This window comes from Muscardinus avellanarius (assembly GCF_963383645.1).
Source record: "Muscardinus avellanarius genome assembly, chromosome: 15".
In the NCBI taxonomy this organism is placed as follows: Eukaryota; Metazoa; Chordata; class Mammalia; order Rodentia; family Gliridae; genus Muscardinus; species Muscardinus avellanarius.
The window spans coordinates 15415003-15485197 of record NC_137801.1 but is presented as its reverse complement, the minus strand read 5'-3'; the positions used below and the strand labels follow the sequence as shown (position 1 = coordinate 15485197).

At 52.2% G+C, this 70195-nt stretch overlaps 1 protein-coding gene across 1 annotated transcript; it reads left to right on the top strand.

The window, feature by feature from the left end:
- Positions 1-11107: 11107 nt before the first annotated feature.
- HS1BP3 (HCLS1 binding protein 3) lies at positions 11108-39043 on the top strand (the record flags this gene model as incomplete). The annotated part of the gene is made up of 7 exons (XM_080711917.1): positions 11108-11139; positions 16701-16866; positions 19952-20159; positions 21908-22136; positions 34221-34378; positions 35598-35733; positions 38785-39043. The coding sequence occupies 7 exons, from the start codon at positions 11108-11110 to the stop codon at positions 39041-39043; spliced, it is 1188 nt and encodes a 395-aa protein (XP_080568043.1).
- Positions 39044-70195: the final 31152 nt, after the last annotated feature.

Below are 70195 nucleotides of genomic sequence, written 5' to 3'. Positions count from 1 at the left end.
GGGCCATGAAGAAGCATCCATCTACAGGGACTCTTCTTCACTGAAGAGACAGGTGAGACCAGGAGCTCCCAGGCGGCCATTTCTGACCCTGCCCCCCCCCCCCCGGCCCTTGTTGGGCTCACAGTTCCACCTGGCTGGCTTCCTCTTGTAGCCTCAGGTTGCCGGCCAGGCAGGAGAGAGCCCCCTCCCAGCCCATTCTCAGAGGCTAAGCATACTAGGACTGAAAACTCCTCATCTTCCGTGTTGCCCCAGCAGAGGCTGGATGGTTGTTGGTGTGACAGTAGAGACAGTAGCAGGAGCAGTTCAAAGAGGGTGGGGAGCAAATGGGGTAGGGGTCTGCAAGTTCAAACTTCTGCTCTAACCCCAGGCCCCCAGACCCCAGCGGTCTCCTCTCCAGAGAGCAGAGATAAGGCTGGCAGGAGAAGGGAAAGCAAGCAGATTGGGGGGGGGGGGTTGTTTCTTAACTGGGGTGACAAGGGGTGGGTCCCACATCCTTCTCTTGGGGAGCACTTAGTGCTCATCCCTCCCCTGCTAAAGCCATTAGCTTTCTTCACACACCAAGTCCCTGAGTCAGTCAGAATCCCAGGATCAGAAATAACCCTTTGGGTTATGCAGGCTAACTTTCCATGCAGTGCCTGAGTCTCATTACAAATGGCTACCCAGGCTGAGTTTACAGACTGCAGAGACGGGAGGTCCCAATGCCACGCAGCCTTCCAAGGGGACTGCGAAGCCGTTCTGTGGACTGTGGTTATGAGCACCACATCTCTCAAAGGCACCTCCACTGTGGGGTGTTACGTGTGATCGGGCTGACGCTGCTCAAAGAGTTAGCCTTGGATCCGCCAACGAGAGCCCCATCTGCGGTGACCTTTGGGTACCAGTATTGAAGCAACCTCAGCTGCAGCTGCCCTGCCTTGAACAGGGTCTCCTGCCACACTCAAACACCTTCCTTGCGTGGTGGCAAGAGGAGTAGACAGTCCCTCAGGTGACCAACTCCGCAGCCCACACTGTCCACATGAGGAAGCCAAGTCCCCAGTGAGGGAAAGTGACCAGCAGCCTGTCATCCAGCATCACAGCCATGGGGGATCAGCCATGGCTTTCCATCTCAGCCCAGAGGGTCTCATCTGGGCCCTGCTCAGGATCAGCCCTGCCCTGTCCACTGTGGGGGGTGCTGGGGCCTGCAGCCAAGCACTAACTTGAAATGTAACACTGATGCTCCCCAAAATCCAGGGATATGAATTCAAATGGTGCCTAGGACATCCCCTGCCCTTAGTGGCTTTGGACCCCCAGATATACAGTGAGACTGACAACCCGATGTCCCCCAAGAACTCACCAGTGAAATGTGGAGAGGATGTGTGGGGCAAGGGAGGATCCTGTCTGGACCCACCATGGCCTCTGGCCTTTCTGGCTCAGACTGGAGAGAGCATCAGAGGAAACAGGGCAGGAGGCCAGGTCTCCCTGGAAGGACGGAGAGGGTAGATAGTAGCAACAGCACCATCTGCCTTAGGGAAGATAGTGATTCTGGCCTCTACTTAGCCCTAAGAAGAAAATGACCCAACCCTAAGGTGAGCTAAGCATCGGCTCCAGGAAGCCCTGCACAGCAGAGGTGGTATTCCAGCCCCATAGGATGCCCAAGCTGGAGGAATTTCCCATGCTCAGCTCATAGCTACTGCTGCTCAGGTTACCCCAGCAACAGCTCTGGCATCCACCCTGGGGTCTGCGCAGCCCTGGCCCTAGGCCGCTGGGCGTGGCCCGCCCTGTGACCCAAGCCACAGGGTGGAGGAGGAGAGGAGAGGCAAGTGGGAAGAGAGAAAGGTGGCTTTTATCCCAGAGGCCTTCCACAGGAGAAATCTGAGACCTTGGTTTAGACAAATGGCAGCGGGCTGGCGGACACTGCCATCTGCTGGTCATAGGGTGTAACAGCACCACTGTGTGGCCGAACTCTTTGCATGTGGGATATAACCAAAACCCGGGTTCTAGATTGGTTACCAATGCCCAGTGAGTCTACAGCAAACAAGTGTACCTGGGGCTGTGAGGCGTCCTGAGAGAGGAGATGACCAAACGCCTCCATTGAGGTCAGGAAAAAGACTAGTTTGGGGTCATAGTGAAGACCTGGCTTCTAGACCACCTTGCTGTGCACTAACTCTGCGACCTACATCTGTCATCCTCTGTCTGTTGCTCTGTAAATGGAGACAAGCTTGGTTGTGCCGAAGATCAAATAAAATAAAGCAGCAGCCGTCTCTACCACACAGCCCGGCTCCTTGAGTGGTGACTTTTCTTGTTATCCGGGTTAAGTACTGGTTTTGTTTGGTTGGTTGGTTGGTTTTGGTTTTGGTAGTGAAGATAGAACTCAGAGTTATTCTACCTCCTACCTCCCAGCCCTGTTTGTTTGGTTTTTTGTTTGTTTGTTTATTCTGGCTGGGTAGCTGGAAGTTTTGCTACATTACTAAGGTTGGCATCAAACCTGTAATTCTGCTGTCTCAGCTTCTCAAGTACTGAGATTACAGGCATACACCATCATGCCTAGCTTATCTATCTATCTATTTATTTATTTATTTATCTGTTTGTTTATTATATTTTATTTTATTTATTTATTTTGGTGGTACCGGGGGTGGAACCCAGGGGCTTTCTACCTCCGGGCTATACTCTCAGACCTATATATACTTTGTTTGGAAACAGGGTCTCACTAAGTTACTGAGAGCCTCACTCAGTAGCTGAGGCTGGCTTCGAACCCGTGTGATCCTCCTGTCTCAGCCTCCCAAGCGTGGGGATTACAAGTGTGCGCCACCACGCCCGGCATCTTTTTATTTTTGAAACAGAGTCTCACAGCTACAAAAAAAAAAAATTGTTTAGGGCAGTGACTCAGCTGGATTCCATCCTCCCAGAATTCACTGCTGGTGTGGATAAAGAATTATAAGGACTTTAATTTGCATGTTTCTCCTGATGGCCAGATCTGGAAATTAGCAAAAACACTGGTAACAGTCATCAGTAAATTGCACACTAAGAGAACAATGAGATAGCACTTTTTATTGCTCGGATTAGCAAAACTGAAAAAAGATAAGATGCATTATTGGTGAGCAGATGGAAAAAATGGGTCCTCCTCTACACTCTTGGGAAGAATGTGTTTTCTGGGAGCACTTTGACAGCCTCACCATTTTAAAGAAGGAGATCTTTGACCTTTTTTTTTTCACTTGTAGAGATTTAATTTATAGATATGATGGCATAGGTGAAAATAAATATATAAGGATTTTTTTTAGATAAATGAGCGACATGTTGGAAATGACCAATATGGCATTTGATACAGTAAGGACAAAACAAACTATGATATCTCTTCATGATGTATTACTGTCTCCTGTTTAAGATGGAGTTAAATCTGAGTACACAGCATGGAAAGACACCACAAAGTATGATGCCTAAATAGAGGTGGGCAGAGTAGAAGGCAGGAAAGGGATGGACTCCCAGTCACCTGCATCAAGAGTAAACCACTTGATGGATGTGTGTGTGTGTGTGTGTGTGTGTGTGTGTGTGTGTGTGTCTGTCTGTCTGTCTGTCCATCATCACTGAGTCATGTGTCTGTCTGGTCACCCTCAAGACTCCCCAGCTCATCCTTCTGTTCCAACTCATATCTTAGTTGATAAAACAATAGATCCTTCTCCTAGGACTTTATTACCAGATGTCAAAATAAACTCATTCTAAGCCAGGCTTGGTGGTGTATTTTGTAATCCCAGTATTTGGGAGGCTGAGACAGGAGGATCACAGGTTCACAACCAGCCTCAGCAACTTAACGAGGCCTTCTGCAGCGGAATGAGATCCTGTTTTAAAATAAAAAATGCAGCTGGGCGTGGTGGCACACATTTGTAATCCCAGCATTCGGGAGGCTGAGACAGGAGGATCATGGTTCGTGGCCAAGTCTCAGCTACTTAGTGAGGCTCTCTGCAACTTAGTGAGACCCTGTTTTAAAATAATAAAAAAGTAGGGCTAGAGCATAGCTCAGAGGTAGAATGCCCCTGGGTTCTATCCCCAGTACAGCAAAAAGAAAAAGAAAATACAATAGGGTATAGCTAGGAAGTAGAATGTCTCTGGGTTTAATCCCCAGTACTGCAAAAATAAATAAACAAACAAACTCATTCTTCCCACATAGCATGGGAAATAGAAATTACAGATACCAAGAACAAATAGTTCAGAAGCAATAGCAACGTTTGAGAATATTTAGAATATAGTAATGATGACAACTCCAGTGAAGGAAAAGAATAAATTATTCATAAAAGTTGCCAATGAATGGTACTGGATAATTGATTAAATATGTGTGAAAAAAATTGCCCTTATCTCATGACCAAAGTTAGTTTCTAGTGAACCAAAGCATTATAAAAAAAAATGAAACCACAATGAGAATATTTGTAAATATTATAGACCCTGGGTAAGGAATACTTTTCCATGTACAATTTCATTGTCAAACTACCAAGAGTAATGTCCACACTTGGGACTTCATAAAAATCTTAAAACATGTAAAAAAAATTCTAAGCATAAAATTGACCTTAAATAAGTGATCAGACTTAGCATCACCACTCACAGAAGACACTGGGGCCATGCACCCGCCGTGTGATTCCCAGCGTAACACTCCTGCCAGCGACTGACCTGCATCTAACTGGTAAAAACAATTAGACAAACCCAAACCAAAGAGTATTCCACATCACGGACTAGAACTCCTCAAAGATGTCAATGTCATGAAAGATGAACACGCCTGGGGAACCGTGTTAGAATAACGGGGGAGATGATAATTAAATACAAGTTCCACAATTAGATTTGGGATGAGGGATGAGCAGGGAGAGGAAGTTGTTGTAAATAAAAATATTATTGGGACAGTTGGAGAAGCTGGAGTATGGGTGATAGGTTGGATAATAACATTGTATCCATGTCAGATTTCCTGAGTATGGTTGTTGCTTTGTGTTTATGTAGAATGATTTCTTTTCTTTTCTTTTCTCTTCTTTTCTTCCTTTCTTCCTTTCTTACTTCCTCTTTCTTTCTTTCTTTCTTTCTTTCTTTCTGTACTGGGGATTGAACCCAGGGGCATTCTACCTCTGAGCTATACCTCCAGCCCTATATTTTATTCTTTATTTTGAAACAGGGTCTCACTCGGTTGTGGAAGACCTCACTAAGTAGCTGAGACTGGCTGCAAATCTATGATCTTCCTGTCTCAGACTCCTACGTACTGAGGAGGTCCAGGCTGAAGTATTTAGAATAAAGTGTCATGCTGTCTACAACTAATTCTTCAGTGTTTCAGGGGGAAAAAAAAAACTACAGAAACAGAGGGAGAAGGTAAAACAAACAGGGCAGGACTGTGCAGGGTATGTGGGGTGTATGGCCCATCTCCCCTCTTGCCCCAGGAAGATGATGCCCAGCTTCTGGGAACCCAACAGCCTGCAGCTCCAATTAGTCGTCCCTGAGCAGAGGTCAGGGGAGAGCGTGGCCTCACCCGCAGCAGGCCCCTCCTAGGGTAGCCCATGTCCAGCAACTGGTCCTTGTGTGGGAGTACAAAGCTGGCCTTTGCCCCAATCCAGACCCCCAGGGAGGGGCCATCCCAGCTCTGGAGTCTCCTCCCTGCAGAGAGTGGGCCCTGTACTATGACTATAGATGGCATCCTAGCCCGCTTCCCCTGCCCAGCCCTGCTTCCTCCCCCACCCCAGGTGATGCCAAGTGCCTTACTCTGCTAGTCACCTCTTGGCAAGGTCCTGTGACATCAGGTGAAGCCCCCACGAACCCTTCAGCTTCTTGGTGAATTTGGAACCTTCTCAAAATAAAATCTTGGTGAGGGGGGAACACAAATGGAATCATACTTATCCCAAATGCCTAGTATCATTAATACATGACACATTCTTACAAATCCACAAGAAAAATAAAAGGGACCATTTATTTAAAATGTGCAGAAGAAATCAGGAGCATCACAAAGAAATTGTATAAGGAAAACAAACAGGTGAAAATATTTCAATCCGACTTGTAATTATAGAAATGTACTTTTTTTTTGGTGGGTCTGGGGATGGAACCCAGGGGCATTTGACCTCTGAGCCATATCCCCTGCCCTATTTTAATTCTTTATTTTGAAACAGGGTCTCACTAAGTTGCGGAGGGCCTCACTAAGTAGCTGAGGCTGTCCATGAACCACGATTCTCCGGTTTCAGCCTCCCAAATGCTGGGATTTCAAGCATGTGCCACCACGCCCAGCTTAAAAATGTACTTCTAAAACTAGAGATTATTTTTCACTTATCACATTACAGAGGATATAAGAAAATGAATCTGGGTTGCCAGGGATTGAGAAAAGTGTATTCCAAACCTCATTTTTCTTCTCCCAGTCTCCCCAGACCCTGTGCTACTCAGTGTTAACAGTGCATACTCAAAAGTTCAGAAAGACGGATTCCCAAACAGCACTTTGCTCCCAAGCCTTCCTCTGGTGCATCTGACTGCAGCATCAGCCATTCCAAAGTTCATATGCCTTCTCCCCATCCATACTCCCTGACACCCGTGTGCACACGCCCAGGCACAAACACCTTCTTCTCACTTTTATGGAGTATAAAGATTGGTTCAGTCCAGTGTGGTGCATCCACGTTTAAAATTATAGCTTGGGAGGTTATTTAACATGGAAGGATGTTTACAGGGTAATAAATCAAAGAAGCTGTTTACAAGGTAATAAATGAAAGTTATAAAACAGTGTATCTAAACCAGGTGTGGTGGCGCACGCTTGTAATCCCAGCATTCGGGAGGCTGAGACTGGAGGATCGCGGTTCGCGGACAGCCTCAGCTACTTAGTGAGGCCCTCTGCAACTCAGTGAGACCCGGTTTCAAAATAAGGAATAAAAAATAGGGCAGGGGGTGTAGCTCAGAGGTCGAGTGCCCCTGGGTTCCATCCCTAGACCCGCAATAAAATAAAATAAAATAGTGTATCTATTAAGATTCAGCATTGTTTAAAAGAAGAGATGTATCTGATATGCAGACACAGGCAGAATGCTGACAATCGTTGTGCCTGGTATCGAACGAGAGGTGATCTTTCTTTCTTCCTCTATTTTCTATTTTTTTTTTTTTGGTGGTACTGGGGTTCCTGGAAGCCCTTCTACCTCCGGGCTACACTCCCAGACCTCTTTTTACATTTTTTTTTTTTAATATTTGGAAACAGGGTCTCCTAAGCCAGCGCACGTGGCTGGCTTCGAACCTGCGCGATCCTCCTGTCTCTGCCTCCCAAGCGCGGGGATTACAAGCGTGCGCCACCACGCCCGGCCATCTTCCTCTATTTTCTAGTTTGCGTACCACGAGCATGAATTCTTCCTATATAATGTGTATCTTTTAAATCCTCTGCTTGCCCATTGGGACTCCCCCTCCTTGAGGCCAGGGAAGAGTTTTCTCTCTGACAATGGTCCTTAGCTTACTTAACCATTAGACGGGTTCTAGGACCTTCTCCTAAGCCAATCTGGGCACTTTCTTGTCAAACCCGGTTTAAGCAAGAACCCTTAGCAGTTAAAGTGGTCTCAAGGCTAAGCAAGAACCCTGCTGAAAGTTTAGGAAGAACACCCACCCCCACATCTGACCATCCTCCTTTTATCTGACTAGCCAGTATCCCCCAAGGTGATGTCTGATCTCCTTACTTGCCTTCAACTGAAGTCCTGTTAGGTGGGGCTCCTGTCCCTGAAGTTCCTTCTTATTTTCCACTCACTGGCTCCCACCCTGTCCCTTGGCTACAAATCTCCACTTGATCGCGCTTTATTCAGAGTCGAGCTGAATTCTATGCAATCTGTACCACTCCCCCATCTGGCTCTGATTTTTCTTGACACAGGCTTATCTTCCTTGATGCTCAGCGATGCTCAGACTGCTGACCACACCCTGGTCCCCTTCCTGAAACATGCCTTTCCCATCCCTCCTTCTTTGTGATTCAATGAAGACTCTGTTACATGGCAACAGCCCTCCATGTGTAGATTTCTGATGGTCTCTGACACTTCCTCTCCCATGACCCCTACATAAGCCCTCTTCCTGGCCCCCAACCATGCCCTGGTTCTCTGAAGACATCCTAGCTTCACAGCACTGCTTAGAACACACTTAACTTCTCTTCCTCCTCCTCCTCCTCCTCCCCCCTCCTCCTCCCCCTCCTCCTCCTTCTCCTCTTCCTCCTCCTCCTCCTTCTCCTCTTCTTCCTCCTCCTCCTCCTCCTCCTCCTCCTCTTCCTCCTCCTTCTCCTCCTCCATCATCCCTAGCTCACAGGGAGAAGTTCTTGTGTCAGGGATTATGTAAGTACAACTATACCAACAAGGACTCCATTGCAACAAAGCCCACTTAGAGTGCCTTGAGCGCTCATGCAAGATGTCCACAGAACGAATCCAGGGTTGGTATGATAGTTTATATGACATGGGTCCCAGGCTCTTCCGTCCTGTGTAAGCCTCAAACTCATGTGTGCCTCTCTCTGTCCAGAGGGCTGCAATTTCTCTAGCACTGATGCTCTTTCCAGGTAGATCAGAAAGGAACGAAGAGTTTTCTCCTGGCCAGGTATACTATACACAGAGGCTTCTGTAGATTAGCAACCTGTAGTGCCTGCCATTCATTTCCTCTCATTTCAGTAGCATCTGGTCTCATCTTAATCCCAGTGATGCTACGAATTAAAAGTTTCTATTACATCTATTTCTCCAAGGAGGAACCCAAGGCTTAAAGACACAACACCCCGTTTTTCCTGGCTGGAGTCTAGCACTGCCTCCTCCTGGAAGAATTCCCTGTCCACTCGAAACCTGGGCTGCATCCTGGTTGAAATGTCCAGCTGTCCTTGAGTTCTCTGAGAACCCCGCTGGACAAGCCTGTGCCTCCTGTTGCAAACCCCAGGCCTGGCAAAGCGAGAGGCCTTGAGCTGTTCTCATGAGTGTGGGGTGGGCGATGAGCAAGGTGGTGGCCTTGGACCCCCAGGGCCTCTGGACAAATCCTCAGGTCCCCGGAAGACTCACCCCATTAAAACGAAGGGGGAAATGCAGGTGCAGAGCACAGCCCGAGCTCAGATCACCTGCTCTGGGCACCACGGCGAGGCCTGCGGCTCCCCCAGGTGAAGCCAGCCTGGAGCGTTGCTCCCAGGGCGGTGGCAAAGAGAGGAAGAGAAAATCTTTTGCAATGTGGTTTGTGTTACCACAGCCTCGGCCATGAAAAGGGCTCCCTGAGTCAGGCAGGCAGCAGAAAATGTCAGATTTAGAGTTCACATTCCATGCATTGTAAACAATTACAGGCCAGAGCCGCACGGGCACAGGCAGGGCCCACAGAGGCAGAAAACGGGACTGCTGTTGGGGATGGGGCTGCTTTCACGGGCAGCCTGTTGTATTCTTGGCTGGCACTGGGTACAGAGGCTCCCATAAGGTGTTGGTGACAGGCGTGCTACCAGCTCCCGTGTTAATGGTGAGTTCCCTCCCCATACCCGTCTCTGTTTTCCTAGACACTCCCTCCGACTATCCCTGGGGTCTCACCAGAGAGGCTCACCCTGACCTCAGCTTCAAGCCTCCTCTCCACTGAGGCCCGGAGCCATAAACCCAACACGGGAGGCCACCGCAGTGGCATCTTAACTCCTCCTGATCACAGCTGTTTAATTCCCCAGTCTCACCTGATTCCATCTCCCACATCTGTCTAGCATCTGTCCTGTGTCTCCGCCTGGGCCGCCATCACCCTTGCTCACGCCTATGTCTGCAACGCGCCACGGCCTCACATGGGCCTCCAGATCTGTGCAAACCCCAGGCTCGCTGCACCGGGCTGGGCTCCCTGACTCCTGCCAGCCTCTCCCATTATTCCCCTGTAATTCTCATCCATTGGTCCATTTCCCCCTCCATCAGCTCTCATCCTGCTTCTAAACAAGTCGCCAAGGCATAGGAACATAGCATTTATTCAAAGACACATTGGGAAGTCAGGTTTTCTCAATGTTTGGCTGTGGGATTTCTTCACTAAAGTACTGGTAATAATGATGTGGTGGCCATGTGTTTGGTGAGCTGGGAAATGTGGCCCGTGTCACAGGATCCTGGATGCGGCCATGGCTAACTCCCTAGCGACACAGCCGGGGTCGCAAGGGTTCTCCCTGAGATAGAATGATTTACGCTGGCCTCCTGCCCTCCTTCCTGAGCCGCTTGAGTCTGTTACGAGCCTGTTTTCTTCTTCTGCAAGCCTCTACGTCTAAGCCGCCTTCTGAGAGTCCCATTGCCCAGCTGGAGACCCAAGGGCCGCCATCAGCATCAGACCAGCGACTCCCAGCCTGCACTGGAGCTCTGTCACCTGTCAAGAGGTGGCTCTCTGGGGCGCCTCAGCTAGACAGAGTGCCTGCCAGGGACCCAGAGCGAGCTGGCAGTGGAAGGAGAAATGAGATGCTGACCAGGCAGGAAAGGGGAGAGAGGCAGCTGGCCTATGGCACTTCATGAGGCTCACTGTGCGGCCCCCAAATCTCCATGGCTGGGACAGAGTCCCAGCTTAGTATACCTGTTGATTGACTAACTGATTGACTTAATGACTAATTAGGACCGCGAGAGAAAGTTTTTCATTTGGACAAGTAAATGAAACAGCAGAGTCCTGTGCCTTCCGTGGCTAAGCATTAGAACCACAAAAACACATAGACAAACTGCCACCCCTTAGGAGTCCCGGGGTTGGGCATTTTTTGTTGTTGTTGTGATACGAGGGATGGAACCCAGGGGCATTCTACCGCTGAGCTACACCTCCAGCTTTATTATTATTTTTTTTTCCAATACTGGGGAGGGAACCCAGGGGCATTCTACTTCCAAGCTACACTCCTACCCCTATTTTTTTATTCTTTATTTTTAAACAGGGGCTCACAGAGTTGCAAAGGGCCTCGCTAAGTAGCTGAGGCTGGCCGCGAACCGTGATCCTTCTGTCTCAGCCTCCCAGATGCTGGGATTACAAGCGTGCGCCCCTCGCCCACTTTAGGGCATTTGCAGGCGGTCGCTGGACTCCGGAGCCCCGGGCCCCCAGCTCGCGCGCTCGGCGGCCGCCAGGGGTCGCGCGCGGCGCGGGGAGGCGGCGCCCAGCGAGTGCGGGGCGGGGACGCGGGACGCAGCGCCACCGGCCCCGTGACCGCCGCCCGATCGCCGCCGCCGCCGCCGACATGCAGCCCCCGGCGGTGCTCGTCACCTCCAGGTGAGCCAGGCCCCCGCCCGCGCCCCGGCAGAGCGCATCCCCGGGCGCCGGCCACCCCGGGCCGCCGCCGCCGCGCCCTGCCCGCACAGTCCCGCGCTGCGGGAAAGGGGGCGCGCCGGCGAGTGCCCCGTTTAACGGATGGGGAAACTGAGGCCCCCAGAGGGCAGAGGGGTCGCCCAAGACCCAGCGGGAGGCCTGGGCCTGGCGGGGCGGTGCAGGCCGACCGAGAGAGGAGCCGGGAAGCCCGGCCCACTTGGGGTCATTTCTACAGGTCCCGGAAATGGAGCTCGCGGGTGCTCACCCGGGCCAGGCCAGGGCTGGGGTGGGTGGCCGGACCAGGAGGGGCGGTAGGTTCTGGTTGCCATGGGGACGCAGTGCGAGGAGCAGGGGCGCTGACCTGGCAGAGATCAGCGGGCAGCTGCTCAGGGAGGGAGCCCCAAAGTGAAGTTCCAGCCAAGGCCCCTGAGGGGCCCCTGGGGGTGGGATGAGGGTGGATCAGTTGGGGGGGGGGACCAGCCAGCTGGGTCCTGGCGAGGTTGGGGGGCGTGGCTTTGCCCTTTCCTCCTTTTAAACAGCCACAGGGGCGCACTTGGAGTGTTTCCAGATGCCCTATCCCTGTGCCACTTGCAGAAGATCTTGGGCTGCGATGCCAATTATCATGGAAATGGTTGTGTTGCCCAGGCCCACATGTTGATTTTCCAGCCCTAATACCAACCACCTGTGACTTCACGTCTCCAAAAATAGCTACACGAGGAGACGGGTGCTGAGCATTGAATCGGGGCCTTGAGCATGCTGGGCAAGAACTCTTACCACTGACCTACACCCCCAGCCCAGAAAATAGGATTATATACTTAAGGCCTGATGTCAGGACTTGCTGGGTCTCCTCCATGTGGTGGAGTCAGGCTGCAGGTCATATTTGCATGGGCCCCACTGCCGCCTAAGTCTCCTCTTGTTGAGCCTCAGTTTCCTTTTCTGCACATTGGAGGTTCGGTATTGCCTGATACGCACCCATCAGCTGCAGATCCCCGTAGCCCCACCATGCAGGCCTGTGGCTGTGATGACTTTGTGTAAGTTGTGATTTAGCTCAAGGTGCTTGGGAAAGGGGGGGGGGGGCTTCCCTCACAATGCACCTAACGGCAGTGTGTTAACAGGCACCCATGCTGCTGGTGGTGAGGGCCAGGTGAACCCTGCTCATTCGCGGGTGCTAGCATGCATCGCAGACCCAAGGAGTTTGTCCAAACGCCTTCACCCTGCCATGAAGGTGGACTTTCATGTCGGGGGTACCTCCAGGCGCATTCCTGTGGACTTTCAGGTTGGGGATACCTCCAGGCGCATTCCTGTGGACTTTCAGCCAGCTGGTGTTTCTCCCAGGCCCGTTCTGTGCCAGGTAGTGGTCCAGGTGGTCGGATACAGAGGCGACCCAAACAGGGTCCTACCTGCGGCACTTTAATGGGGCAGATGGACCTAGGCAAATACAGAATGTGTGAGGAATGGTAAACGCTTGGGAGGGGAAATAAAATGATGGAGAAACAGAGTGATAGGCGTGACTGCTGTTTTATTTGCTGTGGTCAAGGAGCGTCTTTCTGATACACTGGCAGCTGGGCAGATCCCTGGGAAGTTCTCTCAGGGAGAGAGCCATGGAAAGGATATCTGGAGAGCGTGTGTGCCAGACAGAGGACAGCAGGAGCCCACGTTCTGAGGCCAGCGTGGCTGGAGTGGATGGATGGGGAAATGTTAGGTGATATGATGAAAAGGGCCGGCCGGGAGCAGGGGATGGTCTCGTGGGCGTGGTAAGGCCACGGATTTCATTCTGCAGTGGGATGGTGCCCTGGGCGGAGCAGCAGTGAGGGCTGGCTGGGTTCAGAGAGACCCAGGGGCTGCTGCTAAGCAGCAGGAATCCACGTCCCGCATGATGGGCTGGAGGGAATTAGAAATGTGTTGTCTCTGGATGTGTTCTGGAGGTGGAGCTTTCTGGGGTCACGGATGCATCCATGTGGGACGTGAGAACATGGAAAAGAGGCATGATGGCCACAAAGCCGTGACCTGGGACACAGAGAATCACGTTGCTGTTGACTGGGGCGGGGAGTCCTGAGAAGCAGGTTTGGGGAAAGGGGCGACCAGCCTTTGTCCACCCAGGTTAATTTTGTTGACAGGATAGTGGTGGTGTCAGGGAGGTGGTTGGAAAGAGGAACGGGCTTGAAGGGAGAGTTGGACGACAGGTGGAAATCGGGGTGTCATTGGCCTGGGATGGCATTTAAAGCCTTGGACCTGAGAGATCGCCTGGGGAGGGGGCCACCAGGGGAAGGAGGTCTGCGGAGGGCGCTGTGGATGAGATAAGGAATCATAGATATCACTGATTCCCAGGGTCCATATTAGTCTCGGGTGCAATTGGGGAGGTTGAGTAAAAATAAGAGGCATGAGACAGGCATGGTGTTGCACACTTGTAATCCCAGCATTTGGGAGGCTGAGACAGGAGGATTGCGGTTCACAGACAGCCTCAGCGATTTAGTGAGGTCCTTCGCAACTCAGTGAGACCCTGTTTCAAAATAAAGAATAAAAGCCGGGCATGGTGGCTCTCGCTTGTAATCCCAGCATTTGAGAGCCTGAGACAGGAGGATTGCACAGGTTCAAAGCCGGCCTCCGCTACTTAGTGACGCCCTCTGCAACTCAGTGAGACCCTGTTTCAATATAAAGAATAAAAATTAGGGTTGAGAGTGTCGCTCGGAGGTAGAATGCCCCTGAGTTCCATCTCCAGAACCACACACAAAAAATTAAATTAACAAAATAAAGAATAAAAAATAGGGCTGGGGGTGTAGCTCGGAGGTAGAATGCCCCTGAGTTACATCCCCAGTACCACTAAATATATATATTTTTTAGGGTGTGGAGAAATTTTTCTGAAAAGGGAGCTGTCAACTGGTAAGTCCGGGAGCCTGTGATCCAGATGAAGTGAGAATTCACCTTTGGAGGTGACGCATCCAAAGTGTCTGTAGCGCAGAGGTCGCAGGTGACGTGGACGGGGCAGCTCGGTTGCATCATGAAGATGACTGTCCGGTTGGAATAGGTTCAAGGTCAAACAGGAGAGAGGGACCAAAGACCGTGAATAGAGGCCACTTTTTAAAGTTCTGCTGGAAGGGGGAGTGAGGGATGGATCCAGGGGAAATTGGGGTTAGAGGGTGCCATTTGTAAAGGGAAAAAAAGTGGTGGGTGTATGGTCACTAGCCTTTGTGAATGGTCCAGGAAGGAGGTTGCTGTTGCAGGAAAGACGGGGGTAGCACAGAAGCCATGGCCCTGCAGAGGTAGGGGTCAGCATCTGTTGCCCCTTGGAGGGGCTGGGCTTAGGTGGAGCCAGCCTGTTTGGACACAGCCCCAGCACACACTGATGGATGTTCCGATTGCTTTATTTCCTCGGTGGAATAGGGAGCGGGGCTGTGGGGGGAGAGCGGTGGTGGGGTTTCCTGAGATGGAGATCCAGCTTTATGTCCCCTTGCTCGATGGCTGGTCCCTGGAGCCTCACAGAGTAGCATTAGCCCCAGCAGGAGTTGACCGTGGAGCCTCCCAGCCAGAATCTGTGTTCACAACATCCCCAGGGCACTTGTAGGCAGGTTATAGTTTGAGCAGCTTCGTCTAGGACACAGGTGGGCACGTGTCAGGCAGGGGCCAAGGAGGCAGAGAACAAGAAGCCAGCTCGGCCTAGGCTGGGAGGCCAGGGGAGTGGAGGCCTGGGGCGGAGGAAGTCCAGCAGTGGGGTGGGCATGTCAACTGGTAAGGCAACATTATGGGGGGGACAGCCTGTACGCCGGGATCTGGCTCCCAGGACAATCACGTGGGACACTGCTAGAGAACCCAGCCCCTTGGGGTGTGAGTGTACGGGAGGTTCCGGTGGGTGGGCAGAAGGTGGGGGTCACAAGGTCCTCTCCAGTCTCCTTTGCAGTGCTAGGGGCTCTCTCCTTTGTCACACCCATCCACGTTTGTAGAATGACTCTAAAGAGAAGCTGCCTCTTGGTCTTTGTTTTTTGTTTTTAGTACTGGAGATTGAACCCAGGGACATTCTATTCTACCTCTGAGCTACGCCCTGAGCACCTTTTATTTCTTATTTTGAAACGAGGTCTTGTTAAGTTGCTGAGGGTCCCGCTATGTTGCTGAGGCTGCCCTCGAACCTACGACCCCGCCGTCCTTAGCCTTCCTTCCGAGTGCTGGGATTACAGTTGTGCGTGCACCACTGTACCCGGCTGCCTCATTAATTTGTCATACCCGAGGAGGCCACCTGGACTCCAGCGCGGCTACCTGGGATTGGACCCGCCCCTGCGCACACCTACTGAGAGCTTGGGCAAGCTACTCCCATGGGGCCTGCTTCCATGTCTTTGCAGTGTGTCTGAGCAGCCCAGCTTGAGGGTCTCTAGGGCTGCAGGAGACACGGGGCTTCACTCAGGCCACCTACCGGGGGCAGCCTGTCCGCTCCCTCAGCCTCCAGCAACACTGACACCGTGAGCATGCGGGGGTCTGTCCTTCGCTGCCCTCTGGCTACTGGTAAAGGAATAGGGCAGACCGGGTGGCTGTGCCCTCGCTGCACTCTGGCACCTCCCGGGCCCTGGTGAGTTTCGTGGTCCTCCTGTGTACCGGCTGTAGTGTGGCTGGGTTCACCCACACCCTCTCCGTACTGTATCTCACTTGGCCCCCCGGTTGCTGATGGGAACATCCCACTGGGGACAGGGCCAGCCTGTGGAGGTGGGATGCATTGGATCCCCTGGGGGTGGACACTGGATGGATGGGGATGTGGTTCCCTAAGGGAAGCAAGCTGCTCTTAGAGTCTGTGTGTACTGCCGGGGGAGTTGTGTGGTGTGCATCTGTCTGTCCAGGTGTGCGACACACCCTAATCCAGGGTGAAGAACGCGCCCCACCTCTGTTCTCCCTCCGGAGAGAACCCTTTGTGACCTCTTTACTCTCCGTACAGTTCCCGATATCTGAATAGCATTGAATGTCCAAGAGCTCGTGTTCAGCTGGCACATCCTCAGAGCCTCAAGTGGGGAATACTGGCCTGCTGCCTGGCCGGTGCCTCACCGGCCGCCTCCATGTCCTCTCCGTCCCCAGCCAGGCCGGCCCTGGAGCCTCTCCCCTCCCTCCAGCTGGCTGAAGAGGCACGTGTCCCCTCCAGCTCCCCAGAGACTCTGCACAAACCTGGGCACCTCCCTTGGCATGCACAGAGCCCCCGGGATGCCATCCCCATAAATCCAGCGAAGCCCACACTGGGTGTGTAAGACTGGGTGTGTAAGACATTTACCTGGTCATGATTCGCAGTGAACCCCATCCTTCTCTGATTCAGGCTAGGAACAGACCTTTGTACCTGCCTGAGCAGCCTTGAGGCAGGACCCAGGCCTGGGCCTGGGTAGCTCTGCTTTGTGGAGGGCCCATGTGTGGCGGGCTCGGTGGCCTGGAAAGGTGACCCCTGAGGATGGCTACCAGAGCGGTGTGGTGCACTGGCCCACCAGGCCACATGGGTCCTGCCTGGCACAGACGCCCACTGACTGAACCTGAACTTTGCTTGCCCTCTTTTTCTTTGGCAGACAAGTTCAGAATGTGCACACGGGCCTGGACCTGATGGTGCCCCAGCACCAGGAGGTGCGGGGCAAGATGATGTCCGGCCATGTAGAATACCAGATCCTGGTGGTGACCAGGCTGGCTGCGTTCAAGTCGGCCAAGCACAAGCCGGAGGATGTGGTCCAGTTCTTGGTGAGTGGGGGGCCCTAGCCAGGTTGCTCCAAGGGTACCCAGGGTCCTGGCAGACAGATGCCTGCACCTCCATGGTGCAGATAGCATCGGGGTACAGACACTTCTCTATCCAATGCTCACCCAGGGCCTGGCACGCCTGACTGTCAGATGACCGGGACAGGAGCATGAGTCAGATGCGCACAGTCTCTAGGGAGACAGACTTGTAAAGAAACAGATACCGGCGGTGACAGGAGCTCATGGAAGACTGTGGGAATATAGAAAAGGGGCACCTGGCCCACCTTGGGGAAAAGGTTCTGGAAACGTCTGAGTAGGTGATTTTGCCTGGAAAACAGGCAGAGAGAAGGGCTGAGGGAGAAATTCTGGAGACACCAACAGGTCAGGGACAGTCAAGGCAGAAAGAAAAAACCTGGGCCTCTGTGGAGTCAGAGAAGGGAGGATAGAGTTCTAAGACGGAGCAGGATCACACATTCATTTATTATATACCCTTTGGTCACTGTAAAAAGGGTCTGGACCTGACAACCAGGAAAGACAGACTACAGGGTTTTAGAGAAAGGCCAAGTGCGCTACAGTCCTGCTCTGCAGAGGGGCACAATCTGCTGCTGCTGCTGCAGGCTTGCACACAGGTTGGTTCTGAGCCTCCCAGCAGCCTTGGCAAAAAGGAAAACATTGATTGCGGAGCTCTGATGACCTAGTAGGTCAAACTCTAAGAGAAATGTACGTCACAGTCTTTCTTTAAAAAAATCATTCAGCGGGAACATGCGAAGAGCCAAAAACATCAGTGCTGTTTTTATTTGATTGGTCCTTAGACCGACTCTCGGCGAGAACCCAGGGGAAACGTGAGCTGGTGGTTCTGCGTCCGCATTATTCCTAGAGATGCTCTGCTCTGCAGGGCCATTTGCAGCTCTCAGAACTCTGGCTGAACCCAGGAAGGAGCTGGGGGCACCTGTGTCTTCAGAGACAGGAGCAGGCAAGGAGAATATTTGAGATTGATGTTCCTGTGCGTGGAGGCGAGACGGCGCCATGGGGAGCCTGAGAGGCGTCACATGCAGGACATTTGTGATGATGTCTGCCGCCCCTTCACATGCCACCAGCGATGCCCGTACTCTGGGGAGCACACGTGTCCCCTTGCAGAACACTTGCAAGACCAAAGGAGAGCTCACTTGCTCCCTGTGGGATCTGGGCCTGTAGCCCGAAGTTGCATATACCAAGCCCCAAACCTCTCTGGAGTTTCATGACTTAGCTCAAAAAAATGAGTGTTCGGTGTCTACTCCTTTAAAAGGCACATTTAAAAATATATATATATAAGCTTGTATTTTTTCCCTGCTGACCATGGAGTAAAGCCAGCCTCCAGGATGGTGTACTGTGCTGGAGTCTTGGCAGAGCCCTCTGTAGCAGCAGTTCAGGCCCTTGCGCACCTTCAAGGGCTGGGTCACTGTATAGTAGGGTGTGCTGGATAAATGTGAGTTCTTGCTGCAGCTCCCTCTGCACTCAGTGCCTCTTCCTTGGCTTCTCCCTGTTGCCGGTGCAAGCTGTGGATGGACTGGGCCCTGCAAGGGAGGGAGCTCAGGCTTAGAGCTACCTGCTTCTCAAGCTTCCTAGCCTGATGGTCTATGGGCCAGGCCTGCGTGGAGCAGTCAGGCCGGCAGGGGGCGCTCGGGCACCACCCTGGCCTGCCCCTTAGTCACTGGGTCCCTCCACCCTGGATCAGGTGCTAGGTTGTCCATCTCCCTGGGAAAGGATCCTCTTGCTTTTTTTTGAGGGCTGTTCTCAGAAAGCTCTAGAATAATAAGCTGAGTGTGGTGGCGCACACTTGTAATCCCAGCACTTAGGAGACTAAGACAGGAGGATCGCACAGGTTCGAAGCCAGCCTCAGCTACTTAGTGAGGCTCTCTGCAATTTAGTGAGACACTGTTTCCAAATAAAATATAAAATAGGTCTGGGATTATAGCCCAGAGGTCGAAGGCCCTTGGGTCCCATCCCCAGTACCCCAAAAAAAGAAAAGAAAGAAAGAAAAGGAAAGGAAGCTTTAGAATAAGGATTCTGTGCTTATAGCTGCAAACAAGCAGTTTTCTGTTCCAGTTGACACTCCCTCTGGGGGGCTCCTGAAACCCTTGAACTACCCCCTGATATCTACAACTTCGAACTCGGTTGCTGGGTGAGCCACACACCCTGTTCAGCGGACCACCAGGCATTCCTGTGGCTGAGTGTGTGAGAACATTTGTATGCAGCGGGCGATGCCTGTTCCAGAGTGAGCTGAGGGTGCCGGCGGAGCCTGCCGGTGCGAGCCTGAGCCCTCCACACCCTCTCCCCATGCTGTCACAGACTCACGAGGAGTCGGCCCAGCCTCTGGGGAGGCACTGAGGAGTCTGGGACCAGCGGAGGTGCAGGCTCTTGGTGGAGGCGGCGACATAGGGCAGGTGACTTTTCTCTGAGACCACACATGATAGTAGGGATCACAGCAATGACACTAAATCGCCATCCTATGACCACCCACCCCACAGGAGACCAAGAGCCAGCTGGGTGCCCCATGCAGAGCCAGTGCACAACAAAAGTGATAAGTCAGTGAGCAAAAGCTTAGCTGCAAGAGCTGCAGGGAGAGGCGGAGGAGGAAATAGAGGGCTCAGCCTGCAGCCCCGGGCCCCAGAGGGCGTCAGAGCCACTCTGGCCTCCGCAAGAGCCTGCTTCACCCAGGTCCTGGCCCGCTGAGGGCGGGAGAACCAGCTTTGACAGTATCCAGCTCCGCCATGGGTCAGAACTGGCCCAACAGCTCTCAGAGGAGAGGGATCAAGGGGTCTGGGCAGAGAAGGTGACTTCCAGATGAGCCAATAGCTGCTAGCGCCGAGATCGCCGCTAATGCATGAAAGCCCAGAACGTAGGCAGCAGCCCAGGCAGAGTGCCTGAATCACCTGTCTCCCTGGACCCGCGGCGGTGCCTGGCATTGCACCTCCATCCCATGTCTCCCGGGGCCTCTAGGATTTCCCTAAGGGAGCAGGTGGCACACTCCCACTGGGACCTTAGATTGGGGTAAGTAGATCTCTCCCCTCCCGCTCTTCTCTCAGGAAACCCCACGTGCCTCTCATTCCAGGTCTCCAAAAAGTACAGTGAGATCGAAGAGTTCTACCAGAAACTGAGCAGTCGCTACGCAGCAGCCAGTCTGCCTCCGCTGCCCAGGAAGGTGCTGTTTGTGGGGGAGTCTGACATCCGGGAAAGGAGAGCCGCGTTCGACGACATTCTGCGCTGCGTCTCCAAGGATGCCCAGTTGGCGGGCAGCCCAGAGCTGCTAGAATTCCTAGGTACCTGAGGCCTTGCCCCATGTCCCCGACCCCCCCCCCAACACACACACACCTAGAACCTGGCCTCACTGCCTGAATTTCACAGGAGCAAGTACACAGCTGTCCCCAGCAGCCTGGAGGCTTCAGCCCGGCTGTTGAGGCTGAGAGGTCTCGCCCACATGGTAAACAAGAGACCAGCCCCAAGCAGCCAACCGCTGGGTGTCAGATGGCACAGAGCATCCTCCACATTGTGACCCCTTCCTGGACAGCCCCCTCCCCTAACTCACACACATGCACGCACACACAGGTGCCTGTGCCATCCAGGGAAAGCTGTGCTTCTGTAGCTAGGCTGGGGATCTGGTCCCTGCAGACCCCTCCATCTCAGCCTGTGCCCCCCCAGGGAGAGTCAGGTGTGATCCAGTGATGGAAACCTTGAGCACCTCCAGGCTGGGTCCCAGCCCCTCTCCTCTCTTCAGTTCCCTCCACTGTAAGATGGGAAGTAACTGGCTGACAGGTGGTCACAGGGTTGAGGAAAGCGAGACCAGCCGCTGCCAGCAGGGCTGGGGCAGCACACCGAGCCCAGGTCTCCCGAGCGCATCTCTGTGCCTGCACACAGGTCAGGATGGCTCCCACCCCATTTGCTGAGGGCCGCCACCTTCTTCACCCATGTCCACGGCTGCGCACTGTGATAAGAGGCTATGCACCTGGGTGAAAGGCTCAGGGCTTCCTGACCTGTGTGTCATAGAGAGGCAGGACAGGCGATCCAACTCCCCTAGTCACCGTGTGCCTTGGTTTCCCCAGCTGTAAAAATGGAGGCCCGACTCTAATCTCTCTCGGGGGGGTTTCATGATATATAGATGTTAGATGCTCATTACCCGGAGCTGAAGAAGGGTCATGAGATTTTGACGTATTTTCACCTTTGTCTGAAAGAACAGGGCATAAAATACACCACAACCATTACCACTCAGCACATCCTGTGTGGGTGGGAAAGAACGCTCTTGGTTTATTTTACCTACAGGGTGATATTTTTAAAAAGTGAATGCTTTGGAAGATAAACTTCCCAGCCGCTATTGAGATAGACATGAACAAGTAGTCCAAACCCACGCTTCTCAAACCATCCGTGGGGGAGGACCAGCTTTCTTATTCCCAGCCTATCACAGACGGACATTTTCCCAGATGCCACATGCTTGGATGTTGTAGCCATGCCAGGCTGCTATGGAAGCTTCAGAGGCTTGCCCTTCCTTTCTGAACTTACCTCATGGTGGATGCCCGTCTGCGAGCCACGCTTTGCGATCTGAGTCAGAATCTGAGCAATGGGGGCGACCACAGCTTGGTCTGGAATCTTCCGTGTGCTTACCCTACACGCGTCGAGGTTGAACAGTCTGACTGCTCAGGCTCTCCATTGCGGTTGGATTGGCAGAGTGCCGTGCCATGCCCCCCACTGTAACACCATTCCTGTGCTAAGTGCAGCACCCTGGGCTGTCAGGGTCCAGGAACTGCTGCTCCGTCCTGCCCTAAAGTCCCCCTGGTGACTGTGCCATGCCAGGCTTCCTGGGGCGGAGTTGGGGGGGTGCAGCGGGCACTTGGCTGGTCCCCAGTAGATGTCACCTCTCGTGCACAAACTCAAGATCTTGGCTCAGGCAGAATTTGGTCCCAGGAAGCTTTAGGAAGCCCTCAGCCTCAGACCCCAGCACGGGAGGGTCAGTGAGATGCCTTGCCCACCTCTTGGGGTGCATTTCAAGGCCCTGCTTTTCTGTCTTCTCCTACAGGCACCAGATCCCCAGGGGCTGCAGGTCTCACCAGCAGAGATTCCTCTGTCCTGAGTGACACAGCCAGCCAGCCAGGGGAGGAGGAGGAGCCTTTTGACTTTTTTGAGCAGCAGGACCGAGTGGCAGGTGAGGGTCCACCCACCCTGGGCCTGAAGGGCAAAGATGCAGAGAAGGCCTTGGAAGAAGAGGAGGAGGAGGAAGAGGCACTGGACCCCCTGGGCATCATGCGGTAGGTCCTTTTTTGTCTGGGGCCCCCTGCTGGCTTTTCCAGGCTTTCTGGAGAAGCCCCGCCTTCCCTTCCTCTTGGGAGTCTGAGAAGACGCCCTGTGCTTCCTTCTTGCAGAGCTCTGGGCCATGGGCCTTGGCCTGGTATGTTCAAGGGGACTGGCCCTCTGCTTTCTCTTGGTATCTCACACATCTTTGGGGCTGGGCCCAGGCATCCTTCCCCTCCCTGGTCACAGAGGCCTGGCAGAACTGCCCCATGACAGCTAGGTAGCCCAGGCTGCTGGGCCCAGCCACCTGGCACCGGGGCCTGGGTTCTCCTTCCAGAAGAGCACCTGGCCTAGTGTACACAACTCGCTGGGTCCTCTGCACCGTCTGTAAGGCAGGATTTCCTTTAGCTCTGCCCCAAGGCAGGTGGAGGCTCTGTGAGTCATGTGGATGGAGGAGACGTGTGACCCACAGGTGGTGTGTGATATAACATGGGCACCTCGACGACTTGGCCCCATCCCGTGCACACACACAGGCACACAGGCGCACACACACTGACTGAGGACGAGGCATGCCAGCCATGCTTCCTTGTTCTTTCCTGGCTCCCACTGCCTTCAGCCAATCCGTGAGCTGCTCCTGAGCCCACGCTGTGTGGACCACTCTGTGCTTGGAGTGGCGGCAGGGGGTACGGTCTAGATAAGGGATTGGAGAGCTGGACATCAGCTCCCCGGGCTGAGAAATTTGGGCAGGACATCCCAACCGGAAGATACTGGCTCCCACGAGGGGAACCAGGCCACTCAGCTACTCTCGGGGGAGGTCTTTGCTTTTTCTTCTTGATCTAGGCAAAGTGGAACTAATGTTTCCTGAGCACCTACTATGTACCGGGCAGTGTACTTTGAACTGAACTTCACAAACTGTGTCCCATCGATTCCCCGCCTTGCAGGCAGCCTTTACCATCCCATTGTAGATATTCAAAAGCTTGAAGCCCGCCCAGGCCCAGCATTCTGCCTGAGTCAGACAGCTGGCAAATACTGGTACTGAGGTTGGAACCCAGTTTGGGATCCTGGGCTCTGAAGCCAGTCCTGGGCTTAAAATCCTGGCTCTGCCATTCACCAGCCTCCCTGGTCATTTACCTCTTCTCTTCAGTCTTCCTTAGTGAAAACAGGTTCATGATAGTCCCTACCTCTTCAGACTCCTGCCAAGATTAAACGAGTTACATAAACATCAGCCTTAGCCATCAGCATGCCATCCTCTTTCTACAGAACCAGACATCAGACCAGGCTGCCCTTCTTCCTGCCAGACTGAGAGTATATCTTAGGGATTTATAAAAGACTTCAGTCTGCAGAGGATAGAGGCCTATCTCGTAGGCCTTGCTCCACAAAGAACAGGAAGCCAATGAGAAATCAGTTAAAAGTAACTTCAGCTTGAATAACAGTTGGGATGAGGTCCAGCCGGCATGGCCCCCTTTCTGGGCGAGCGCTGGGCTGAGGGTCTGATGAGACCCATGTAGAGGGGATGAGGAGTCACAATCAAAAGGGCCCTGGTGCCCAGGCAGCCGCAGCAGATGCAGGGGTGGTCTCCTCCTGGTCAGCCTGTCCTCAAGGGGGTCAGGGTAGTGAGGATGGGGCGGTGCCAAGAGAAGCCGGTAATAGCTGCTCCTTATCAGCCTCGCCTAACACTGAGACCCATCTTGGGCTTTATTTTGGTAAGGATCAGGCGTTGTTTGAACTCAGTCTCTCTGTTGTTCCAAGTAACCACACGTGCCAAACTGAGATGGACTTCAGTAGCTCGCGCCAGCCTTTGGCTGAGGGATGCTCTTAGCAGAGCGGCTCCTTTTTTGGGTAGGAAAATGCTCTTTGGGGCTGGCAAGTGCCGCCTTGAATGTCCTACTTATTCCACCAGCAGATTGCCTAGGGCATGTGTCAGCAGGCTCGAGACCACCAGCCCAGCCCCTGCCCCAGCTCAGCACTCCAGGGGCCTGGCTCCTGAGCCCTAGGAAAGCTTAGCACCCAAGAGGAATCTCCTCTCCCGCCAGTTTTTCTTTGAAGGACCCATGTGACACCAGTTAGCGTTATCGCCTCTGTCAGGAATCATAAGTAACCGATTTTTGAGCTCATTAAAATGCCAGGAACCAAGCTAATTAGCATTTGCTTGCATTAGCTCATTTTGCCTGAGACAGCTTTTCTGAACCGTTTTTTGCCCGTGGCCCACGGGAAAAAAAAAATAATAGTGTACGTCGTGACCCAGAACACACCCGTGTGTAATCAAAAGTTTCAAGAACTCGTGTGAAACCTTTCTAAGTGTATTATTGTACTTTGCTAGTTCCTATTCCGTTTCACCTTTTTGAAAAGGTCACGAGGCATGGAGCTGCTTTCAGGATCCACTGTGGGCTCAGCGTGGGAAACGGATCTCTACAAGGCTGGCTCTGGCATCGGCTTCATTTTGCCTATTAGAGAACTGACACTGGGTATCAGTTTTCTGGTCCACATTCACACGGACCCAAAAAGGCAGAGCCGGGACTTGAGGCCTCCCTCAGCACAGCGGGTTGGTGGGCAGGGTCCCAGGATCATCCTGCTTTTGCAGATGCGGAAGTCGAGGACAGAGCTGGGCAGACTTGGCCAGAGCCTGATGCGTGGCCGAGCTGATCGTCGCCTTGGGATCGAGTTTCCTGGTGCCTGGCCTTGGGATCGGGAGACCTGGGGGCCTGTGGACAGCCTTGCAGAGGCACGGGCGGCTCTCCTCCCCTTTTGGTGGGGAGCATTCCGTTCTTCGCAGGCAGCTCATTTTCAAATGCGTCTCTCCCCATTCTGTGCTCTCAGTTCCTCTGCACATTCGGCAGCCCTGGCTCCCCAGCTGTGCCTGCACCCTACCCCCAGGCTCCCATCTGGGCCTGGCTTTGGGCCTTCCTAGAGCAGCCCTGTTTCCGCACACCAGGCCTCTGTCTTCCCTGCTGTGGCCACGGAGGGGCGCTGTGGCTCCACCACAAGGCTCCTGCGAGGGGGGGAGTCTGGCACAAAGCTGGCTCCCACTGGCCTGGCTCTTCTTTGTCTTCATCCTGCTTCTGATGAGGGAAAAGGCCGTTATTGTACCGTTAGAGCGCACAGAAAGACAGAAAAAGCCCTCAGCCAGGCCCATCCCAACCCTCTGTTCCCCTTATCTGCTGGGATGTTTCTCTGACCCTGTCCCTCTGCCATCCGCATGACCACAGACAGTGTACCGGCCATTCTATACCCTGCTTTTAATATATCTAACACTCTTAGTGCTTTCATGGTTCTGAGAAAATTGAAGTTTTACCATTTTAGCTCTGTCTTCTGCTGGAAATACTCTGCTAGAACCATTTTCTCCTTGGGACCCCAACAATATAGAACTAGTAGAGAAAAATCGAAAACACAGGAAAAAGTCTTTCCCCCCCATGTGTACACTCTTTCAATATTCACATCTTACTGCACAGTGTGGCTGTGTTAGATGTGCTGTCCCATACTTTGTTGCTGTTGCTCTTGTCTTCAGGGTACGGACTCCGTCTTCCCAGATCAGTAAAGGCACTCTTCCGGTCGCCCTCTGTGTCCTTTGGGTCGTTGTGCCGTGGGTAGCATCGCTAGGCCCCCGCTCGCGGACATAGTGATGCCGTCTTTTATGGGCTTTTGTGATCACAGGCAAGAAGGACTGGAAGAACTTGTGTGTGCACAGAATTTTCATTCCCTAAGTTTCTCCTCCAGATACAGGCCCCGAGCAATGTCCCCCAAAGCTTCTGCGGCCAGGGGACAGCAAAGGGCTCCTTGAGGACTCAGTCCCCCTCAGGGAGGCCCCTCTGCTTTTCCAAACCTGCTTATTCGAGGCTGTTCCTCACACCTCTTCCCGGGCCTGCTGCCCAGTCCCAGGGAGCTGCCACCCAGGCCGAGAGCCCGAAGGACACAGCTTCTCCTGGGTCGGGCTGGTTCCTGCACACACCCACCTGGCAGACTGGCCTCCTAGATGGCGGGTGGGAGGGAGGGAGGGAGGGAAGGAGGGAGGGGGCTGAGATGGAACCCTGGGCCTCCCTGGGTTCCAGGGAGGCTGGGCAAGCACTCCACCACTGAGCTACCTCCCCAGAAGCAGAGAGTCTCAGGGGGAGCCATGCTGTGTGAAGACCCAAAGTTGATGAAGCTGGATGTTATTTTATTCGGATGCTATTTCATCCTGATTTTTGATATAGATTTTGCTTCATTTCCCATTAAATAACTACAGGCGCTCTGGTATAAAAATATTTTGCTTCCTATATATGGATGGAATTGCTTCTTTGGGATGGTTCTGCGGTTTTGAATATCCTTGGCATACTACAGGTATCCCCAGATTTGCTAACCCAGCATTTATTTTATATTTATTTTATTCGTTCACGTATTTATTTGGTACTAGGGAATTGAATGCTGGAGCACTCTACCTCTAGGCAATATCCCAAGCCCTATTTTATTCTTTATTTTGAAGCAAGATCTCTTTACATTGCTAAGGGCTTTACTAAGTTTTTGAGGCCGGCCTCAAGCCTGCAGTCCTCTTGTCTCAGCCTCCCAAGTACTGGGATGACAGTGTGTACCACCATGCCCAGTTTGCTATCCCAGCATTTAGTTCAGAGGCAGTTCTGCAAGGTTTGGCATGGTGGGAGCTCCAGGCTCCACCCTACCCACTGGGGTGCGCTGGGCCTGCCTCCCTTTGGGTGCCTCTTGCTAAGTAGCATGCCATCTCTCTTGAACTGGGGCCTTGAGCTTGGAGACTCAGGAAGGCCTGGGTATGGCAGAGAGCAGCTGGGGACTGGGCACCAGCATGGAGCTGGGTAGAGATGCCAATTCTCAGGCTCCCTCAGACCTGCGCGGAGCCCTGGACTGTGTTTCAAGCAAGCCCTTGAGGAATCTTGTGCATGCTGAGAAACCCAGAATCCAAAATCTGTGGAAGTCTTGGAGATGCCTGCTGTCCCTCCTGTGCCTGGGAGACATCAGGTACAGGGTGGCCCCTCCTTGAGTCTGGCCCCCACTTCCTCCTTCTTTTCTTGGGTTCTCCCTTCTGCCTGTCCCCTGCTGGAGGAGTTCCCATCTTATCTTTTGGGTCAGTGGAGGCCTGAGCCAGGGCTGCTCCAACCCCACTCCAGGGAGGACTGCTGGAGGCGGCTTTCACGCACCCCGCCAGTGGACCTCCCATCCAGTACTGTTCCCGGTCTGGCATGAATGAAAGGACTCTCGGGGACCACAAATGAAACGCTGGTTTCTGGTTTTTTACTCCGGTAGCAAAATCCTTGGCTGGAGATAAATCTGTGGAACTCTAATGTATAAAACAGATTGGAGCAGAGCGGCCTCTGTTGAGAGTGGAGCACGGTGCATTGTGGGGTCTGGATCCTTGTTCCCCCAGCCTCAGCCTCACCTCCTGGTGGTGGGGGGGCTGGACAGCTGTGCAGAGGTCAGGGCCCCTGGGAGCATGGTTTGAAAGCCACTGGGAAAGCTGGGACCCGGAATGTGTGGCCACCCCAGAGCAGGATTAGAGGCGGGGTTGTAGGTTCAAATCTCAGCTGGTGCAGGCTCGAGGCAGTGACTAAACTTCTCAGAACTGTGTTTCTTCCTTTGTCAAGTAGGGCTAAAAGCCAGGCCCAGAGGTCAAAAAGCATAAAAGCAAAGTTCTTTGTAAAACGTTAACAGTATTTCGGATTTTCTCTGATGAAGGCTGTGTGTGTGTGTGTGTGTGTGTGTGTGTGTGTGTGTGTGTGTATGTGTGTGTGTGTGTTAACCATTAAAATACAGAGGGAAGCTTTCTGTTTCCTTTGCTATGCAAATACCACTGCTGTGTGATGTCCTCTGGGGATCCACCTCCCGCCAGGTGCAGGAGGACACCTAGAGGTGACAGGCCTCCCACCGCCTCTGCCCTGGGAGAGGGGAGATGCTTGCAGGGCTGAGCCTTCTGTGGTGTTGGTTAATAGTTGTTGGACTCCTTGGGGGATGGAGTCTTGGGAGGTCCTGTCTGCCATCCTTCTGCCAGAGGCTGCCCCCAGGTCGAAATTTGATCAGGACAGGTGAGGTCAAACCCAATCTTTAGACAGTTAGAACTGAAAACCTTCCCAAGATCACTCAAGAGCAGGATCTGGGAGTCGCCTGTCTGGTGGCCCCTACCTGTGCCAGGTGCCGATGAGGTCTCAACCTCTTCCACCTCTCCAATTCGATCGTGTAGGTGATGAACATTCCCCACCACGGATACAGCCAGCTTCCCCCAGGCAGGGAGTGTACGTTCAATGGGGTGGCAATGGGATATAAATAAGGACCACCCCAGTGAGAACCGGGGCTGTTTGCTCAGAGCTTGCCGTAGACAGGGAGGGGTCAGCCACCATCCCCTGCATCTGCCAGAGACACTCTGAGGCAGACAGAGGAGCGGGAGCTTCATGGTGGATCAAAGGGAAGGCTCGGGTGTGCCCTGGTTGTTGGCATGGAGCAGTGGAGAGAGACAGGGCATCCTGTATCCTGTGTGATGGGCTGGGAGACTGTTTGGCTTTCTCTGGCTGCTCCCACTAAGTTGGAAATGGAGGTAAACAGGAAAGCTGGCTGTTACTGATCGAGACTGTGGCTTGGCATCCTGGGCTGGTGGCTGCAGGCTGTGGGTCAGGGTTTTATTTTACGTGTGGCCTGGCCCTGGTCCCTTGATACATTTGGTCTCTCAGGGTGATTTGGGCGTGAGCAGCGCAGGGGTTTGCAGAGTCCCTGCAGCAGAGACGGCTTGGGTCCCTGGAGGTGCGTGGTGGGTAAGGGACAGTGTCTAGCCACTGCACAGAGAAACTGAAACAGTGCCACCCACAATCCAAGAAGGGGAGTCACTGCTGGGGGGCCTGGAAGGAACTGCGGCTACTTAGAGGATGACCCCGGGGGCCACAGCATGATGCATGTCGGGGGACGCTGTCCATGCTAGGCCCACACTGGAGCCTGCTCCCTAGGCGCAGACTAAGGGAGCCTGGCCAGCAGCAGCGCCCATGGTGTCCGGCCCCTGGCTTTGCCTCGTGTTCACCACACACAGGTTCCAAAGCACTGCTGGTCTGTGCCTCCTTATTCCCGTGTACCAGATGAGAAAGACGGCTTGCAGAAGTTCCGTGCCTGGCCCAGGTCATACTCAGGTTCTCCTGCATCCCCCTCGGCTACTCCTCCTCCAGCAAAGGCCAGACTCCCCCAGGCCCTGCGGGAAGAGCCGCTTCCCCTCTGACCTGCCTCTTGCCTCCACTGGCCTCCAGCTGTGCCAGGCTCTGCCCTCCCTCTGGCATTTGCACGGAGCAGCCTCTGCCTACAGCCTGGCTTTCATGCTCCTGCTCCTCCTGTCCCGACCTTCTGAGAAGACACCCCCCCCCCAGTGAGCTGCCCCACCCAGGGCTGTGGGGGAGCCTCTCCTGGTAACTGCTCTCCAGGGAAGTCCCTGGCTGGCCCCTCAGTGATAACAGTGTCTTAGAATGAATTTCAGAAGTACATTTATTGCGCAATGAAAATTATAATTGGAAAAAAAAACCCAGCTGAACTTAAAATGAATATCTAAAAAGTAAGTGCTTTATTTTAAAAATATTTTAAGCCGGGCGTGGTGCCGCACGCTTGTAATCCCAGCATTCGGGAGGCTGAGACCAAAGGATCGTGGTTTACAGACAGCCTCAGCTATTTAGTGAGGCCATTTGCAACTCAGAGAGACCCTGTTTCAAAATAAAGAATAAAAAATCAGGCAGGGGGTGTAGCTTGGAGGTCGAATGCCCCTGGGTTTCATCCCGAGACCCGCAAAAACAAAACAAAAAATAATATATTTTAGAAGTCGTATCATTGGAAAAAGGCTGATTTTTCTGTTTGGCTCAGCGTCACCCTGGCTTTGAAGATAACTGTCCTGTGGAAGGATTTACCGCCTTCTGTTCAGACCTGGTCGAGCTGGCCCTGTCTGGGAGATGCCGCTGCTACTCCCAGGCACTTGGGTCCCGGGCAGCTGGTGCCCATGGCTGCTCTGCCGTCGTAAGCGGGTGAATCTGGAACCAGGCCACTGGTCCCTGGGTGGTCAGGATGGAGGATGCGCCCGTGCGTCAATGACCGTCACTGAGAGTGCTCGAGCCACAGGGAGCCAGGCACGTCTTGGCCAGTCAGAGGGAGCTGTCAGCTGTGGCAGCTGCCACCTCTCCCATGTGTACGACTCAGCCGCCTGCAGAATGAGGCCCACTCTGCACATCTGTCCCCTGTCAGCGCGCAGTGGGAGTGCTGGCATCTGTGAACGTGGCCTGAGCGGGCTCGCGCCTGCCGGCGCCCACCCTGGAGCCCTGCCCCTTTGTCCCCCTGTGCTGGCCCAGACCCTCAGAAAGAGTCCTTTGCACCCTGGGTTCACTGCCCACATCCGCATCACCTCCTCCAGGAAGCCCCCGGCAGCGCTGGCTCCTCTCTCTGCCTCACTGTGACCAACTGGATGGTCCTGTGAGGTAGGACTGGTGTACGTGCCTGACCGCTCAGCCCTTGCCTCTGCAATTGGTGGCAGCTTTGGCTTGTCTGTCTGCTTCACCTGGCATGGGTCTACATGCAGAAGGCACCCCAGGGGATGGGTGAGTCGCTCACAGGAGGGCTGCAAGGACAGCAGGGGGCTCCTTGGCTGACAGAGACATTGGGTGGAGAAGCCGAATAGAGGGCCTTCCAAACACTGGCGCTGGGGCAAGCCCTCTGCAGCCCCTTTTCCCTCCTCCCTGGGAAAATAAATAGAAATAAGGCTGAAGTAGAGAGATGTGGTCATTCTGTCTGTCTGCTTGTTCTTATTTTTCTCCTTCCTTCTACCCATCAACTACTCAGCCACCTAGGTGATAGATGCCTTTCATCTTCCCTCTTCCCTCCCATTCGTCTGTCCATCCATCCATCCATCCATCCATCCATCCAGTATACACTGAATCTGTCTGGACCACAACTACTTCTATGTCTCCAGACCCTGAAGTTTTGGGGCCAATCAGACAGGACCAAGGGGCTTTTAAGCCCTGAAGCGCCATCTTTCCTGACGTCCTCTGTCTTCGGTGGCACACATCTGGAGATTCAAAGGACAGGATGGCCCAGGTAGGGTGGGAGCAGAGCGCAGACGGTGTCTGACTGAGCTGCACCACGGACCGTACATTTACTTTTTTTCAGTTCAACAAAAGATCACAAGTGTCTCCAGGGAGAAAGACATAGATATGCAGACATTTTGGGAGGGCAGCTCAACCTCGCAGGAAAGCCTACTCACTTGGGCCGTCAGGGCCAGCAGGATGCATGAGAAGGGAGAAGGTTGGAATCCCGCAGGCTTCTCCAGAGGGCGGCCAGCACACTGGCTCCTCACTCATTCCCTTTCTGCCTGCCCTGTTCTTCACATGGCCCAAATCTCCACCGCATGCTGCCTTCAGTTGCTGATTGATGGGAGCCACTTGCTCCCCTGCCCCATGAGGCTCATTAGATGGGTGGGGAGTGGGCTTGATCCCCAGGATCCCTGCACCAGCCAGGCAGCCCCAGGATGGCAAGCTTGAGGCTGCTCTGCAGCCCACTGTCCTGCTCAGAAGCACACAGCCCTCCCCCGAGCTCCTGGGTATCACCCCTCACTGCTGCAGATCCAGGGGCAGGGGCCAAGCAGAGGGGCTGCAGTGGGGGGATGGAGCCACAGAGAGGTGGTGAGGCAGATCCCATAATGCCCCTGGCTGGTCCCAGGGCTGACCTCCTCATTCCACAGAAGACCCAAAAAACCCAAAATCAGCTCCTGAGTCCCACCTGGGATTTCTGTCCCAGAAGATTTTGGCTGGGGCCATCTACCTGCACCTAGGCCCAGCCACCTAGGTAAGAGATGTCTTTCAGCATGCATGCATTTATCCATCCATCCATCCATCCATCCATCCATCCATCCATCCATCCTCCTTACATCTAGTATTCACTGAGCATCTCTCTGGACCATAACCCCCTGCTCGGTCCCAAGAGCTCTGGTTCTGTGGCCTCCACTGGTTCTCACTTCTCAGGGGTCATGAGGTTCAGGTGACAGCAAAGGAGAGGAGTCCTCATGCCAGCAGCTGAGCGCTCGTGTTGCATGGTGTGGAGGAGCGGAAGCTGAAGATTTTGGAAAGCACTTGCTGCTGGGATAGAGAATCCCGGCTCCCCCCTCCCCTGAGCACAGGCAGCACAGGGCCTGAGGGCCGTGACCCTGGAGGTGTGGCTGGCGGCCTGAGCTGGATGGAGAAAGTGCAGGGACCACACTGGGATGGGACTTCCCAGCACAGACCCCGTGGCTGAGTCTCTACACGCCTCACCCTCTTCAAATGGTGCCACTCTCTCCCCAACGGATAGCAGGGTCCAGCCTGTGGTACCCACCCTGTCCTGTATCACCCATTCATGGGACATTTGGAAGAAGCAGGAGTGTTGGACCATAAGAGGTGGCTGTCCCCATTCCAGTGCCCCTCCCACTGCACCTGCTGTGTGGCATTCAGCAGATGCTTGGCTTCTCTGAACCACTGTTTCCTCACGCAGCAGCAAAGGAGCCCCGCCCCCACTGAGACCTGTATCCAGGACTCCAGCCCGAGTGTCCGCGGCTGCTATGTCCTGAACCCTTCCTGGAGGGCGCCCCCCCAGCTCTGCTGCTTCTTCCCATCCCAGAAGGCTGGGCTAGGTTTCTCCTGGGCATTAAAGACCATGGGAACGGTCTCCTCGGAGCCTGTCCCCGCAGCAGCCGGGTGCTGCTATTTTTATCTGCCTCTGGGTAGCAGTATCACTGCTCAGAGAAATGCCAACGTCTCTGTACAGTTTTGCCACATCGTGTTGCCAGCATGAGCTCAGACCAGTGGAACTGCCCGGCGGGCGGGCAGGCAGCCTCCTGCAACTCCAGTTTCCAGTAAAAAGCCTGTCCTCGTTTGCGGGAAGCGTCGGATGGCTGATGTGACCAGCACCGGGATTGGGTCACGGTGCTGAAAGGAAACCAAGTTTGTTTATTTGGTGGCAGTATCATTTACAGTGATTGCGAACATTTACCGCATGAATGCCTGTCCTCCCCAGTCAAGAAATAGAACACCACCCTGCCCCAGCCTCCCTTGGGCCCCTCCTACCCTAGCCTGGCCCCAACGAGCAGAACCTCTTCAGTCAGTGAGTGATGGAGCATAACAGGCCCCAAAGGGGGCAGAACCCCGAGTCCCAGAGTTGGCCACCCAGAGGTCACTGCCATGGTCACTAGAAGGGAGGCGGTTGTACCACTGAGACAGGAAGATGAGTGTGGGGAAACAAATACCCTCCCAGGCTGCCTCCTGCTCTCCCCGGCCCCTGCCTTGAGGTCTAGGCCTCACGCCTCCTCCTCCCCTTCTCCTTGCAAGGGGCTGTGGAATATGGCTCTTTGGCCCCCACCACAGGTTGAAATTTATCTCACTTCATGAAAAAAAAAATCCCTGTCTTGTTCATAAATTAATGATGCCAAGAAATTGACATATGCTTCACTCTTTAAAAAAAAAGGCAAGCGTGGTGGTGCATGCTTATAATCCCAGCATTTGGGAGGCTGAGACAGGAGGATCTGCGTTCGCAGCCAGCCTCAGCTAGTTAGGCCCTCCACAACTTAGTGAGACCCTGTTTCAAAATTTTTAAAAAAAGTTAAAAAATAGGCTCTTTGGCCCAGGTGCTGAGCCTGGTGAGCACCTCCACCTTGACAAGGAGCATGCTCTCTGGCCCGAGGCCTGCATGGGCGACCAGGGCTGGGAGCTGTGTAGGCCGCAGCATCTAGTCTGGACAGCCACTTGCCTCGCCCCGCCCTTCCTGGCACCGTCATTCCCCGCAGGGTGCTTGGCTGCTTCCTCAGCAGGGGTCTTACCACTCCATCGGCAGATCCTTCGTAGCATGATCTCTGAATTGCCGCCTCTTAGCTCCCTCCGCAGGCCTGCTGGTCTCTGGGGAGAGAGGGCCTGTCTGCTGGAGGTGTGAGGGCCACTCCATTTGCACCACCTGCCAGGGCACCCTGGTCAGGCCACTCGGGCCTTCCCAAGCCCCCCCGGCCTGCTCTGTCTGGCCCTTGGCATCCAGGAGGCTGGCAGCTGGGCCCAGCTCCTGGGTACATCCAGGAGGCCACTGGGACTCTCACGAGAAGTCCTTGCCTCTTGTTTTCTCCGCTTCTCCAGCTCCAAGAAGCCCAAGAAAGGCCCCGAAGTAGCTGTAAAGCCCAAGCCCTCGCCCCGGCTCACCATCTTTGATGAGGAAGTGGACCTTGACGAGGGTCTCTTTGGCCCAGGCAGGAAGCCGTCTCCACAGAGACCTTTGGAGAACACACAGCAGGACTGTAAGTAGAGCTTCAGGGTGAGCACCTTTTGCCCCTGGTGTCTGCCTGGCGACTGCCCTCTGTCACCAGGCAGGCTTTGGAGCCAGCGCATGGGAAAAGAATACAGGCCTCCCCTTTTCCTGCTTAAAGGGAATATAGTCTTGTCTTGTGGACAATTCAGGCCTCACACCTGGTATTCCTGCAACCTGGGCATTCTGGGGCTGTATCTTTATCCTAAATATCCTGCAGAAGAAGACATCGGGGCTTTTGCTGTTGTTGCTTGGGGAATTACCTTCATTGTATCTGCAGCCAGATGCCGGCCCAAGGGCCTCCAGGCACATTTGAGTAGTGAATGGTCGCTGGCCTGCCTTGTGCACACCCCCCTCATGCAACTTGAATTTTGTGCCACCCGCGTAGACTCCGCTGGAGGGCTTTGTGCAGAGTTGGCAGAGGAAAACTGAGTAGCCTTGGGGCTTCTCCGCCTGTCCCTGTCTGACCTTAACTTCCACCCGCCCAGGTCTTCCTCCAGGAGGAGGAAGCCGATGTTAGGATTGATTCCACCAGCATTTGGTAAGGACCCACCAAGGGCCAAGCACAAAACACCCTGGACGTTCCCTGACTTGCAAAGTAGCAGCCGCCTGTGCCAGGCAGAGCTAAAGCATCAGTTCCCATGGGACAGCAGGGACGGCTTCTTGGGTGGGAGTGTGGCAGGGCTGGGGCTACGCTTAGGCTGGGTCCTGGAAGGTCAGCCAGAGTTGGCGAGGACCGCTGAGGAAAGACATTCCAGGTAGAGACCATGATCCAGACCCACAAAGGGCAGTGTGGGCAGCTCAGATTGCGGCGGGGGAAGGGGCTCCCTAAGGGCAGAGACTATCACCAGGATAGTGTGTCCCAGGCACCATGCAGCAAGAGCCTCTGCCAGTGGATGCACTCAGTCCTGGTGAGCTAAGGGATCCGGCTGCATGGACCAGGGGAGCCTGGCGCAGTGAGCCCAGAGACCCTAAAGCAGCAGGAATCCCAGGAGGATCAGAAACTGGAGAGTAGCCAAGGCAGACGAGCATCCCTGGAAGAGCTGCCGTCCTTTCGCCTTCCTCCTGTCTCCACCTGGTCTCATGTCTCTGGTTTCCTGTTCACTCGCCTGCATGCACCAGGGGCTGCCTAGGTGACTCTACCCCGCGCCCCCTCAGCTAAGGACAGACCAGGATTTCTCTTGACTGCTCTGCTGCTGTCTTCCCCACAGCCCTGAAGCTGTTTGACGATCCTGACCTTGGAGGGGCCGTCCCCCTGGGCGACCCCTTACTGCTGCCTGCTGCCCTCGAACACGGACGGCCCACTTCTGGCCCGGGCAGAGGGTCTGCATCTGAGGGTCTCTTCAGGTACCACTGTCCCCAAGGGGGGTTCCCGATCACCGAGTCGGAGACCCATCCAAGAGGAAGAATCCAGGCTAGGAGTGACCAGAAGGGGGCCAGGAATTTGGGGGGCGATCAACAACTAGGGCGGCTCAGCAGGTTCCACAAAGGAGCAGCTTCATGGGCAAAGCCCATCTTTCCTCCTCATGCCAATATTTTAATAGTTGATATAAAGAAAAATTAATTATATCATTCAAGTGCAAGTATAACTGGCATAAGAGAGCTTGGGAACAAATAAAACTGACCCTTGGAGGGAGCAAAGCTCATTCGTGCTGGGCACTGGGCCCGTCAGAGGGAAGGAGCGAGGAGCCGAGTCAGCAAGGTGGCGCTCAGCCATAGGCTGCCATCTCCTGAGCCCCGGCAGTGGGCTCAGCAGCGCAAGAGGCCCTTTATGCCTCATCTTATTTAATCCTCACAAGAGCCCCTAAGGTGGGCAGCCCCTTTCCCTCTTAAAGATCGCTGCGTGTGGGAGAGGTCCTTTGCCCAATGCAGCTCCCGCCTGCCCATGTCCGGCCTCTCCACCCCACGAGTACCAGGGCTGTGTGTTCTCCCCAGCCCTGTTCTCAGCTTGCTGGGCCCGGCGTGTGTCTCATCCTCAGTCCCAGGCTGCAGGGCATGCTTGGAGATTTGCAGTAAGCTGAACTGCCTCTTTCCAGAACAGTTTATGTGGCACCGAGGCATGCAGTCCTGGGGGGCTGTCACCCACCCCCCTCGTTAGCATCCTCGGGCTATTAGATGGCCCTCCAAGTGCCCGCCAAGCCCGAGTCACTGTGATAGCTTCTTGTATTTACATCTCCCCAAGCCCCCTGGCATCTGTTCGCTCTCATCCCGAGTCCTCGCTTTCCACATCCCAGCAGGCCAGAGGGAACCAGGATCATTGTTATTTCGGCCGGAAAGAAACTGAGGCATGGTAAAGCCAAGACTAGAGACATCCCCGAGGAGCAGCAGGGCCAAGTTGAGCACATCCCAGCGGGACAGGTCTCACGGGACCTCCCTGGCATAGTTCATTCCAAATGTATTCCTTACCAACCTGTGCTGGGCAGAGCATGGTACAGTGGGGTGTTAAAAAGCTGCCTTCTGAGGGTTCCGGGGCCAGGGGGGTGGAGGAAACAGTAGCATCACCCAGGACTCCTGCAGAATGTCGTCCTCTTTTTTTGTTGTTTTTAATTTTTTATTGGTGCATTTTATTCATAGAATGTCATCCTCTTGTGGGTCCCTGGGCACCTGTGTTAGTGATGCCTCGTAGGGCCATCCAGGGCTCAATCAGCAGCTGGTTGCTGACAAGCAGCTCCCTGGGGACACCGTGCCAGGCACCTGCACACCCACACAGACTTCTGCCAGGCTCTCAGGGCCAGAGAGTTCTGACAAAAGGTGCCTCTGCTCCGCGGCCCTTAGCTAGCCCTGCTCCTTTCTGAGCCGGACGGACTCCCTGTCCCGCTGTTGGGATACGCTGCCTGGGGCAGGAAGCCTCTGGTCTCCTGCGTCCCGGGCCCCTCCTGCCACGTCTCGGTCCCACCTGCAGACCTTTGCTGGCTGCTGCACCCTGCTCCAGGATGCTCTCCCTCCCTCTAGGCCTGCCCTTCTCCCTTTCCTGGGAAGCCTTCCAGGCCCGCTCTGACCACACTCCCCCCGGCCCTCAGCCACTTCTTGGACTCTCGTGATTGCATGCATCCTGTCTGATCAGCTGGGCTGGGGTGCCCCGCGTGGGGGCTGGGGCAGCTGATCCTCTCTAGAGTGTGCTTCACTCAGCGCCCCGCGGCTGCCAGAAACTAACGCATGGGATGTTTTGTAAAGCGCCTTCCATGCTGTCTTACTTGGTTCCCGCAAAAGCCCCTGTGCGGCTGGCAGACAGGAAACAGCCCTCCTTTGCAGATGGGAAGCCGAGGTCACCCAGGGAAGGAGCTGCAGGGCAAGGAACAGTAAACAGATCTCCACTCTGGCCGCAGAGAGAGCCTCTGTGCGGCCCAGCCAGGCGATGCCGCCGCTCCCGGCTTCTAGATGACAAACCAAAGCTCAGAGAGGCCAGGCACTCCACCTCAGTCCCTCTGCCTTCCATTCCCTTCTGTGACCTCCCTCCCTCAACCCCAGCAAGGCAGAAGGGGGCATGTGGAGACAGCCATTAGACACAGGGAGCACCCCCTACCTGGAGCTGGAGAATGCATAGGTACCCCAGGAAGAGGAACAGCCCCTGGAGAGCCGACCACATGTTAGCCGCGGGCCCAGGCAAGGCGCCACCTTCCCTGCGCCTCAGTGCTCACATCTGTGAAATGGGGCTGATCACTGCTACTAGTGCTTTGATGTCATTAAACGAGTCCACTAGCGCTGCGGTGCCTGGCAACCGGTATCCAGCACTGCGTTCTGTGGTGAGCAGGTAGAGCGGTGAGATGTCCTCCTCTGTACAGCCAGTCTCTGGAAACAGAGTCCCTGTCCCAGGAGCTGGTGACAAGAGCTCCCCGGGGCCAAGAGCACAGGCGGGCAGTGGCTTCGGTTCCTGCCGTGTGGTGCCCGGGGACGGTCCTTGTGGCCATCACTTTGCCGCAGCCTTCAGCCCCACGCACAGGCAGACTCCGCCTCAACCACTCGGGGCCCCTTGTTTATTCTTCCTCTGGGTGAACTTGGTCTGACCCAGAAGTCAGACATCCTTGTTCAGACTAGGTGTCCACACTCGGTGTCCTCTGGGCGTGGCCACAGCAAGATGGAGAGATACAAGGGCATAGGTCCAGGAGTGGTGTTTGAGGATGAAATAAGACGACGCGTCTAGGGCCTCTGCGTAGCACAGGAGCTTGGCAAGTGGCGTGAGCAGTTATTTCTGAAGGGGCCAGCAGATTTAGAGTGGGGTCACTTGAAGAGCAGTTCTCTGTGGGCCTCTGAGGGGCCTGCTCTGCCCCACTGTGCCCTGGGGGGAGGGAAGCCCCTCAGGGCTGGCGAGATGAGGGACTTGGCTCTGGGGAGCTGCCGAGTGCAGGAATGGTGCGTAAAGGGCGGTTATACTCAGGGCTGTTTGCTTTGGTTCCATAGAGTTGAAGAGGACTTGGACCAGATTCTGAACCTGGGGGCTGAGCCCAAACCCAAGCCCCAGCCGAAGCCCAAGCCACCAGTGGCAGCGAAGCCGGCACTGCCCAAGAAACCAGCTGTGTCCCCCAGGGCGGGCCCGGTGGAAGCTGAAGCCAGGCAGCAGAAGCAGCAGCAGCAGATCCAAGCCATGGATGAGATGGACATCTTGCAGTACATCCGGGAACATGACACCCCCGCCCAGGCCACACCCAGCCTCTTCTGACCCCACCCACGCTGGCCTGGCCCGCCCACCCTGCTGCGGAGGCTTATGTGTGAAGGCCTGCAGGACCGAGCACTCCACTCCCAAGGATGGAGACGGAAACCTGGGGCTCAAGACCCAGGAACACACTGTTCCCTTTTCTCCTGGCCTGTGGGATCCACACCCAATCCTTGCAGGATATAGGATGGAGGCCACCATAGGAATCAAACCCCACGTGCTCGCCCAGGGAGAAGAGCCGCACCCCCCGGGCCGCCAGAGCCTCTGCCTTTTCCAGAGCCCCAGATCCTGAGCACGCAGGGCGGGGCCGAATGCGGTGCTCAGGGAACTCCGTGAACGAATGATTTTTCATGGAGCGAAAAATGTTAGGATGTCTTTCTTGGATAGAGTCTTCATGTTCAGAGCTAGTTTACATGAAACAATCGTTTTTTAACAAAATGCAACCTCTCTTGTTTCTTGGCTCCATCCTGCCTGGCCGGTGCATTTGGAGGGGTCAGGACTAGGCCTCTGACCTCTCTTGGTTGGGCCAAACCCAGGGGAACCCAGGTGCCCCGGGGCAGCTGTCTGCTACTCTCACTGTCTGTATCCACAGCTCCTGCCCTGTGCAGACCCTACATGTACCAGAGTGAGAGACTGTAGGTGAGCCATGCCTGAGGGTGCCTCCTCCCCGGGGCCCAGAGCTGGCCCTAGGATAGCTTCTGCCCCGCCTTCCACCTTCCTTTTGCTCTCAATTCATCACACCCTCCACCTCCCACTGCCCAGCACCCAGCCCTGTGCCCCGCAGCCCCTGTAGCAGAAGGCCAAGGCAGGCACGCATAGGCCAGCAGCTAGGTCTTCCCTGAGAGACTGCCCAGTCGCTGCTGGCTGGACCCGCTTCCATCCCCTTCCCTCTCTGCACCCTGTCTGCCAGCTCGCTGACCCCCCCACTCCCCGCTGCACTGGGTGACTGGTGACAGAGGAACAGAGTGTGCAGTAGGCAGGGGCCACCCCCTGGCTGGGGTTCCTGACGCTCCCTGGCCTGCCACTCCAGGGTGGGTTAGCCCGCTGCAGGCCGGGCACCCTGCAGCCTGAGGCTATCCTGATGCCTGGGCAAAGGCTTGTGCTCCCCAGATACCGGTGCTCCAGTTGAGACTGCCCTCACCTCAGGTCTGTGACCTGCAGCCAGTTGGGGATACTGAGTCATCAGCTAAAGTCTGTTCCTGATCTAGCCTTTGGTAGAACTGTACTTTCCCATGCCTGGTCTGCTGGGACGCAGCCCGTGTGTATATAAGCAGTTGTCCTTCATAAGGAAGGGCTCAAGCAGGAGAACTCCCTCACGGGACCCCAAGACTCTGCCCCAGGCCCCCTCTTAATCAGGTAGGGTGAGAAGAGGAGGATTCTGGACTTTCTTCCCACGGTGTAAACTGAGGAGGCCCAGGTCTGTGGTGTTTGGCCAGGACCCTGTAGAAGGAGAACCCCTTGTCCTCTCCAGACCTCACCTCCTGCCTCCCTGCGCGGGCTGCCCCAGGCCAGGACTGTCCTGACACCAGGCACCTGACCCACATCTGCAGGCACACCTGTCCTGCCGTGGCTCTCCTGCACAGCTGAGTTTCTGAGATGTTGCTTCATCCAGGGACCCATAGGATCTAAAGCAGACAGCTTTGTGGAGTGATGTCCACTGGGGACCCAGGGAGCCAGGGACACCACACGCTCAGCAGTCTGAGGTGTCGTCACCGCCCCTCTGCCCCTCACCTTGCATTCAGATCTTGTAGCCAAGATTAAACTGGAGTCTTGGTTCCCAGGGACAAAACACTGGGCCGTTCTGAGAAGGACTGCTCAGCCCAGGAACATGCAGCTGAGAGGCGACCTGGAAAGAATAGCAGAGGTTAGACTTGGGACCATAATGTGTTTTATTTTGTGTGTATGTGGAGGTGGGGCAGGGGGATACTAGGGATTGAACCCAGGGATGTTCTACCTCAGAGCTACACCTCCAGCCCTCTTTATTTTATATATATATATATATATATATATATATATATATATATATATATTTTTTTTTTTTTTTTTTTTTTTTTGGTGGTACTGGGGTTCCTGGAAGCCCTTCTACCTCCGGGCTACACTCCCAGACCTATTTTTACATTTTTATTTGGAAACAGGGTCTCCTAAGCCAGCACGCGTGGCTGGCTTCGAAACTGCGCGATCCTCCTGTCTCTGCTTCCCAAGCGCGGGGATTACAAGCGTGCGCCACCACGCCCGGCTTTATTTTATATTTTGAAACAGGGTCTTGATCAGTTACAGCATGCTGATCTCAAACCTTCAATCCTCTTGTCTCAGCCTCCCAAATGCTGGGATGACAGGCGTGCCCGCCACTCTGGGCTACATGTGTTCATTTTTATTTATTTATTTATTTTGGTGGTACTGGGGTTCCTGGAAGCCCTTCTACCTCTGGGCTACACTCCCAGACCTATTTTTACATTTTTATTTGGAAACAGGGTCTCCTAAGCCAGCGCGCGTGGCTGGCTTCGAACCTGCACGATCCTCCTGTCTCTGCCTCCCAAGCGCGGGGATTACAAGCATGCGCCACCACGCCCAGCTACGTGTGTTCATTTTGAAGGCTGCTATGAGCCAGTGAACAGGATGTGCTATCTGTGGCGAGGTCCCACTGTTCCCTTCCTCCCAGCATTGTTTCTCTCAGGAACCCATGATCTCCAGCCAGCTAGTTCTCCTGGAAAGTCCCTATCTTGGGGCCAGTCCCGACTGGGCTGGTGTCCTGGACGCTGCTGGACAGAACACCCACCCACGGAGCTCTGGTCCCACACTGCATGTTGATACAGTGGGTCTAGACCTCAGTTCACCCCCACGTGCTCGGAGGGCTGCACTGAGGCTGGAGCCCTCATACCAAGTGCAGGCGAGACAGCCAAGTCTAGCCACCCCTGGAGGTTCCTGTGCCAGCTACCACCTGGGCATTGTGGATTTAACCCCCACTGTTAGGCTGGCGTGCTCAGTTCTGCAGGTCACCACCTGCTCGGCTGAGCACATCCTGAAAGAGGCTCAGAGCTACCCTTCTTTGCCCTGGACGGTGGCCCTGGCCAGGTGGCAGGCACTTCTTGATGCTGCTGTGTCTGTGTACGTTGATGGCTGCCCAACCACACTGTCAACAGTCAGAGCCTCTGTGAGTAGAAAGTTTCCCGTCCCAGCTGTAAATGGAGGAGAACGGCAGTGAGTGGCTGCTGGTTCCCATAGAGCTCTCAGCATCTTGGGGAAGAGAAGTCAGGCTGTGGCCAGGGAGGGACCTGTGTCGGTCCTGCTGGCCATGTGGGGTTCCCTCACCCTTCACTGTGCTGGGGAAAGAGCTTTACCCTGGGCTCCTGTGATCCTAAAGTCTGTCCGTGCTGGGTAGAGTTTCAGCAGCTGGGCACTCTAGTTCATAGAGGGGCCCCCTGCCCAGGACCAGCTAGCTACTGGGCGGGCCTGGCAGCATCTGCTCAGCCCAGGCTCCAGGCTGGGCACTGGCCACCAGACTCTGAGCTGCAGCCAGCAGACCTCCACCCCTCCCGTGGGCTGACTTCCGGCTCGTGTTTTTGGGCTCTGGCCTCTGGTGAGAGCCGAGGGATCGAAGTTCTCGGCCCCACTCAGGATGAAGCCACAGCTTCTGGCATGAGGATTATGGGTTCAGCATGTGCTCAGTAAACGGGATCTCTGTTGACAGCCATGAGAGTCCTGGTGCTTCTCTGCCAACTCAGCAAACGGCATGGCCTCTGGATCGCCTTTTCAGTAAAGCTGTGTTTGCTCCCTCCAGCCCAGCTGGACAGTCCTGTTGTCTCTTTTCTAACTCCCCAAACACGGAGCATTCATTCGGTGGGCATCTAATGCATGCTGAGACTGTGTCATGTCCCGGGGATCAGGGCAGGAGAGACCCAGAAAAGTAGGGAAAAGGTCAGCCCTGTGTCATGGGCGCCAGTCAGTGTTGGGCAAGTAGACACAAGCTGCTGGTGTAGGATGGCTCAAACCATATGGCAGGAATGTGTGGTCGTGGGGAGACTGCGCCTGTGCAGGCAGTCGCCATTCCCAGGGAGCTGCCGTCTGCAGGTCTGTTCCAGGCAGAGGAAAACCATGAGCCGTGGGCGCCGGTCCAGTAGAAGCCACTCTGAACACCTAGTTTCTGTGCTGTGTTCTGGGACTCCTGCCCAAACAGATGCCAAGTGAAAGAGGTATCTCCCCCGCCACACCTCCTCCCTGTCCTTCGCCCTCCCCTCTCCGCCACCTGGCAGCACTTCATTCAGTTTTTGGCATGCAGCTGAGCTCAGCGTCGGGTCCCTGCATGGGTGTGCTGGGGCAGCCATAACAAAGTGGCTTAATCAACAGAAATTTGTCCCTCCACAGTTCCGGGGCCCCAGTGTCTAGAGTTGAGGTACCCACGGGAGCACAGTCTCCAAAGACTTTAAGGGGAGAAGCTCCCTTGCTCCTTCCTGGCTTCTGATGGTGTCTGGCAGCCCTTGGTGTTCCTTGGCTGGTAGCTATGTCTCTCGGCTCTGCCTCCATCTTCCTGTCACAAACTCCCCGTGTCCCTCTGTCTTCAGTGGTCTCCATGTCTTGTCTATGTGCCCAGATTTCCCTCTTATAGAAACACCAGTCATTGGATAAGAACCCACCCTGACCTAGTAAACCTCACATCTTAAGCACATCTGCAGAGACCCTGTTTCTAAGTGAGACTTTCTTCACAGATTCTGGGTAGACATGAATTTAAGGTGACACGCTTCAACCCAGTTCAGTTACCTCCCAGCCTCCTGAATGATTGGAGTAGGCTGAGGCAGGCAGCATCCCATCCTGTCCTGAAAAGCCACGCAACTTCTGTGCCGGTCCCTAGACTGAGCCTGGTCTTGATTCTGTTCTTTGGGTGTCCTGGCCCACTGGAGTGTCAGTGACACTCAGAGCCGTCCCGCTGACCAGGGAGACAGCAACACTCCACCCTCCCTTCTGCAAAGGCAGACGGCTTGGGGAAGGCATTCCCTGGTGGAGTGAACCCAGAGCTGGCTCCTGGGGCTTCTCTCCCACGTGTCACCATCATCCTCAGCCTCCTGGGAAGTCAGAAGGACTCGGGCAAAACCCATGACTTCCAGAGCGGGAGCACCCCGAGTGCCCGCCTTCTCAGGCTGGTCTCCTGCCTCTGGAGAGCATGCCTTTATGTCACCACCGTGTACTTCTGTGTTGTCCCGAGGGCTTAATGGCTACTTTGCTGACTTCCCCTCACAAGGGCTCCAGGTGTCAGAAGCAATTGCATTCTGTTTTGTTTTTGTAGACTGGGAAATGAACAGTGAATTTCTTGTCCACCTGTTTCCTAGACATCCACAGCTAGAGAGAGGCTGAGCTTGGCATGGTGCCCACCCACAATGGCCTCCCGGTACTCCTTGGGCTGGTTCTAGGACTCCAGTGGGGTCCCCTCTGGCTGTATGAGTAGTCCTGGGATTTCAACCTGGCTGTAAGTCTCCTGGGTATTGGAGAGGAGACTGGTGCAGCCCCTTGTAAAGGAATCTGATAGTTTTCTAAGAAGCTGGACATAAGTTGACCACCCAGCCCTGAAATTCTACTTGTAGGCGTATGCCCAAAGAGAGCGGGGAATGCATGTCCACACCCAGGCTCATCTATCATAGCCAAACAGTAGAAACAACTGAAGCATCCATCCACAGCTGAGTAGAGAAAACCACTGTGGTTCCTCCACATGACAGAATATTTTGGGGCCATAAAAAAGAATAAAGGGCTAGTATCTGCCATGACTTGGATCGACGTCCAAAACATCATGCTAACTGGAAGAAGCCAGGCCCCAAAGACCACATAGTATGCGCTTCTGCTTATGTGAAATTTCCAGGGTGAATCTAGAGACAGAAAGTAGATTAGCGAACAGGCTGGGAACCAGAACCAATGGTGACCGCAGGTGGGCCCAGGGGCTCTTTCTTGGGGTGATGTAAGTATTCTCAAAGTGGCTTGTTATGATGGTTGTGCAATCCTATAAATTTACTGAAGTCATTAAATCATACACTTAAAATGAGTGACTTTTGTGGCAGATAAATTATACCTAAATAAAAGCATTAGAAAAAAATCAGTGACTAGCTAGAAAAAAAAAAAAAAAAAAACTAAACAGACCCATGGGCAGAAGGGTGCAGTGGCTGAAGTGTGGCCAACTACTGGCTCCCCTGCCTCCCAGCTGCATCCCTTCACCTCACCTCTCTGCCTTGCTGGTCCTGTAAAATCGGAAGAGCAAGCAAGTGTTTGAGAAGTTCTTTGATCAGTACATGCTGCACCATATACCTTGTGTCAATAATGAAGATCATGTCGAGTTGTCTCTCTGTCATCTATTGTGCCTGAGGACTCTGGAGTTTAAATGCTCTCCTCTTTCTCCAGGAGGGAGGGCCAGACATTGGGTGGAATCGATGGGGGTTGCGGTGGAGACAGGCATAGGTGAGGGGAAAGTCACCGGTCGTGGGATGTGTCACGGTGTGCTGGCCCCCCAGCTGCCAGGTGGGGTAATAGCCTGCCTCTGAGGCCTCCCCATAAACTGGGTATCCAGAGAGATGGTCCAGACAAAACCACCTGAGGCCCACAACAGGGTCCCAGCACTGAGGGGCTTGGAGTCTGGGAGCTCTGGGATGTGAGGGGGTAGAGGCTACATCCAGGCCGGCCACGTTGGATAGATGGAAACGTGCCGGAAAGGAGCCACTCTGACGAGGATTGCTAATGGAAACGTGCCGGAAAGGAGCCACTCTGACGAGGATTGCTAATAACATCAGCGGGAGCTCAGCTCAGCTCACCCCACTGCAGACCAAGCGTGGCTTTCCCAGCACCATGGAGATGAGGAAATAAACACAGGCCTCCCTCCTGGCCCTGACCTTTTGTTCAGAGCAATTGTCCAGGAGGATGGAGGCAGGGCCATGGATGGCAAGGGCAGGGGGCAGGGAGCGGCTCTCTTTTCTCTCCCCAGCTTCCTCATCCACCCCCTGCTCACACTGTGTGGGCGTGAGCCAGCGTAGCCCTTCCTTCCAGAAGCCGCACACACAGAGACTTACGCAAGAGTATCCACAGCAGCATTATTCCCAACAATCCCCGCTGCCTAAAGGAAGCAACCCGAATATCCATCAGTTGGTCAGTGGGTAACAGCCCGTGCGTCCATATTTGGTGCTGTATTACTAAACAAGAAAAGGGGGAGCTTCTGCTCCATATAACAGGAATAGATCTCAAAAGCGAACCAAGTGAAAAAAGCCAGAGCCCAAAAACAATGTGCTGGAGGATCCCGTTTATATGGAATCCGGGAAAAAGTAAAACTATAGTGAAGGAACAGATGGTAGCGGCTGGGGGCTGGGCAGGAGGCAGCTGGGAACTGGCTGGAAGATCTCTGTGCTTTCTGTTTAGTCTTGCTGTGAACCTTAAACTGCCCTAAAAAATAAAATGTATTTTTAAAACAGCACACAGAAGCCGGGCATGGTGGCGCATGCTTGCAATCTCTGAGCTTGGGAGGCTGAGACAGGAGGATCACACAGGTTCGAAGCCAGCCTCAGCTGGCTTAAGAGACCCTGTTTCCAAATAAAATATAAAATAGCCGGGCGTGGTGGCGCACGCTTGTAATCCCCGCACTTGGGAGGCTGAGACAGGAGGATTGCACAGGTTCGAAGCCAGCCTCAGCTACTTAGTGAGGCTCTCAGCAACTTAGTGTGACCCTGTTTCCAAATAAAATATAAAAAGAAGTCTGGGAGTATAGCCTGGAGGTAGAAAGCCTCTGGGTTCTACCCCCAGTACCACCAAAAAAAAAAAAAAAAAAATATATATATATATATATATATATATATACACACACACACACATATATATATATATACATATACATACATATACATATACATACATATACATATACATATATACATATATATATATAATAGGTCTGGGAGTCCTGGAGGTAGAAGGCCCCTGGGTTCCATCCCCAGTACCACCAAAAAATTAAAAACAAAAATAAATAAAATAAAACAGCACACAAAAGAGTCTCCTTAGCTCAGAAGACACACCTGCCAGGCTGAGAGGCTGGCCCTGCCTCCCCAGACGGAGTCCACCTTCCATGATGCCTCCACCTGGCCCCCACCATGATGCTCACCCTCCGGGCGAGGCTTAGCCAGCCTGGGGCTGAAGGTGGTAGGGTTTCTGATCCCGGAGATGGGCAAAAGGAGGGAGAGGGCTGGGGAACCCTGTGAAGGAATGGAGGTCTCCAAAGACCTGGGCATCGACCGACCTTGGTTCCTTGAAAGCACCTCTCTCCTCTGTAAGGTCTTCGTCTTGCCTTTTTAATTCCTGAAGTTGTTTGGTGTTGTCCTGGACAGGCAAGTGGAGAGGACTACGGTGAGGAGGAGTGCGGCATGCCGCTGAGCCAAGCCCCCCTGCCCTCGAGAGGCTGAAGGCAGCCTCATGATCCGGGAGCTGCTCCCCAGCCCTCAACAGGCTCCAGGGCCTGGGCTTCGTGGTCTCAGGAGCTTGGGCCTTCCTGGGAGGAGACCTCTGGTCTGCCTGGGTCCCTGGAGCGGGCTTTGAAGTCTTAGTCCTGCCTAAGGTTTTCACAGACCCCTTTGGTTCAGAAGGTAAGTGCCAGTCCTAGGGATTGAATAAGTGCTGCGGTGTGGGTCTCATGGCTCTCGTGAGATAGAGCAAGGACCATGGCCCCAGGCCTGGGCTGCTCACAGGCTCCTTAGAGCAGCAGGGCCGGGCCTGGGGTCAAGGACGGTGCCACCCTGCTGCTGGCAGCGCACCCAGGGGGAAGGTGTTTTGCTTGCTGATTTGTTTTGTCCCATGATTACATAAGGGCCACACACACACACACACACACACACACACACACACACACCCACAGGCTGGGAATTTTACACACGTTATCTTCTGTCCTCCTGCTTAAAGTCTGAGACAGTATTTTTGCTGGTGAGAGGCAGACTCCTTCCTGTGCCTGAGTCTTTTTTTTTTTTTTTTTGCGGGTCTGGGGATGGAACCCAAGGGCATTCTCCCTCCAAGCTGCACCCCCAGCCCTATTTTTTAGTCTTTATTTTGAAACAGGGTCTCCTTGAGTTGCAAAGGGCCTCAATAAGTAGCTGAGGCTGTCTATGAACCGGGATCCTCCTGTCCCAAATGCTAGGATTACAAGCGTGCACCACCATGCCTGGCTTTATTTTATTTTATTTTATTTTATTTTGAAACAGGGTCTCACTAAGTTGTGGAGGCTGGCCATGAATCCAGCCTCCTGTCTCCTCCTGTCTCCTCCTGTCTCAGCCTCACAAGTACTGAGGTTACAAGCGTGCACCGCTATACCTGGATCACGTCTCCTTTTAATTTCTTTAGTCCTTTTTTAAGAGAACCATGTCAAATGTTTATTTACTTTTCTTTTGTGGTGTTTAATTTTAAAAGCATTTCAGACCCCTAAGCGCAGTTCTGGCCAACTCAACACATTTCGTCATGCAGAGAGCTCATTTTTGTTAATTTTAAAGAAGTCTAAATTTGAAATTTCTATTTCGTGTCTAAAACCCAAAAGCCATTTAAAACACTAATAGTGTTTGAAAGTCCATTGTGCCTTTGTTCCCAACATTGTCTCACTATTATTAAAATTTTGCAATTCATTTCTAGTTTCATTGAATTATGGTCTGGGAGAATGGGAATCTATAAAACTTTTACTTTCTGTAAGAATTTAAAATTTTTTCTCTGCAACCACACCACACACACACACACACACACACACACACTCACTCACTCACACACACACACCAGTATTTATAAACATTCAATGGATATTTTAAAACATACACACAGCAGTATTTATAAACATTCAATGGATATTTTAAAAAACACACACCAGTATTTATAAATGTTCAATGGATATTTTAAAAATATAAAATATATACATACATATATGTATGCATGTACGTGCACACACACCATACCTTATTTGGAAATACATACAGTTTCAAACTTATTGATTCTGTTTCTCAGAATTCTATGCCAGTCACCACTCTGGTTATGCCCGCCCCAGTCCTTTCTGAGAGAGGATATTAAGTATCCCACCATGGCATTGTTTTTGTTTTTGTTGATTTCTCCTGGGAGTCGGCAGTGCCAGCCCTGGATGTGGGTCCAGGAGAGTCTGTCCAACCATCAGAGAGGTGCTGAGGGCCCCTGTGAGGACCCACCTAGCCTTGTGCCTCACATATAGCCACTCAGCAGGAACCAGAAGGTGCCACTCACTGTCCTGAGCTCATCCTGCCCTGACTCTGGGTTTAGGCACCAAACCCGTGTTTGCGTGTCTCAGGCGACTGCCTTTGCCAAGGTACCATGGACGCATGCACGGCCTGGGAGGAGGGGAAGGAATGGAAGGCCCACTCACAAACAGGAGTTTCCACAATTGTCAGCAGCTCCGCCCACCACAGAGCCGGTGGCTCTGGATACCTCTTCTTGGATGGCCATCATTTTCCCTGGGCTCCTGCCAATCAGCCTGGTAAGGTGTGGGGATTTACTTCTCCTGTGCCAGGCAGGCCCAGACATAGCTCTTCTCAGCAAGCCTGACTTCTCGGGCTTCCCAAATTGTGTTTTCCAAGACCCCAGCATTTATGAGATGTACCCCCACCCCTGTCATGCTCAGGGCTGGGGAGAGAGCCGGGAAGGAGACATGCTGACCAATGAGTGTGGCACATGAGACCCAGAAACTCCTGAGGACACTCTTAATTCAAAACACGCTGTGCTTCTCCAAGGAGTGGGAGGTCGAAGTGGGGATGAGAGGATTCGAGTGAGGCCAAAGCTGAAGAGTGGTTTCCCTGGGGCAGCAGAGAGAGCATGGGTGGGGAGCTGGACACTGGAGACTTTGGGGAGATGAGCCAATGGGAGGGAAGATGCAGCTGGTGAGATCAGAAACAAGACAAATGCCCACTTTCTCTACTTCTAGTCTAATTTGACTGGAGGTTCTAGCCAAATCAATTAAGCAAGAAAAAGAAATTAAAGGCACCTCGATAGTAAAACTGTTTGCAGATGACATGATCCATGATTCTTTAGGACTGTAGACAGTCCTAAAGAATCTATAGATATGCACAAAAGCCCTATTATACATGAGTTCAAGAAAGCTGAAGGGTTCAATATTAACACACAAAAATCAGCTATTTTTCTCTATATAATGTGGAAGGGTAATTAAGAGAACAATTCCAGGTATAATAGCATGAATTGTACACAGAAAACCATAAGACATTGCTCAAAGAAACAAAGGGTCTTAAAAAATGGATTCTTGTTTGTAGGTTAAAAGACTTAATATTGTCATGATGGCATCAATCCCCAAATTAATCTATAGATCACTGCTAAACTTATCAAACCCCCAGTGGCTTTTTTTTTAAACAGAGGTGGAAAAACTAATTCAAAAATCATATAGAATTGCAAGGGGCCCTGAATAGCCAAGGCAGCCTTTAAAAAAGAAGAAAGATGGAGGACTTGCACTTCCTGGTTTCAAAATTCACCACAAAGTTATAGCAAAGAAACCAGCATGGTACTGACACATTGCTAGAGAATAGATCAAAAGAATGGAGCTGAGAGCCCAGACATAAACGTATCCACGTGTGGCATTTGACTTTTACCAAGGATGCTAATGCCATGCAGTGTTGACAAAAAAACAGTCTCTTTGATAAATGACACCGGAGGGAAAGACACATGTAAAAGAATTAATTTTGACCCATACCATACTCAAAAAATTAACTCAATATTAATCAAAGACCTAACTAAAAGGGCTAATACTATAAAATTCTTAGGAAAAAATAAGCTTAGATTTGGCAGTGTGTTCTTAGACATGACACCAAACACAGAGGCTTGGAAAAGATAAATTAAACTTTGTCAAATTAAAAATTTTAGTGCCTCAAAGGGACACTGTCAAAAAGGTGGAAGGCAACCCAAAAAAGAGGAGAAAATATTTGCAAACCATGTATTTTATAAGGATCTACTATCCAGAAGAAATAAAGAACTCTTACAATTTAACAATAAAACAAATAACCGAATTTGAGAATGGGCAAAGGACTTAGAAATTTCTCCAAAGGAGATATACAAAGAGTCGACAAACATAAAAACATATTCAATGGGTGTGTTTAGGATGCGATTTCCTGAAATGCAAATCAAAACCGTTATGAGAGTCGGACGTGGTGGCGCACACTTGTAATCCTAGTACTTGGGAGGCTGAGACAGGAGGATTGGAGGTTTGAGAACAGCTTCAGTAATTTAGTAAGGCTCACAGCAACCTAGTGAGATCCTATTTCCAAATAAAGTAAATTCATTCTGGAGATACAGCTTGGAGGTAGAATGCCCCTGGGTTTAATCCCAGTACCCCAAATTAAATACATGTGTACATACATACATACATACATAAAACCACGATGAGATACAATAGCTGCTAGGATGTATAAAATGTAAAAAAGATATGTTAATGAGGATGGAAAGACATCATTGGAACTCTTTTTCTTTTTTTTTTTTTTTTGCGGGTCTGGGGGTGGAACCCAGGGGCATTTGACCTCCAAGCTACACCCCTGCCCTATTTTTTTATTCTTTATTTTGAAACAGGGTCTCACTAAGTTGCAAAGGGCCTCACTAAGTAGCTGAGGCTGTCTGCGAACCGCGATCCTCCGGTCTCAGCCTCCCGAATGCTGGGATTACAAGCGTGGGCCACCACGCCCAGCTTGGAACTCTTATACAATGATGTTGGACATGTAAGATGGTACAGTCACCATGGAAACCAGTTTGGTGATTCCTGAAAATGTTAATTAGAATTAACATTCTAACAATCCTGCTCCTAGGTCTATTCCCAAAACAATTGAAGACAGGTGTTTCAACAAAACTTGTGCCAGGATATTCATAGTGGCATTATTTGTAATAGCTAAAAGGTGAAAACAATTCAAATGCCAACTGATAATGAATAAACAAAACGTGGTATATCCAGATAATGGAATAGTATTTAGCCATAAAGTGCACAAAGTACAGCCCATAAAGTATTCATACGTGAAATAACATAGATGAACTTGAAAACATGAAGCTGAGCAGAAGAAACCGGTTTCAAAAGACCACATACTATAAATACCATTTATACGAAATACTCAGAACAGGCAAATTCGGAGAGACAGAGAGTAAATGAGTGGCTGCCAGGCATGAGGAGGAAAAAATAGAACGTAACAGCTTGATGAGAATAAGCTTTCCTTGCGAGTTGATAAAAATGTTCTGGGAGTAGATAGTGGTGATGGTTGGGCCATATCGTGAATGTACTAAATACCACTTTAAAATGGTGAATTTTATATTATGTGTATTTTATCAACCCTTCCTCCCTGCAAAAAAAAAAAAAAAAAAAGTGCGTACCTGGGGTGTGATGGGACCAAGCCCAGAAAGAAAGTGGCCTTGCCTGTCAGAGAAGAAGGCTTTGATGGAGAGCAGGGAAATCTAGGGGGGATGGAGGTTGGAGGTGTGAGGCAAATTTGGGGGGCAGGATGTTTCTGTGGACGCCGCTGAGATCCTGGGGAGGACAGGCTGCCAGGAGCTGCGGGCCTCCCGGGTTTAAGAAGCTCGTATGTTGGTGCCTTTCCTGCGACTCATGAAGGCTTGGGACTTGTCTCTCTTGGCTGCGTCTAAACTGAAGACACATTCTCCCCTGGTTTGGCAGGAAAGATTCGAAGCTGTGGCCAAGACATCTGTTTCATCTTTCTTGGCAACATAAGGCATCCTGAGAGATAGGCTCAGGCTTGGAACAGGGAGCAGCCATCCTTCCTTCTCCTTTCCTCCTGTGGGACTTAAACGGAAGCTCCCAGCCCCATAATTAGGGAGGGCCTTGTGCAGGGAGCCTGGGCTGCAGAGAACCCAGCCCTGGAGAAGGGAGATGGCAGAGGCTAAGAACATCCGGAGCAGAGTCCCTGCTGGCGGTGGGGTGGAGGCGTCTCCCCTCCTCTGCGATGGACTGGCTTCTGATATGAAGAAATCTGGGAAACTGCTTTGGGAGAAAGAAAAGCCTTTGGCTCAGACAGGCGGGGGTTTGAATCCCGGCACACTTACTCCCTGGGTGACCTTGGGCAAGTCTCCACGTCTCTGTTTGTAAAGAGGGAAAACAACATGTACCTTAGGGTTTGCCGTTGGGATTCAGCAAGGAGCTGCGCCGGGAACAGGAGCAGAGTGAGGTAATGCTCAGGGACATCAGAGGAGTGGTCCAGAGACCGCAGTGGTGGTCCCCCACCCGGTGCCTCCTCCTTCTCCTCGCTAACACCGCAGCTTGGCACTGACTTGCTGTAATTTTATGACCAAGAGGTCACAGTGATGTCCCCCGGCAGGCCTTACAAACATGCTGATGCAGGGGCCGAGAGAAGCAGGGTGCAGGGTGTAGACGTAAACACTGCTGATTCTAAAGCTGAGGCTCCAGCAGTTAGATGACCGTGCACACGTGGACAGCCGCCTCTCAGACCATCCTGAGGTTCCCTGTGGATCAGAGACAAAAAAGGTGCTCTTGGCTACGTTGCAGCTCCTAGAACTTTCTGAGGTTCTCAGGCCCGTAATGTCCGATTCACTTTTATTTAATTATTTAAATATGAGGTAAACCAATTTTCATTAATTCTTTTTTTTCTGTGGTACTGGGGGTGGAACCCAGGGGCATTCTACCTCTGAGCTACACCCCCAGCCCTATGTTTTACTCTTTATTTTGAAACAGGGTCTCACTAAGTTGCAAAGGGACTAAGTAGCTGAGGCTGGGTGTGAACCGCAATCCTCCTGTCTCAGCCTTCCAAATGCTGGGATTACAAGTGTGTGCTACCACGCCCAGCTGTCATTAATTCTTATAAAGGGGATTCTACAGGCTTTGCTTGTTTGGGAAGTTTGACATGTTCAAACAGAAGTGGTTTTGGTGAGCTCTGTCTTCATTTGTTTTCTGTTGCTATAACAAAATGCCTGGGACTGAGTGACTTATAAAGAATAAATTCAAATGGCCAATAAATGCATGAAAAAATGCTCAACATCACTGGCAATCAGAGGGATGCAAATCAAAACTACCCTGAGATTTCACCTAACTCCAACTAGAATGGCAATCATTCAAAACACAAACAACAATAGATGCTGGAGAGGATGTGGAGAAGTGGGAACTCTAAGACATTGTTGGTAGGATTGCAAATCAGTACAACCACTTTGGAAAACAGTATGGAGAATCCTCAGAAGAATGGGAACAAATCTACCATTTGATCCAGCGATACCACTTCTGGGTATCTACCCAAAAGAAAAGAAACCAAACTACCAAACTAATGCATGTGTATTTATGTTCATAGCTGCACAATTCACCATAGCCAAACTATGGAACCAGCCAAGATGTCCATCAACAGATGAATGGATTACAAAACCGTGGGATATGTACACAATGGAACTTTACTCAGCCATCAAAAAAACTCAATTACATCATTTTCGGGGAAATGGATGGAACTGGAGGACATTATGCTAAGTGAGATTAGTCAGTCCCAAAAAATAAGAAATCAGATGCTTTCCCTAATATGTGAGAGTTAGGGAGAAATGGGTCATAGGAGGAACTCTAGATGAAAAAGGAAATCCTATGGAGGAGCAAACAAGATAACCTAAAGGAGGAGAAAGGAGGGGGGAAGAGGAAAATCTCTAAAACACACAATGTACTTAAACATATCGAAGTCGACCACTAAGCCGAGCAAGGGAGGGAGGGACGGGGAGGGAATGGGGTAGGAATTGGGTAGGGATTAAATAAGTGATGTGTACATGGCTGTACACACAAGTTTTTTACCCCAATATGATGTATGAATATAATGCAACAATAAAAATAAAAATAAAAAAGTTTATTTGGAGGCCAGGAAGTCAAAAGGCAGGGTCTTCTGGGTCTATACTTCCTCTTCTTATAAAGTCATGAATGCAACCATAGGTCCCCATCCTCAGAACCTCGTCTAGTCATACTCAGCTCCCAAAGGCTCCACATTCAAATATAAACATGAACTTGAGGATTATGCTTCCAACACATGAACTTTGCGGGAACACATTCAAACCAGAGCAGGCCCTCTGTGAAGTAGCATATGCGATCCTACTGAGCGCTGATACACCCCAGACCCAAGACAAGCCCACCGTGCATTGGGTGGCATTGAGTCCCATGGAGGGAGACACAGTGACCACTCAGAGGAGGTTACATAGCTGGGAAGTCACTGGGTTGGAGTTAGAAGCATCTCGTGACAACACAGACCTGGGTTCTCGTTCCCAGTCTACTGGGGGACCACCCAGGGTGCCAGCACGGTTGTTTCTGTGACAGCTCTATGGGTATTCAATTCACATGCCATACAATTTGTCCCTTAGAGATATGCACTTCAAGAGTTTTTATTATATTCAGACTTGTACAATTTGCCACCAGCTTTAGAACGTTTTCACCACCTCAGAAAGCAACTCCACACTCCTTAGCTATCACACACCTATCCTCCCAGCTATTTTACCATCAACCCTTTTTATTTATTTTTTTTTATTTTGAACAGGGTCTCACTAAGTTATCATGCGTTGGCCTTGAACCTGTGACCCTCCCGTCTCCCAAGTACCAGGATTATAGGCATGCACCACTGCACCTAGCTCTATGTTTAAATTTTCTGGGCTTTTTTTGTTTGTTTGTTTTTTGAAGGGGTATTAGAAATTGAACCCAGGGGCATTCTATCTCCAAGCTATGGCCCCAGCCTTTTTATAATTTTGAAACAGGGTCTTCGTGCTAAGTTGCTGAGGTTGGTCTTGAACCTGTGATCCTCCTGCCTTAGCCCACTAAATACTGCAATCCCAGGTGTACACCTTCACACACAACTATATTTGATTCTTTGAGGAGCTGCCAGACCATTTTCCAAAGCAACTACATCATTTTGCCTTCCCATTAGCATAGTACACAGTTTCCTATTTCTCCCTTTCAATCTCTGTCTTTCTGATTCAAAGCCATCCTTACTGAAATGGTATTGCATCGTGGTTTGGGTTGGCTTCTTTCTGATGATTAATGGTGTTGGGCATCTTTTCATGTGCATATTAGATATTTGCATATCGTCTTTGGAGAAATGGCTATTTAGATCTTTTTCCCGTTTTAAATTGGTTTATATTCTTATTATTGAGCTGTTAAGAGTTCTTTATGTATTCTAGATATATCTCTCATCAGATAGTTGATTTGCAAAAATTCTCTTTCTTTCTATAAGCTACCTTCCACGCCCTTGATTCTGGTGAAGTCCAACTTATCTAGCTTTTATTTCGTGGCTGGTGTTTTTTGTATCATAAACTTCCAAGGTTTTTTAAGCGATATTTAACATAGATAATCATGCCCAGAGCAAAACAGTTATTTGGTTTTAAAAAATCTACTGAATGAGCAATCCTAAGGATTTGAGAAACTGTCCAAGAGCTACTGGCATTTGTTTTTTCAAGCCCAGACTTTAAAAAAATTTTTTTTCATTATATTTCACTTCATTCCAAAAATAATTTCATGCCACTTTTGAAAATTCAAATATGACAAAAATACCATAAATAAAGAATTCTGGGCAAGTTGAAAGGATGCATCTAAGATGAATCTGAAGGTAAAGTGTAGAATTACATACACAGAACGTCCCAATGGCCAAAGCAAAAAGAAACATGCAAAGCCTGTGACATAAACACAAATCTGTAATCTAGGGGAGGCACCACTTTCTCTGGCACAGAGGCCAGAAAAGCATTTCTCCCATGATGCCTCTTAAAGGGAGAGTGCATTTGAATTTATCAGCTAGAAAACAGCACACATATAATACCCCTGATAACCTATCTTTTTGAAACCCAATTCCCTTCCCTTTGTATTTCCCAACCCATGTGTCTGTCTTTCTGCCAATAGGTTTGCTTCACACAAAATTGTTCTCATAATAGTCTTCTTAAAAAAAAAAAAAAGCCACAAATAAGGGCTGGAGGTATCACTCGGTGGTAGAGCCCAGGCTTAGCATGTACAAGGTCCAGGGTTCGATCCCCAACACCAAAAGCAATAAAATAAAATAAAAAACAAATCAGTAAAAACCTAAAACACAAATAGGAGCACCTCACTTCATTTCTTGAAATACCTCGATGTCATCTCAAGAATGCAAAACATGCGACATCACTACAGATCTAACTGCAGCTTCCTCTTCCTGATCTCAGCCTCCCAGTTCCTTTACTCTGAAGCCCTCCTTTGGATCTAAGGTCTCTTAGTTTAGTCACATTTTTAAGTATACATGCTTTTTCCAAGATGACAGCACATTAGGAGTACCAAATTAAAAAGAGTAGAAAAAGAGTGGCTACAACAGAAGTACTCAAACTGATGGTTTATCAGCACTGGAGGAGACAGAAAAATTACACGCACACACACATGAAAGCCAATCTAGAGTCTCAGTAAATGGAATAATCCCAAGTCACTTAACAAAGGCACCAATACTTTTGCTCCTCAATAGCCCCGAGGAACCACCTATTATAAGATGTGGTGGAATTTGGTCCCTGCATCTTGGTAAAGTTTATGATAAGCTACTTTTATTATACTCTATTATAAGAAGGCATGAGAATATGCAAGCTGGGCGTGGTGGCTCATGCTTGTAATCCCAGCATTTGGGAGGCTGAGACAGGAGGACTGCGTTTCAAAGACAGCCTCAGCTACTACCTAGTGAGGCCCTTTGCATCTCAGTGAGACCCTGTTTCAAAATAAGGTATAAAAAATAGGGCTGGGGGTATAGCTCAGAGGTAGAATGCCCCTGGGTTCCACACCCAGTGCTGCAGAAAAAAAAAAAAAAAAAGAATATACAGCAGAGTTTCAAACACTTTTCTTATATAGTCATTCCTCAGTATGCATAGGGGGATGGGTTCCAGGTCTCCTCTTGGATTCCAAAGTCCATGGCTACTCAAGTCTCGAATATAAAATGGCATAAAATTTGCATATAACCCACGCATATACTCCTGTATGCTTTATTTGTTTGTTTGTTTGTTTGTTTGTTTGTTTATTTATTTATTTATGTTTGCGGGTCTGGGGATGGAACTCAGGGGCATTTAACCTCCGAGCCACACCCCCTGCCCTATTTTTATTCTTTATTTTGAAACAGGATCTCACTAAGTTGCGGAAGGCCTCCCTAAGTAGCTGAGGCTGTCCGTGAACCCCGATCCTCCGGTCTCGGCCTCCTGAATTCTGGGATTACAAGCGTGCGCCACCACTCCCGGCTATTATAATTTTTTATTCATTTGTTCATTTTTTTTGCAGTGTGAGGGATCAACACGCTAGTCAAGTGCTCTGCTGTTGAGCCACGACTCCAGCCCCTCCTGTCTGTTTTAAATAATCTCTAGACGACTTATAATGCCCAATGTGATGTAAATGCTAGGTAAACAGCTATGGTTCTGTTTTGTTTAGAATATAAGGACAAGGCTTGGGAGGCTGACATGGGAGGATCGCGCAGGTTCGAAGCCAGCCTCAGCTATGTAGTGCGGCTCTTGGCAACTTAGTGAGACCCTGTTTCCAAATAAAATATAAACTAGGTCTGGGAGTGGAGCCCAGAGGTAAAAAGCCCCTGGGTTCCACCCCCAGTACCACAAAAAAAGAAAGAAAAAGGAGGAAAGAAAGAAAGAAAGAAAGAAAGAAAGAAAGAAAGAAAGAAAGAAAGAAAATAAGGACAAGAAAAAACGTCTGCACATCTTCCTTACAGACATGATTTTTTTCTGAATGTATTCAATATAAGGTTGTTTCAGATTGGATGCAGAGAGTTGCCTGTAAATTGATTAAGGCAAAACAATATTTAAAGTATTAGTACTTGGGTCAATAAAACGTCAGTTACAAAGAAAGCCTGACTCTTCAAAACAGTGCCTTCTCATGTGCATCATTAATAGAAGTTACACTCCAGAGGGAAAGGAATGACAGCCCACTAATTCTTTGCACTAATTTTTATTTCTTTTTTCTTTTGTGGTACTAGGGATGGAACCCAGAGGCATTTTACCTTCGAGATACACTCCCAGCCCTACTTTTTATTTTTTTATTTTGAAACAGGGTCACACTAACTTGTAGAGGGCCTCACTAAGTAGCTAAGGGTGACCACAAACCAGGCTCCTCCCGTTTCAGCCTCCCAAATACTGGGATTACAAGTGTGCACCACCACGCCTGGGCCTCTGCACTAATTTTTAAGAAGAATAAAAGTTCTTAGAAATGCATCTTCATTACAGAAAATATAAACAAACCAAAGGATTACCCATAATCTCATTTTTTAGAGATTACTACTGCTAACATTTTGAAATATTTTCTTCTATGCTTTTTCTATATATACGTGTACAGAGTTAATCACAAATATGTCATCTTCTTGACAGTTTTTGTGAATTGCTTCCATGGATTATGCGGATTTTAATGTAATAAATATGACCGACGTCTTCGTCCGAATGACTGAGACCGATGCTTACAGGGCCGGAACACACTTTAGGCAGGTAAACATTTGCTAGACATTTGGATTATTTCTTCTTTTTCTCCTCCTCCTCTGATCCTGGGCTCCAGGGTGGCTTTTCGAATGCTGTTGGAACCATTCTCTTTAGTTTGCTGGGTTCTCTGCGACTTGAAAGCATGATGTATCTCCTGGTCAGGCCATTGCGACTTGTAATAATGGCGCTTTGTGGCTTAATGAGAGCAGGGCTCTATTAATCCCCCTTTGTCTGACCTCGGCCAACCTCACCCTCGGCGGCAGCAGGATTCTTAGGCCCTTGGGACCCTTTTAAACTGTTGTCATAGTGATTGGTGCGGGTGTGGGAGGTGGGGGCAGGATCACCAGGCTGATGCTCTAATCAGACCATCTCTGTCTTAATAAAACCCGCAGACCTCAATGATTGTTCAGCTCAAAATGTGAGGCGAAAAGCGATTAGCCAGGCAGCGGGGCCAGAATTTAGTATGATTGCAATGAGGTCAGGACATCCAAAGATTTCTGGGGCCTGGTATAACTCTCCCCAAGAAGGAGGCTTAGCTGACCTGCCCAGAGATCCCCAGGAGACTTCACTTCACTGTCACTCCAAGGCCCTGGAGCCACCCCCAAACCGAAGGCTCAGAGGAGCTGCCTCCAGAACAAGTTCTCAGGGCCACAGTGAGGCTCCCAGAGGGACCAGGCAGACAGTGCTTGCTACTGCACCACGTGAAGCTTCCTCCTCCCCCTCCTCCTCCTCCTCCTCCTCCTCTTCCTCCTCCTCCCCCCTCTCCCTCCCCCTCCCCCTCCCTCTCCCCCTTCCTCCTCCTCCTCCTCCTCCTCCTCCTCCTCCTCCTCCTCCTCCTCCTCCTCCTCCTCCTCCTCCTCCTCTTCTTCTTCTTCTTCTTCTTCTTCTTCTTCTTCTTCTTCTTCTTTTTCTTCTTCTGGCGGTACTGGGTGTGGAACCTAGGGGTATTGTGACTCCGAGCTACACCCCCAGCTCTGTTTTTTATTCTTTATTTTGAAACAAGGTCTCACTGAGTTGCAAAGGACCTCACTAAGTAGCTGAGGCTGGCTTCAAACTGCGATTCTCCTGTCTCAGCCTCCCATATGCTGGGATTACAAGCATGCACCACCACATCCAGATAAACCCAATCTTTAAAAAAAAAAAAAAAGTTTGTATTTTATTACACAAGTATTCTGTGAGTACATTTTCCTTGAAAGGAAAATTTAAAAAACCAGAATATAGCAGATAAGACTCAAACCCCTCTGTCCCCTGTCTACATCCAGTGCCCTCCTCACACACAGAGCCCCGGAGGTTGGTATATGCCCAAATCTGATTTCAAATCCTCTAAATCTCATTGGCTTCACTGGAGTGGCCTGGACAATTGTGTCCTCAGCCGGGTGCGAGCTCCGGTGTTTCCTGAGGCTGAGGGCGGCCCCCCGGGCTGCTGGCTGCTGCCAGGACACTGCAGGCCGGGCCGCCCTTCCCTGACTCCCAGGACAGCAGCAAGAGTAGAACACTAATTGGCTCCTGTGCTCTGTCCTGGCTCAACCTGGGGCTATGACAGCTCCTCCATCTTCCTGCCCCAGTTGCCATTTCAGAATCCCAGCAGCCCTTGCTACTGGCCTGGATTGGATGCCAGGACTCTGGACAGAACAGGGTTTAGTAATCTCTCCGGCAAACGGCAGGACCCCAGGAACAGTGCTGGGGTCTACTTCCCTAACACCAGTCCCTTCCCTCTCGGGTGCCCGGGGCCCCCTGCCAGTCACCTCAGATCAGTATTCTCGGAGAAGCAAATGAAAGACTTCAGAGTTTAAAAAGTACAACAATCACCAGGCGTGGTGGCGCACGCTTGTAATCCCAGCATTCGGGAGGCTGAGACCAGAGGATCGTGTTCACAGACAGCCTCAGCTACTTAATGAGGCCCTCTGCAACTCAGTGAGACCCTGTTTAAAAATAAAGAATACAGCCAGGCTTGGTGGTACAAGCTCGTAATCCCTGCACTTGGGAGGCTGAGACAGGAGGATTGCACAGGTTCAAAGCCAGCCTCAGCTACTTAGTGAGGCTCTCAGCAACTTAGTGAGAACCTGTTTCCAAATAAAAATATAAAATAGGTCTGGGAGTGTAGCCCACAGGTAGAAAGCCTCTGGGTTCCACCCCCAGTACCACAAAAAAAAAAAAAAAAAAAAAAAAGAGAGAGAGAGAGAGAAAGAAAGAAAGATACAAAATAGGGCAGAGCCTGTAGCTTGGAGGTCGAATGCCCCTGAGTTCCATACACACACACACACACACAACAATCTTGCCAAAGAAATAAATCTCAAGTGGTAGAAATTCTGACCTTCAAGACAAGTCATAGGAAGAAAAGAGGCTTTCTGGGCAGGGCGTGACACATCCCTGACTTCTGGCTGCCTCACCTCCTCGGCTAAGGCCACCTCTCCCCCGGGGCCAGGCTCCAAGTCCTGAGCTCAGGAGCCAGCCTGCACGCCAGCCAGGCCCTCTGACCACAGTGCGGCTGAGGAGAGATAGTAAGAGTCCTGGAAGCCACGAGAAGGATTTAGCAGCTGAGAAACACAAAGTACATCGTCTGTCCTTGAGTTTTCTGAGTCCCGGTCTTGAGAACCTAACCACAATTTGAGCATACCGTCTAGATTTCTAAATGCAGATCAAATCGTGTCCAACAGTCTTCAGATTTTTTTTTTCACATAAGTAGTTTTTTTTCCCCTAAAGCAGAAATCCTTACCTAGAGTGACACATGAAATCAATCACAGGGCCCCTTGGGTGAAGTACTTTCTTGGCATTAGAAGTACTCTCGTGTTCTGTGGAATTCCTAAGGTTCCTCCACTCAGCTTTGATCCTCTCTTCTTGACTTCCTTTTTTGGCAGCCAGGAAACCCAGGCCAGAGGCTAAAGGCCGGCTGAAGCCCCCTGGGAAGTGAGCAGACCCAGGTCGTCTGGAAATCCATCCGTCCAGGACTCTAAGCCCAACACAAGGCCTTCGTCAGCCAGCAACACTAAATCTGGACGAGATCAGAGCTCGTGAGGCTGCATTGCTGGGGGATGGGTTGCTGTGGTTACTGCAGCCTGAGAAATGATTTTTTGCTCCAGAGCCATGGTCAGGAGCCCGGTGTGGGGCCCAGGGACTGGGTGAGGACCCTGGGTAGCTGTTTACATGGGCCAGGTCTTCCATGAGTCTCCTCCCAAGTGCAGATTGGAGAGGACCTCAGCTCCGCCACTTCATGTGGCCTTGGGATCCCTGAACCAGCTCCTAGACACATTCAAATGACCCAAACCCACCAGAGGTGACCTAGTGTCATCTATGGGGCCCAACCCAGGGATTGTAGAGCTATAAAGTCACCAGGTCCTGAAGGAGCCCAAACTTGGGTGGGGACAAAGAGAGAAATAGCGAGGAAGGCTTGGCGTGGGGGATGGAGTCCAGGAAGAGGAAAAAGGGACCCGTTTGTCAGCGTGGTTGGGCAGTGAGAAGGAGGTCAGGGAAGTGTCTTGGTCCTTCTAGGATGCTATAAAAGAGACCTGTGGTTTATAAGCAATAAAAATCTATTTCTCACGGTTCAAGAAGTTAGATGTTCAGGAACAAGGCACTGGTGGATTAGAGATCTGGTAAAAACGCACCCTCTGGTTCATGGATGGTGTCTTCGGGCTGAGTCCGCCTATGGTGGTAGGGGCAAAGCGGGTCTCTGGGGCCTCTTTTGTAGGGCACCCCATCCCTTCCCAAAGGCCTCACCTGCTACTTCCATCACCCTGGAGATTAAATTTCAAACTGTGGTTTTAGGGAGGACAAACATGGAGGCTAGGGGAGTAAGTTTCTTGGAAGAGGCGATGTTCCAGCTGAGGCTTTGGAAGATGAGTAGGAGTTTTCCAAAAGAATGGAAGGGAGGGCTTTCCAGGATGACAAAACAGTTTGTATGAAAAGACAGGCGAGCTAGGAGCACTCTGAAGCTCCCTCAGCTCCTCTAAGGCTCTGCCTTCTGGCCTCGGCTGTTTAGAATTCTCTGGGCCCAGACGCCTCCTCATCTGGCAGAGGGTTGGAGGGGGCTCGAAACGGAGCAGCTGCTCCCTCTGCCTGTCTGCCCGCCCAGCAGAGGCTGCGGGGACTTCAGCCACAGGCTTCGCTGGCTTTGAAGCACCTGTGTCTATTGTCTCATGTGCACGGATGTCACAGTAGTGTCAACAGAACCGAAACACAAGTGTGGGGAAGAGAATGGCTGTGGCCCTCTGAGGATGCCAGGCAGACAGTAAGGACAGTGCTCAGACTCACCAGTTGCCCCAGGCCCTGCAAGACCTGCTCAAACCTGCCCTCCTCCAGGAAGCCCTTCAGGAGCCCTGGGGAGAATGCCCTCTCTGAGCTGGCCACCTTGGTGAGAGCAAGAACAAGTGGACGTGGTGGCAATGGAATACAGACGACAGTAGTGGTTCTGCTCCTGGCAAGTGCCTGCTGCGGGGCTTTTCCTGCCTTTTGGAGCTGCAGGGTTGCTGTGCAAGTTAGATAAATGTGTCTGTCTTAGTGCAATGTGTGCTGCTATAACAAAATCCTCAAGGCCGGATAATTTATGCTGAGCAGAAATGTATTAGCTCAAAGTGTGGAGAGCCCAAAACCAAGGGACCACACCCTGCTGCGTCATCACATTGCAGAAAGCAAAAGCCCGGGCAAGAAGGGTAGGGGCTGCATGGACCTTTCTATAGTGAGCACCTCTCTGATGACAGCATTGATCCGTCTGGGAGGGCATAGCCCACGTGCACTGGTCATCTTTTAACCATCCAAGCTCGGACACTGTCACAATGGCAAAGACCAGCACCTGTGCAGGCCTCGAGGCTGGGGCAGCTGGGTGTGCTGGAAGGATGGCAGAGGTGTCTGGTGGCCAATGGCCTTTGGAGACATTTGTGGGGAAGGGCCTCACAGTCCAGTGCAATGACTTGGGACTTTTCTCAAGGAGGTGGTACCAGGGGCTAAACGGTAGGCCCCAAGCCTGTGACCACATACTTACCCTCAGAACCTGTATGACCATAAAAGGCATCTTTAACAGGGTCTCAACATCCTGGACTGCTCAAGTGTGCCGTAAACCCTATGGCAAGTGTTCTTAAGAGTGACGCACAGAGGAGAGCCCCAGCAGAAGAGGGAAGACCAGGTGATGCTGGAGACAGAGACAGCGGGTGGCCAGGACCCTCGGGACACCAGAGCAGTGGCCGGGAACAGCAGGAAGGGCCTCCCGAGATCCTCCCAGGCATGTGGGCCTGCCAACCCCTTGGCTTCTGACTCTGCCTCTAGAATGGGGCTGGAGACATTTCTGTTGGTTTTAGCCACACAGTGGTTGGTGGTCATTTGTGACAGCCACCCTGGGAAGCTGTTTCAGTGGAGGACTGAGCAGAGGAGGGACATGTGCCCTGGGTTTAAAGGATCCCTCCTCCTGCTAGTTAGAGAAGTTGGGGTGGTGGGGAGCAGATATTGCTCACAGCTGTGAGGCAGATGAGAGAGGCTGTGCCATGGAATGGGAGTGGGGACGAGGGACCCCCTGAAAGTCCTGAAGGCAGAGGTGAGAATGGGCAGGAGAGCTGAGGGAGGCGGGCCTCAGACAAACATTTGACTCTGAGGTCCAGGCCTCTGGATTTTTAAAATTAATTAATTTATTTATTTATTTATTTATTTATTGTGGTGCTGGGGATGGAACCCAGTGGCATTGTACCTCCGAGCTACATCCCCAGCCCTATTTTTTTTTTTTTGCCTTTTTATTTTTTGAAACAGGGTCTCACTGAGTTGCGAAGGGCCTCGCTAAGTAGCTGAGGCTGTCTGCGAACCGTGATCCTCTAGTCTCAGCCTCCCTAATCCTCCGGTCTCCACCTCCCGAATTCTGGAATTATAAGCGTGCGCCACCACACCTGGCAAAGTCTCTGGATGTAAGGAGCCAGGTGGAGAGGAGCAGGACCCCCAGCCAGCTGGAGGCTGGGTGTCTGCTAGAGAGGGGAGCTGGAAAGCGGGGTTATCTCAGGACAGGATGGCCCCCTGAAAACTTTCACCCCCTCCTGTAAGCAGAGGAGTAGGAAGCCCACCTTCTCCCAGGCCAGTTTCCTGTCCCTGGTGCCTGGGCTGTGCTGTTCTTTGACTGTCTGGGGGACTTGTGTGAATATGGACCCCCTCCGACCTCCGGCTGGTGATAGATTTTTCAGTCTCCCCCAGCCGCCGCCTGTGGCTGTGTTGGTGGCTCCGAAATGATCACACAGAGCTCCAAAATGACAGAAGACACCAGGCAGGGTGTGCCACCCGTGCAGAACCTTGACAGAAAAAACACCAGGCTTTTCATGGCCGGCAGCTTTCGACTCCCGGGCTCCCAAATTCTGAGTAATGTGGCTTCCGGGGGTGTGGGGGCTGCTGCTGGCCGGCTCAAGCTTGACACTTTCTGTGGCCTGGTAGAGGCTGGAATCAGGTAGATCGGATCTTGTTTCTGTAACACAGCAAAAGGTTTGTGGTGCATGAGTGCCATGGGACAGATATCCTTCTTCAGGAAGATGTCTGAAGGGTTCTCTTTTCCTGGCAGCTCCCAGTAAGGCAGTTGCTAGGAAGGTGTGGCTTTGCAGGGCCGGAGCTGTCCCTCTTCAGTGGTCAAGGTGGGCTTTGGCTCTGCCCCTGTGTTGTGTGAGCAGCTGGAGCTCGTCGGAGACTGACTGTGGGCTCCAGGCCCTTCTCCATCACCAGCCTGCCCCTCTGTCTTGGCCTTGAAGCTGGTGTTGCTCTCACGGGCTCACCAACACTCAGAGACCAGGCTCCTGTCACAGAGCGAGTGCAGACTCGTGCGGAGGGAAGAGGAGAGCAAGGAGCAGTGTGGGACCCCAGGGGCCATGTGGGAAAACACTAGCGTGAAATAGGGAAATGGGGTGTCCCGGGCCCCTCGCTTTATCAGATTTGATTCTTGGCACCTGGACAAGGAATCTGGGTGGTGCTCATTGTCCCTGATCCTGCAGCTTCATGTCTTCGAGCCTCAGTTTCCTCTAGGGCAAAGTGGAGACAACAGACGGTACCTTACAGGGTTCCGGCAAGGATTTCCAAAGTCCATGTCAAGAAATCGCCAACTCGGCCAGCGCTCAGGGCATACGGTCAGTTCTCACTGTGCCATGCTACGGTTGACGGAATCTATGAAATACAGGCACCCAGCCAGCCCCAGCCCATGGGTCCTGCTCCATTTTTGAGAGAAGCTGTCAAGTGGGCCAGGCTGGGCCCTGGGGAAGGAGAGGAGCACAGAGAAGTGAGCTAACGAGGCCGAGAAGCAGCCACGGGGAGATAGAGGTGGCGCCCAGAGGAGGGAGGCCGAGGAGCCGCTTGGGGTGAGGAGCTGATGTAGGGCCCCTCAGGCCCCCACCATGTCCTGCTGCAGAGCCCTATGGGGCAGCAGACGGTGGCCCCAGCTTCAGAAAAGAGCAAATGGTGGATGCCTGAGACGCTGGAGAGCCAGGTGGAGGGAGCCCACAGCCCAGCCGGAAGCGAAGGAGACACGGGGGAAGGCGGGTGAGGCTCAGCAGAGCCCTTCCCACAGAAGGCCTCGCCACCGCAGCAGCCCCCATCTGCTGGAGGGACGGTGTGGCTCTGGAACTGCCCAGACCTCCAGGGCCTCATTCAGTCCTTCCTTCATGCATGCACTTATTCACCAGATGTTGACTGACGGCCAGCTCCCTACCAAGCACCTGGGCAAACCAGTGACCCAAGGGCCGCTGGGTCCAGTGGTCCAGCCAGAGCTTCTGGGGGCTCCAGCACCCCTAGGAGTGGCCATTTCTCTCCATATGTGGGGCATGAAATCATCAACTGTCCATACCCTCAAAGTTCTCCTCCCAGCAGTGAGGAGGATGGCTCTAAGCACTGGCAGGGCCCCCAACGCCTGGGCATCAGATCTGCTCTGCTGGACAGCGAATGATCCCAGCAGGGGACTCAGGCAAGGGCAGTATCAAGCTCCAATGCAGTGACTATAGGGCTGGAGGCAGAGTCTTGGGGATCAGGCAAGACCATCTTCCCTGCTGAGACAGTCAGCCTGGGCAGTACTTGGCCACCAGTTCATGCGTTTCCTGATGCTAGGGTGCTAGAACACCCCTCCCCGTGGTTCTGCCCTCCAAATAGCTGAGTGGCTGTATATATGTAGGCACACGTATATACATTCTCTGTATATGTGTCTATATAGACACAGTCGGTCCTCCATATCCCAGGGGTTCCCCGCATGTGAATTCAACCAACTGTGGATCAAAATGTGCGCAGGTTATATGAAAATACCATGCTGGTTTACAAAAGAGACTTGAGCACCCATAGATTTTGATTTCCACAAGGGTCCTGGAACCAATCACCCATGGGTACCAAGGGATGACCATGTGTGGGTATGTGTGCTTAGTATACACACACACACACACACACACACACACACACACACGCACGCGCGCGCGGACACACGTTTTGGTGACACAGCCCACGGAAGAGTGCCTGGGTCATGTGATGTCCCCAGCCTCGTCATGCTAGTCCTGCTCAGAGGACAGCGGGCATCCCTGGCTCTTAGCCACCACACCCAGTCTGCCCCAGTGGGATTTTAGACTCCTGGGCCCTTGCCTGGCAGCTGGGCTGGTGGGGGAAGATCCACTGGTGTCCTAGCTGGGCAGAAATAAGAAACTGAGCAGGAACAGCTGGGATTGGGTGGGGCTCAGTGTGGGTCCCAGACAGTGGAAGATTAATTTGGAAACGGCAGTTGGGTGAGGTGAGGGTCCTGGAATGCCAAATCAGGGAGGTTGGCACCCATCCTTAACCTCATGGCTAAGGCAATTTCCCCATTCTGCTTCCTGTTCCTCCACATCTGGGCTGCTGGACCAGGAAGAGGTGGGATGGGGGACTGATCTGGGGCTATGGGGCATTGGGGAACATTCTATATTGCACCATAGCCAGAGGGTCCAACGAGGTGGACAGGTCAGGCTGGGCAAACCCACCAGTGCTGCTCTGGGGACTGGGCCTGTGGTCAGGCTGTGCCTTGAGCCTTGGGAAGGCTACATCTTCCCAGGAAAGCTGTGAGCGGTATGTCCTTCTGTCTCCCCACGGCTTCCTGCCCCCAAGAACCTGTGCTGCCTGCCCGCTCAGCTTTCTGCCTTCCTCACCACCATGAAGAGGCAAATTCTTTAGAGAAAATCCCGGGGCCACGGAATAGTCTTTATCTCCCAGCACCCTGGCAACCTGCCCAGGAACAGCAAATGCCTGAGCAGTCCGCTGGGAGGACACTGTCCAGACCAGACGTGCCCGGATGACTGCGTTCCCAGGCTGGGTTTGCATGATCTGGGATGATTAGCCAGCTCTGGCCCTTTGGAGACCTCACGCTAATTTCTTGGTGAGTGGTGGCTGGGGTTTTGTGTCTAGGTGGCTTGGACGGCCTATCTCATGTAGAGGGAAAGTAAGGCCCACTCTGGTCTGCAAGGGTTGTGCATTTTCTTGAGGGGTGGGGGTGGGAGTGGAGCAGACATGAGCTACTATTTCTGCAAACTCCATTAGGAGTTCTTAGGCTCTGCGCCACCCAGAGCTCTCAATTCTCTGAATCTCAAGGTCAGGGCCACTCCAGTCCTGGAACTGGATGTTTTTGGAGCTAGGAGACTCTAAAATGGGAGGGAGCTGGAATCCTCAGCCTTGGAAGCTGCCAGCAGAAAAGGGTAGAGCATGCACAGGTCATAGATTCAATTTTCAGCAAGAGAGAGAGATAACACAGCCCATCCTGGCACTTGGAAGTTGTCCAGGCTCAGCTATTAGATGCTCCCCCATGAGAGGCTTTGTTCCTTCATGGGTTTCCAGGGGTGCCAGGAATGGTTCCCCCTTCATCAGCAGCCCATGGCAGCACCCACCATCTCCTGCAGGAAGACCCGGAGCAGAATGACCACACAATTGTACGAGACATGGCCCAGTCACCTTCAGATGAGGATCTCATATCCTCCAAAAGCTTTCTTTCTGACACATTTCCCAACTCCCAGTAAGAAACAGGGTCCCCTAAATGAGATCCCAAAACGTGTCATTTGTAACCAAGCATCTGATCAATAAAAAGGGAAATTATAGGTAAAGTGATCAGTGCTGGGAAACCGGGACTGCTCTGCCCTGGGCTTGGGGAAGAGGAGGCTTCTAGGAAGAAGTCAGCCTAGGTTTGAGGGACCCATGACTACAAAGGACCAGAACCAGCTCCCTCGCTCAGAAAACCACTTTGATTCTATAGGATGCTCCCAAGGAGAAGGCGTGGGGGTGAAATAACATGTGTCTCTACATTAGAGATTAGCACGTGGGAGACTGTAGAACTGGAGTCTCTCCTGCGGGCTTGGGACACAGGCAGACACTGAGCCCAGTTCTCCTGACCCCTGTGTAGTAGCGATTTGCCCCAAAGCAGGTCCCTCTGGAAGATTCTCGAGTCTGTGAAGAATAGGTCCTTGGGCCTGATTTGGGGACTGGTTCTTGGTGCCAGCATCAGAACACCTCCAGGCCACAGACTGGGAGCTTGGGGGGGGGGGGGCTGCAAGCTCAGCCGGTGCGATGTGCCTCCAGAGAGGGCGCCCAGTGAGGCGACGTTCAGTACGGGCTTGGGGACCGCGGTGAGGAAGGTCGGAGGTCTCACCCCAGCCAGCAGAGGAAACCCCGCTAGGCACACAGGGTCAGAGACACTGCACCCTGCTGTGTGTGCAGATGAGAGGACACTGCTGGCCGAAGAAGTAACTGGGAACAAGCCACCTGGATGGACATGCT